Source organism: Scyliorhinus torazame, chromosome 16 (assembly GCF_047496885.1).
Source record: "Scyliorhinus torazame isolate Kashiwa2021f chromosome 16, sScyTor2.1, whole genome shotgun sequence".
NCBI lineage: Eukaryota > Metazoa > Chordata > Chondrichthyes > Carcharhiniformes > Scyliorhinidae > Scyliorhinus > Scyliorhinus torazame.
In genome coordinates, this window is record NC_092722.1 from 140584436 (window position 1) to 140653599 (window position 69164).

The window sequence follows — 69164 nt, forward strand, 5'->3', positions numbered from 1 at the left end:
AGGAGCATGAAAGAGAGTGAAACAAGATGATGGAGGGTGAAAGAGTGCGAAACGAGAGGAAGGAGGGTGAAAGAGAGCGAAACGAGATGAAGGAGGGTGAAAGAAAGCGAAACAAGATGAAGAAGGGTGAAAGAGAGCGAAACGAGATGAAGGAGGGTGAAAGAAAGCGAAACAAGATGAAGAAGGGTGAAAGAGAGCGAAACGAGTAGAAGGAGGGTGAAAGAGAGCGAAACGAGAGGAAGGAGGGTGTAAGAGAGCAAAACGAGATGAAGGAGGGTGAAAGAGAGCGAAACGAGACGAAGGAGGGTGAAAGCGAGCGAAACGAGATGAAGGAGGGTGAAAGAGAGCGAAGCGAGGTGAAGGAGGGTGAATGAAAGTGAAACAAGATGAAGAAGGGTGAAAGAGAGCAAAACGAGATGAAGGAGGGTGAAAGAGAGCGAAACGAGATGAAGGAGGGTGAAAGAGAGCAAACGAGACGAAGGATGGTGAAAGAGAGCGAAACGAGATGAAGGAGGGTGAAAGCGAGCGACACGAGACGTAGGAGGGTGAAAGAGAGCGAAACGAGCCGTGGGCGGGTGAAACAGAGTGAAACGAGACGAAGGAGGGTGAAAGAGAGCGATACGAGACGAAGGAGGGTGAAAGAGAACAAAACGAGACGAAGGAGGGTGAAAGAGAGCGCCACGAGACGAAGGAGGGTGAATGAGAGAGAAACGAGAAGAAGGAGCGTGAAAGAGCGCGAAACGAGATGAAGCAGTGTAAATGAGAGCGAAACGAGTCGAAGGAGGGTGAAAGAGAGCAAAGCGAGACGAAGGAGGGTGAAAGAGAGCGAAACGAGTTGAAGGAGGGTGAAAGCCAGCGACACGAGATGAAGGAGGGTGAAAGAGAGCGAAACGAGACGTGGGAGGGTGAAACAGAGCAAAACGAGATGAATGAGGGTGAAAGAGAGCGAAACGAGACGATAGAGGGTGAAAGAGAGTGAAGCGAGACGAAGGAGGGTGACAGAGAGCGAGCCGAGATGAAGGAGTGTGAAAGAGAGAGAAACGAGACGAAAGAGTGTGAAAGAGCGCGAAACGAGATGAAGCAGGGTGAATGAGAGTGAAATGAGACGAAGGAGGGTGAAAGAGAGAGAAGTGAGATGAAGGAGCGTGAAAGAGAGCGAAACAAGACGATGGAGGGTGAAAGAGAGCGAAACGAGATGAAGGATTGTGAAAGAGAGTGAAACGAGATGAAGGAGGGAGAAAGAAAGCGAACCAAGAAGAAGGAGGGTGAAAGAGAGCGAAATGACTAGAAGGAGAGTAAAAGAGAGCGAAACGAGAGGAAGGAGGGTGAAAGAGAGCAAAACGAGATGAAGGAGGGTGAAAGAGAGCGAAACGAGACGAAGAAGGGTGAAAGAGAGCGAAACGAGATGAAGGAGGGTAAAAGCGAGCGACACGAGACGAAGGAGGGTGAAAGAGAGCGAAACGAGACGTGGGAGGGTGAAACAGAGCGAAACGAGGCGAAGGAGGGTGAAAGAGAGCGAAACGAGACGTGGGAGGGTGAAACAGAGCGAAACGAGGCGAAGGAGGGTGAAAGAGAGCGAAGTGAGACGAAGGAGGGTGAAAGAGAGCGAGCCGAGGTGAAGGAGTGTGAAAGAGAGAGAAACGAGACGAAAGAGTGTGAAAGAGCGCGAAACGAGATGAAGCAGGGTGAATGAGAGTGAAATGAGACGAAGGAGGGTGAAAGAGAGAGAAGTGAGACGAAGGAGCGTGAAAGAGAGCGAAACAAGACGATGGAGGGTGAAAGAGAGCAAAACGAGATGAAGGATTGTGAAAGAGAGTGAAACGAGATGAAGGAGGGAGAAAGAAAGCGAAGCAAGATGAAGGAGGGTGAAAGAGAGCGAAACAACTAGAAGGAGAGCGAAGTGAGACGAAGGAGCGTGAAAGAGAGCGAAACAAGACGATGGAGGGTGAAAGAGTGCGAAACGAGAGGAAGGAGCGTGAAAGAGAGCGAAACGAGATGAAGGAGGGTGAAAGAAAGCAAAACAAGATGAAGAAGGGTGAAAGAGAGCGAAACGAGTAGAAGGAGGGTGAAAGAGAGCGAAACGAGAGGAAGGAGGGTGAAAGAGAGCAAAACGAGATGAAGGAGGGTGAAAGAGAGCGAAACGAGACGAAGGAGGGTGAAAGCGAGCGAAACGAGATGAAGGAGGGTGAAAGAGAGCGAAGCGAGATGAAGGAGGGTGAATGAAAGTGAAACAAGATGAAGAAGGGTGAAAGAGAGCAAAACGAGATGAAGGAGGGTGAAAGAGAGCGAAACGAGATGAAGGAGGGTGAAAGAGAGCGAAACGAGACGAAGGATGGTGAAAGAGAGCGAAACGAGATGAAGGAGGGTGAAAGCGAGCGACACGAGACGAGGGAGGGTGAAAGAGAGCGAAACGAGACGTGGGAGGGTGAAACAGAGTGAAACGAGACGAAGGAGGGTGAAAGAGAGCGATACGAGACGAAGGAGGGTGAAAGAGAACAAAACGAGACGAAGGAGGGTGAAAGAGAGCGCCACGAGACGAAGGAGGGTGAATGAGAGAGAAACGAGACGAAGGAGCGTGAAAGAGCACGAAACGAGATGAAGCAGTGTAAATGAGAGCGAAACGAGTCGAAGGAGGGTGAAAGAGAGCAAAGCGAGACGAAGGAGGGTGAAAGAGAGCGAAACGAGATGAAGGAACGTGAAGGAGTGCGAAACAAGACGAAGGGGGGTGAAAGAGAGCGAAACGAGACGAAGGAGAGTGAAAGAGCGCAAAACGAGATGAAGGAGGGTGAAAAAAAGGGAAACAAGATGAAGGAGGGTGAAAGAGAGCGAAATGAGATGAAGGAGGATGAAAGAGAGCGAAACGAGACGAAGGAGAATGAAAGAGAGCAAAACGAGACGAAGGAGGGTGAAAGAGAGCGAAACGAGATGAAGGAGGGTGAAAGAGAGCGCCACGAGACGAAGGATGGTGAAAGAGAGCGAAACGAGACGAAGGAGGGTGAAAGAGAGCGAAACGAGATGAAGGAGGGTGAAAGAGAGCGAAACGAGATGAAGGAGGGTGAAAGAAAGCGAAACAAGTCGAAGGAGGGTGAAAGAGAGCGAAACGAGACGAAGGAGGGTGAAAGTGAGCGAAAGGAGAGGAAGGAGAGTGAAAGAGAACAAAACGAGTGAAAGGAGGGTGATAGAGAGCGCCACGAGACGAAGGAGGGTGAAAGAGAGCGAAACGAGACGAAGGAGGGTGAAGGAGAGCATAACGAGACGAAGGAGGGTGAAAGAGAGCGAAACGAGACAAGGGAGGGTGAAAGAGAGCGAAACGAGACGAAGGGGGGTGAAAGAGAGCAAAGCGAGACGAAGGAGGGTGAAAGAGAGCGAGCCGAGATGAAGGAGTGTGAAAGAGAGAGAAACGAAACGAAAGAGGGTGAAAGAGCGCGAAACGAGATGAAGCAGGGTGAATGAGAGCGAAATGAGACGAAGGAGGGTGAAAGAGAGCGAAGTGAGACGAAGGAGCGTGAAAGAGAGCGAAAGAAGACGATGGAGGTTGAAAGAGAGCGAAACGAGATGAAGGAGGGTGAAAGAGTGCGAAAATAGATGAAGGAGGGTGAAAGAAAGCGAAACAAGATGAAGGAGGGTGAAAGAGAGCGAAACGAGTAGAAGGAGGGTGAAAGAGAGCGAAACGAGAGGAAGGAGGGTGAAAGAGAGCAAAACGAGATGAAGGAGGGTGAAAGAGAGCGAAACGAGACGAAGAAGGGTGAAAGCGAGCGAAACGAGATGAAGGAGGGTGAAAGAGAGCGAAGCGAGGCGAAGGAGGGTGTAAGAGAGCGAAACGAGACGAAGGAGGGTGAAAGAGAGCGAAACAAGATGAAGGAGGGTGAAAGAGAGCGAAACAAGACGAAGGAGGGTGAAAGAGAGCGACACGAGATGAAAGAGGGTGAAAGATAGTGAAACAAGACGAAGGAGGGTGAAAGAGAGAGAAACGAGACGAAGGAGGGTGAAAGAGAGCGAAACGAGATGAAGGGGGGTGAAAGAGAGCGAAACGAGACGAAGGAGGATGAAAGAGAGCAAAACGAGTCGAAGGAGGGTGAAAGAGAGCGAAACGAGATGAAGGAGGGTGAAAGAGAGCGAAACGAGTCGAAGGAGTGTGAAATAGAGCGTAACGAGACGAAGGAGGGTGAAAGAGAGCGAAACTAGACGAGGGAGGGTGAAAGAGAGCGAAACAAGACGAAGGAGGGTGAAAGAGAGCGAAACGAGTTGAAGGAGGGTGAAAGCCAGCGACACGAGATGAAGGAGGGTGAAAGAGAGCGAAACGAGACGTGGGAGGGTGAAACAGAGCAAAACGAGATGAATGAGGGTGAAAGAGAGCGAAACGAGACGATGGAGGGTGAAAGAGAGTGAAGCGAGACGAAAGAGTGTGAAAGAGCGCGAAACGAGATGAAGCAGGGTGAATGAGAGTGAAATGAGACGAAGAAGGGTGAAAGAGAGAGAAGTGAGATGAAGGAGCGTGAAAGAGAGCGAAACAAGACGATGGAGGGTGAAAGAGAGCGAAATGAGATGAAGGATTGTGAAAGAGAGTGAAACGAGATGAAGGAGGGAGAAAGAAAGCGAGCCAAGAAGAAGGAGGGTGAAAGAGAGCAAAACGAGATGAAGGAGGGTGAAAGAGAGCGAAACGAGACGAAGAAGGGTGAAAGAGATCAAAACGAGACGAAGGATGGTGAAAGAGAGCGAAACGAGATGAAGGAGGGTGAAAGCGAGCGACACGAGACGAAGGAGGGTGAAAGAGAGCGAAACGAGACGTGGGAGCGTGAAACAGAGCGAAACGAGACGAAGGAGGGTGAAAGAGAGCGAAGTGAGTCGAAGGAGGGTGAAAGAGAGCGAGCCGAGATGAAGGAGTGTGAAAGAGAGAGAAACGAGACGAAAGAGTGTGAAAGAGCGCGAAACGAGATGAAGCAGGGTGAATGAGAGTGAAATGAGACGAAGAAGGGTGAAAGAGAGAGAAGTGAGACGAAGGAGCGTGAAAGAGAGCGAAACAAGACGATGGAGGGTGAAAGAGAGCAAAACGAGATGAATGATCGTGAAAGAGAGTGAAACGAGATGAAGGAGGGAGAAAGAAAGCGAAGCAAGATTAAGGAGGGTGAAAGAGAGCGAAACAACTAGAAGGAGAGTGAAAGAGAGCGAAACGAGAGGAAGGAGGGTGAAAGAGAGCGAAGTGAGACGAAGGAGCGTGAAAGAGAGCGAAACAAGACGATGGAGTGTGAAAGAGTGCGAAACGAGAGGAAGGAGGGTGAAAGAGAGCGAAACGAGATGAAGGAGGGTGAAAGAAAGCGAAACAAGATGAAGAAGGGTGAAAGAGAGCGAAACGAGTAGAAGGAGGGTGAGAGAGAGCGAAACGAGAGGAAGGAGGGTGAAAGAGAGCAAAACGAGATGAAGGAGGGTGAAAGAGAGCGAAACGAGACGAAGGAGGGTGAAAGCGTGCGAAACGAGATGAAGGAGGGTGAAAGAGAGCGAAGCGAGATGAAGGAGGGTGAATGAAAGTGAAACAAGATGAAGAAGGGTGAAAGAGAGCAAAACGAGATGAAGGAGGGTGAAAGAGAGCGAAACGAGACGAAGGAGGGTGAAAGAGAGCGATACGAGACGAACGAGGGTGAAAGAGAACAAAACGAGACGAAGGAGGGAGATAGAGAGCGCCACGAGACGAAGGAGGGTGAATGAGAGAGAAACGAGACGAAGGAGCGTGAAAGAGCGCGAAACGAGATGAAGCAGTGTAAATGAGAGCGAAACGAGTCGAAGGAGGGTGAAAGAGAGCAAAGCGAGACGAAGGAGGGTGAAAGAGAGCGAAACGAGATGAAGGAGCGTGAAGGAGAGCGAAACAAGACGAAGGGGGGTGAAAGAGAGCGAAACGAGACGAAGGAGGTTGAAAGAGAGCGCCTTGAGACGAAGGAGAGTGAAAGGGAGAGAAACAAGACGAAGGAGAGTGAAAGAGCGCAAAACGAGATGAAGGAGGGTGAAAAAAAGGGAAACAAGATGAAGGAGGGTGAAAGAGAGCGAAATGAGATGAAGGAGGGTGAAAGAGAGCGAAACGAGACGAAGGAGAATGAAAGAGAGCAAAACGAGACGAAGGAGGGTGAAAGAGAGCGAAACGAGATGAAGGAGGGTGAAAGAGAGCGAAACGAGATGAAGGAGGGTGAAAGATAGCGAAACAAGTCGAAGGAGGGTGAAAGAGAGCGAAACGAGACGAAGGAGGGTGAAAGTGAGCGAAAGGAGAGGAAGCAGAGTGAAAGAGAACAAAACGAGTCAAAGGAGGGTGATAGAGAGCGCCACGAGACGAAGGAGGGTGAAAGAGAGCGAAACGAGACGAAGGAGGGTGAAGGAGAGCATAACGAGACGAAGGAGGGTGAAAGAGAGCGAAACGAGACAAGGGAGGGTGAAAGAGAGCGAAACGAGACGAAGGAGGGTGTAAGAGAGCAAAGCGAGACGAAGGAGGGTGAAAGAGAGCGAGCCGAGATGAAGGAGTGTGAAAGAGAGAGAAACGAAACGAAAGAGGGTGAAAGAGCGCGAAACGAGATGAAGCAGGGTGAATGAGAACGAAAGGAGACGAAGGAGGGTGAAAGAGAGCGAAGTGAGACGAAGGAGCGTGAAAGAGAGCGAAAGAAGACGATGGAGGTACAAAGAGAGCGAAACGAGATGAAGGAGGGTGAAAGAGTGCGAAACGAGATGAAGGAGGGTGAAAGAAAGCGAAACAAGATGAAGGAGGGTGAAAGAGGGCGAAACGAGTAGAATGAGGGTGAAAGAGAGCGAAACGAGAGGAAGGAAGGTGAAAGAGATCAAAACGAGATGAAGGAGGGTGAAAGAGAGCGAAACGAGACGAAGAAGGGTGAAAGCGAGCGAAACGAGATGAAGGAGGGTGAAAGAGAGCGAAGCGAGGCGAAGGAGGGTGTAAGAGAGCGAAACGAGACGAAGGACGGTGAAAGAGAGCGAAACAAGATGAAGGAGGGTGAAAGAGAGCGAAACAAGACGAAGGAGGGTGAAAGAGAGCGACACGAGATGAAAGAGGGTGAAAGATAGCGAAACAAGATGAAGGAGGGTGAAAGAGAGCGAAACGAGACGAAGGAGGGTGAAAGAGAGCGAAACGAGATGAAGAGGGTGAAAGAGAGTGAAACGAGACGAAGGAGGATGAAAGAGAGCAAAACGAGTCGAAGGAGGGTGAAAGAGAGCGAAACGAGATGAAGGACGGTGAATGAGAGCGAAACGAGATGAAGGAGGGTGAAAGAGAGCGAAACGAGATGAAGGAGGGTGAAAGAAAGCGAAACAAGATGAAGAAGGGTGAAAGACAGCGAAACGACTGGAAGGAGGGAGAAAGAGAGCGAAACGAGAGGAAGGAGGGTCAAAGAGAGCAATACGAGATGAAGGAGGGTGAAAGAGAGCGAAACGAGACGAAGGAGGGTGAAAGCGAGCAAAACGAGATGAAGGAGGGTGAAAGAGAGCAAAGCGAGGCGAAGGAGGGTGTAAGAGAGCGAAACGAGAGGAAGGAGGGTGAAAGAGAGCAAAACGAGATGAAGGAGTGTGAAAGAGAGCGAAACGAGATGAAGAAGGGTGAAAGAGAGCGAAACGAGACGAAGGATGGTGAAAGAGAGCGAAACGAGATGAAGGAGGGTGAAAGCGAGCGACACGAGACGAAGGAGGGTGAAAGAGAGTGAAACGAGACGTGGGAGGGTGAAACAAAGCGAAACGAGACGAAGGAGGGTGAAAGAGAGCGATACGAGACGAAGGAGGGTGAAAGAGATCAAAACGAGACGAAGGAGGGTGAAAGAGAGCGACACGAGATGAAAGAAGGTGAAAGATAGCGAAACAAGACGAAGGAGGGTGAAAGAGAGCGAAACAAGACGAAGGAGGGTGAAAGAGAGCGAAACGAGATGAAGGGGGTGAAAGTGAGCGAAACGAGACGAAGGAGGATGAAAGAGAGCAAAACGAGTCGAAGGAGGGTGAAAGAGAGCGAAACGAGATGAAGGAGGGTGAAAGAGAGCGAAACGAGATGAAGGAGGGTGAAAGAGAGCGAAACGAGATGAAGGAGGGTGAAAGAAAGCGAAACAAGATGAAGAAGGGTGAAAGAGAGCGAAACGACTGGAAGGAGGGTGAAAGAGAGCGAAACGAGAGGAAGGAGGGTCAAAGAGAGCAATACGAGATGAAGGAGGGTGAAAGAGAGCGAAACGAGTCGAAGGAGGGTGAAAGCGAGCAAAACGAGATGAAGGAGGGTGAAAGAGAGCGAAGCGAGGCGAAGGAGGGTGTAAGAGAGCGAAACGAGAGGAAGGAGGGTGAAAGAGAGCAAAACGAGATGAAGGAGGGTGAAAGAGAGTGAAACGAGAGGAAGAAGGGTGAAAGAGAGCGAAACGAGACGAAGGATGGTGAAAGAGAGCGAAACGAGATGAAGGAGGGTGAAAGTGAGCGACACGAGACGAAGGAGGGTGAAAGAGAGCGAAACGAGACGTGGGAGGGTGAAACAGAGCGAAACGAGACGAAGGAGGGTGAAAGAGAGCGCCACGAGACGAAGGAGGGTGAATGAGAGAGAAACGAGACGAGGGAGCGTGAAAGAGCGCGAAACAAGATGAAGCAGTGTAAATGAGAGCGAAACGAGACGAAGGAGGGTGAAAGAGAGCAAAGCGAGACGAAGGAGGGTGAAAGAGAGCGAAACGAGATGAAGGAGCGTGAAGGAGAGCGAAACAAGACGAAGTGGGGTGAAAGAGAGCGAAACGAGACGAAGGAGGTTGAAAGAGAGCGCCATGAGATGAAGGAGGGTGAAAGAGAGAGAAACGAGACGAAGGAGAGTGAAAGAGCGCGAAACGAGATGAAGCAGGGTGAATGAGAGTGAAATGAGACGAAGGAGGGTGAAAGAGAGAGAAGTGAGTTGATGGAGCGTGAAAGAGAGGGAAACAAGACGATGGAGGGTGAAAGAGAGCGAAACGAGATGAAGGATTGTGAAAGAGAGTGAAACGAGATGAAGGAGGGAGAAAGAAAGCGAACCAAGAAGAAGGAGGGTGAAAGAGAGCGAAACGACTAGAAGGAGAGTGAAACAGAGCGAAACGAGAGGAAGGAGGGTGAAAGAGAGCAAAACGAGATGAAGGAGGGTGAAAGAGAGCGAAACGAGACGAAGAAGGGTGAAAGAGATCGAAACGAGACGAAGGATGGTGAACGAGAGCGAAACGAGGTGAAGGAGGGTGAAAGCGAGCGACACGAGACGAAGGAGGGTGAAAGAGAGCGAAACGAGGCGTGGGAGGGTGAAACAGAGCGAAACGAGACAAAGGAGGGTGAAAGAGAGCCAAGTGAGACGAAGGAGGGGAAAGAGAGCGAGCCGAGATGAAGGAGTGTGAAAGAGAGAGAAACGAGACGAAAGAGTGTGAAAGAGCGCGAAACGAGATGAAGCAGGGTGAATGAGAGTGAAATGAGACGAAGGAGGGTGAAAGAGAGAGAAGTGAGACGAAGGAGCGTGAAAGAGAGCGAAACAAGACGATGGAGGGTGAAAGAGAGCAAAACGAGATGAAGGATTGTGAAAGAGAGTGAAACGAGATGAAGGAGGGAGAAAGAAAGCGAAGCAAGATGAAGGAGGGTGAAAGAGAGCGAAAAACTAGAAGGAGAGTGAAAGAGAGCGAAAAGAGAGGAAGGAGGGTGAAAGAGAGCGAAGTGAGACGAAGGAGCGTGAAAGAGAGCGAAACAAGACGATGGAGGGTGAAAGAGTGCGAAACGAGAGGAAGGAGGGTGAAAGCGAGCGAAACGAGATGAAGGAGGGTGAAAGAAAGCGAAACAAGACGAAGAAGGGTGAAAGAGAGCGAAACGAGCTGAAGGAGGGTGAAAGAGAGCGAAACGAGAGGAAAGAGGGTGAAAGAGAGCAAAACGAGATGAAGGAGGGTGAAAGAGAGCGAAACGAGTCGAAGGAGGGTGAAAGCGAGCGAAACGAGATGAAGGAGGGTGAAAGAGAGCGAAGCGAGATGAAGGAGGGTGAATGAAAGTGAAACAAGATGAAGAAGGGTGAAAGAGAGCAAAACGAGATGAAGGAGGGTGAAAGAGAGCGAAACGAGATGAAGGAGGGTGAAACAGAGCGAAACGAGACGAAGGATGGTGAAAGAGAGCGAAACGAGATGAAGGAGGGTGAAAGCGAGCGACACGAGACGAAGGAGGGTGAAAAAGCGCGAAACGAGACGTGGGAGGGTGAAACAGAGTGAAACGAGACGAAGGAGGGTGAAAGAGAGCGATACGAGACGAAGGAGGGTGAAAGAGAACAAAACGAGACGAAGGAGGGTGAAAGAGAGCGCCACGAGACGAAGGAGGGTGAATGAGAGAGAAACGAGACGAAGGAGCGTGAAAGAGCGCGAAACGAGATGAAGCAGTGTAAATGAGAGCGAAACGAGTCGAAGGAGGGTGAAAGAGAGCAAAGCGTGACGAAGGAGGGTGAAAGAGAGCGAAACGAGATGAAGGAGCGTGAAGGAGAGGGAAACAAGACGAAGGGGGGTGAAAGAGAGCAAAACGAGATGAAGGAGGGTGAAAAAAAGGGAAGCAAGATGAAGGAGGGTGAAAGAAAGCGAAATGAGATGAAGGAGGGTGAAAGAGAGCGAAACGAGACGAAGGAGAATGAAAGAGAGCAAAACGAGACGACGGAGGGTGAAAGAGAGCGAAACGAGATGAAGGAGGGTGAAAGAGAGCGCTACGAGACGAAGGATGGTGAAAGAGAGCGAAACGAGACGTGGGAGGGTGAAACAGAGTGAAACGAGACGAAGGAGGGTGAAAGAGAGCGATACGAGACGAAGGAGGGTGAAAGAGAACAAAACGAGACGAAGGAGGGTGAAAGAGAGCGCCACGAGACGAAGGAGGGTGAATGAGAGAGAAACGAGACGAAGGAGCGTGAAAGAGCGCGAAACGAGATGAAGCAGTGTAAATGAGAGCGAAACGAGTCGAAGGAGGGTGAAAGAGAGCAAAACGAGACGAAGGAGGGTGAAAGAGAGCGAATCGAGATGAAGGAGCGTGAAGGAGAGGGAAACAAGACGAAGGGGGGTGAAAGAGAGCGACACGAGATGAAAGAGGGTGAAAGATAGCGAAACAAGACGAAGGAGGGTGAAAAAGTGCGAAACGAGACGAAGGAGGGTGAAAGAGAGTGAAACGAGATGAAGGGGGGTGAAAGAGAGCGAAACGAGACGAAGGAGGATGAAAGAGAGCAAAACGAGTCGAAGGAGGGTGAAAGAGAGCGAAACGAGATGAAGGAGGGTGAAAGAGAGCGAAACGAGATGAAGGAGGGTGAAAGAGAGCGAAACGAGTCGAAGGAGGGTGAAGGAGAGCGTAACGAGACGAAGGAGGGTGAAAGAGAGCGAAACGAGACGAGGGAGGGTGAAAGAGAGCGAAACAAGACGAAGGAGGGTGAAAGAGAGCGAAACGAGTTGAAGGAGGGTGAAAGCCAGCGACACGAGATGAGGGAGGGTGAAAGAGAGCGAAACGAGACGTGGCAGGGTGAAACAGAGCAAAACGAGATGAATGAGGATGAAAGAGAGCGAAACGAGACGATGGAGGGTGAAAGAGATTGAAGCGAGACGAAGGAGGGTGACAGAGAGCGAGCCGAGATGAAGGAGTGTGAAAGAGAGAGAAACGAGACGAAAGAGTGTGAAAGAGCGCGAAACGAGATGAAGCAGGGTGAATGAGAGTGAAATGAGACGAAGGAGGGTGAAAGAGAGAGAAGTGAGATGAAGGAGCGTGAAAGAGAGCGAAACAAGACGATGGAGGGTGAAAGAGAGCGAAACGAGATGAAGGATTGTGAAAGAGAGTGAAACGAGATGAAGGAGGGAGAAAGAAAGCGAACCAAGAAGAAGGAGGGTGAAAGAGAGCGAAATGACTAGAAGGAGAGTAAAAGAGAGCGAAGCGAGAGGAAGGAGGGTGAAAGAGAGCAAAACGAGATGAAGGAGGGTGAAAGAGAGCGAAACGAGACGAAGGAGGGTGAAAGAGTGCAAAACGAGACAAAGGAGGGTGAAAGAGAGCGAAACGAGATGAAGGAGAGTAAAAGAGAGCGAAACGAGACGAAGGAGGGTGAAAGAGAGCAAAACGAGATGAAGGAGGGTGAAAGAGAGCGAAACGAGACGAAGAAGGGTGAAAGAGATCGAAACGAGACGAAGGATGGTGAAAGAGAGCGAAACGAGATGAAGGAGGGTAAAAGCGAGCGACACGAGACGAAGGAGGGTGAAAGAGAGCGAAACGAGACGTGGGAGGGTGAAACAGAGCGAAACGAGACGAAGGAGGGTGAAAGAGAGCGAAGTGAGACGAAGGAGGGTGAAAGAGAGCGAGCCGAGATGAAGGAGTGTGAAAGAGAGAGAAACGAGACGAAAGAGTGTGAAAGAGCGCGAAACGAGATGAAGCAGGGTGAATGAGAGTGAAATGAGACGAAGGAGGGTGAAAGAGAGAGAAGTGAGACGAAGGAGCGTGAAAGAGAGCGAAACAAGACGATGGAGGGTGAAAGAGAGCAAAACGAGATGAAGGATTGTGAAAGAGAGTGAAACGAGATGAAGGAGGGAGAAAGAAAGCGAAGCAAGATGAAGGAGGGTGAAAGAGAGCGAAACAACTAGAAGGAGAGCGAAGTGAGACGAAGGAGCATGAAAGAGAGTGAAACAAGACGATGGAGGGTGAAAGAGTGCGAAACGAGAGGAAGGAGGGTGAAAGAGAGCGAAACGAGATGAAGGAGGGTGAAAGAAAGCGAAACAAGATGAAGAAGGGTGAAAGAGAGCGAAACGAGTAGAAGGAGGGTGAAAGAGAGCGAAACGAGAGGAAGGAGGGTGAAAGAGAGCAAAACGAGATGAAGGAGGGTGAAAGAGAGCGAAATGAGACGAAGGAGGGTGAAAGCGAGCGAAACGAGATGAAGGAGGGTGAAAGAGAGCGAAACGAGATGAAGGAGGGTGAAAGCGAGCGACACGAGACGAAGGAGGGTGAAAGAGAGCGAAACGAGACGTGGGAGGGTGAAACAGAGTGAAACGAGACGAAGGAGGGTGAAAGAGAGCGATACGAGACGAAGGAGGGTGAAAGAGAACAAAACGAGACGAAGGAGGGTGAAAGAGAGCGAAACGAGATGAAGGAGGGTGAATGAGAGAGAAACGAGATGAAGGAGCGTGAAAGAGCGCGAAACGAGATGAAGCAGTGTAAATGAGAGCGAAACGAGTCGAAGGAGGGTGAAAGAGAGCAAAGCGAGACGAAGGAGGGTGAAAGAGAGCGAAACGATTTGAAGGAGGGTGAAAGCCAGCGACACGAGATGAAGGAGGGTGAAAGAGAGCGAAACGAGACGTGGGAGGGTGAAACAGAGCAAAACGAGATGAATGAGGGTGAAAGAGAGCGAAACGAGACGATGGAGGGTGAAAGAGAGTGAAGCGAGACGAAGGAGGGTGACAGAGAGCGAGCCGAGATGAAGGAGTGTGAAAGAGAGAGAAACGAGACGAAAGAGTGTGAAAGAGCGCGAAACGAGATGAAGCAGGGTGAATGAGAGTGAAATGAGACGAAGAAGGGTGAAAGAGAGAGAAGTGAGATGAAGGAGCGTGAAAGATAGCGAAACAAGACGATGGAGGGTGAAAGAGAGCGAAACGAGATGAAGGATTGTGAAAGAGAGTGAAACGAGATGAAGGAGGGAGAAATAAAGCGAACCAAGAACAAGGAGGGTGAAAGAGAGCCTAATGACTAGAAGGAGAGTAAAAGAGAGCGAAACGAGAGGAAGGAGGGTGAAAGAGAGCAAAACGAGATGAAGGAGGGTGAAAGAGAGCGAAACGAGACGAAGAAGGGTGAAAGAGATCGAAACGAGACGAAGGATGGTGAAAGAGAGCGAAACGAGATGAAGGAGGGTAAAAGCGAGCGACACGAGACGAAGGAGGGTGAAAGAGAGCGAAACGAGACGTGGGAGGGTGAAACAGAGCGAAACGAGACGAAGGAGGGTGAAAGAGAGCGAAGTGAGACGAAGGAGGGTGAAAGAGAGCGAGCCGAGATGAAGGAGTGTGAAAGAGAGAGAAACGAGACGAAAGAGTGTGAAAGAGCGCGAAACGAGATGAAGCAGGGTGAATGAGAGTGAAATGAGACGAAGGAGGGTGAAAGAGAGAGAAGTGAGACGAAGGAGCGTGAAAGAGAGCGAAACAAGACGATGGAGGGTGAAAGAGAGCAAAACGAGATGAAGGATTGTGAAAGAGAGTGAAACGAGATGAAGGAGGGAGAAAGAAAGCGAAGCAAGGTGAAGGAGGGTGAAAGAGAGCGAAACAACTAGAAGGAGAGCGAAGTGAGACGAAGGAGCGTGAAAGAGAGCGAAACAAGACGATGGAGGGTGAAAGAGTGAGAAACGAGAGGAAGGAGGGTGAAAGAGAGAGAAACGAGACGAAAGAGTGTGAAAGAGCGCGAAACGAGATGAAGCAGGGTGAATGAGAGTGAAATGAGACGAAGGAGGGTGAAAGAGAGAGAAGTGAGATGAAGGAGCGTGAAAGAGAGCGAAACAAGACGATGGAGGGTGAAAGAGAGCGAAACGAGATGAAGGATTGTGAAAGAGAGTGAAACGAGATGAAGGAGGGAGAAAGAAAGCGAACCAAGAACAAGGAGGGTGAAAGAGAGCCTAATGACTAGAAGGAGAGTAAAAGATAGCGAAACGAGAGGAAGGAGGGTGAAAGAGAGCAAAACGAGATGAAGGAGGGTGAAAGAGAGCGAAACGAGACGAAGAAGGGTGAAAGAGATCGAAACGAGACGAAGGATGGTGAAAGAGAGCGAAACGAGATGAAGGAGGGTAAAAGCGAGCGACACGAGACGAAGGAGGATGAAAGAGAGCGAAACGAGACGTGGGAGGGTGAAACAGAGCGAAACGAGACCAAGGAGGGTGAAAGAGAGCGAAGTGAGACGAAGGAGGGTGAAAGAGAGCGAGCCGAGATGAAGGAGTGTGAAAGAGAGAGAAACGAGACGAAAGAGTGTGAAAGAGCGCGAAACGAGATGAAGCAGGGTGAATGAGAGTGAAATGAGTCGAAGGAGGGTGAAAGAGAGAGAAGTGAGACGAAGGAGCGTGAAAGAGAGCGAAACAAGACGATGGAGGGTGAAAGAGAGCAAAACGAGATGAAGGATTGTGAAAGAGAGTGAAACGAGATGAAGGAGGGAGAAAGAAAGCGAAGCAAGATGAAGGAGGGTGAAAGAGAGCGAAACAACTAGAAGGAGAGCGAAACGAGATGAAGGAGGGTGAATGAGAGAGAAACGAGATGAAGGAGCGTGAAAGAGCGCGAAACGAGATGAAGCAGTGTAAATGAGAGCGAAACGAGTCGAAGGAGGGTGAAAGAGAGCAAAGCGAGACGAAGGAGGGTGAAAGAGAGCGAAACGATTTGAAGGAGGGTGAAAGCCAGCGACACGAGATGAAGGAGGGTGAAAGAGAGCGAAACGAGACGTGGGAGGGTGAAACAGAGCAAAACGAGATGAATGAGGGTGAAAGAGAGCGAAACGAGACGATGGAGGGTGAAAGAGAGTGAAGCGAGACGAAGGAGGGTGACAGAGAGCGAGCCGAGATGAAGGAGTGTGAAAGAGAGAGAAACGAGACGAAAGAGTGTGAAAGAGCGCGAAACGAGATGAAGCAGGGTGAATGAGAGTGAAATGAGACGAAGAAGGGTGAAAGAGAGAGAAGTGAGATGAAGGAGCGTGAAAGAGAGCGAAACAAGACGATGGAGGGTGAAAGAGAGCGAAACGAGATGAAGGATTGTGAAAGAGAGTGAAACGAGATGAAGGAGGGAGAAATAAAGCGAACCAAGAACAAGGAGGGTGAAAGAGAGCCTAATGACTAGAAGGAGAGTAAAAGAGAGCGAAACGAGAGGAAGGAGGGTGAAAGAGAGCAAAACGAGATGAAGGAGGGTGAAAGAGAGCGAAACGAGACGAAGAAGGGTGAAAGAGATCGAAACGAGACGAAGGATGGTGAAAGAGAGCGAAACGAGATGAAGGAGGGTAAAAGCGAGCGACACGAGACGAAGGAGGGTGAAAGAGAGCGAAACGAGACGTGGGAGGGTGAAACAGAGCGAAACGAGACGAAGGAGGGTGAAAGAGAGCGAAGTGAGACGAAGGAGGGTGAAAGAGAGCGAGCCGAGATGAAGGAGTGTGAAAGAGAGAGAAACGAGACGAAAGAGTGTGAAAGAGCGCGAAACGAGATGAAGCAGGGTGAATGAGAGTGAAATGAGACGAAGGAGGGTGAAAGAGAGAGAAGTGAGACGAAGGAGCGTGAAAGAGAGCGAAACAAGACGATGGAGGGTGAAAGAGAGCAAAACGAGATGAAGGATTGTGAAAGAGAGTGAAACGAGATGAAGGAGGGAGAAAGAAAGCGAAGCAAGATGAAGGAGGGTGAAAGAGAGCGAAACAACTAGAAGGAGAGCGAAACGAGATGAAGGAGGGTGAATGAGAGAGAAACGAGATGAAGGAGCGTGAAAGAGCGCGAAACGAGATGAAGCAGTGTAAATGAGAGCGAAACGAGTCGAAGGAGGGTGAAAGAGAGCAAAGCGAGACGAAGGAGGGTGAAAGAGAGCGAAACGAGACCAAGGAGGGTGAAAGCCAGCGACACGAGATGAAGGAGGGTGAAAGAGAGCGAAACGAGACGTGGGAGGGTGAAACAGAGCAAAACGAGATGAATGAGGGTGAAAGAGAGCGAAACGAGACGATGGAGGGTGAAAGAGAGTGAAGCGAGACGAAGGAGGGTGACAGAGAGCGAGCCGAGATGAAGGAGTGTGAAAGAGAGAGAAACGAGACGAAAGAGTGTGAAAGAGCGCGAAACGAGATGAAGCAGGGTGAATGAGAGTGAAATGAGACGAAGGAGGGTGAAAGAGAGAGAAGTGAGATGAAGGAGCGTGAAAGAGAGCGAAACAAGACGATGGAGGGTGAAAGAGAGCGAAACGAGATGAAGGAGCGTGAAAGAGCGCGAAACGAGATGAAGCAGTGTAAATGAGAGCGAAACGAGTCGAAGGAGGGTGAAAGAGAGCAAAGCGAGACGAAGGAGGTTGAAAGAGAGCGAAACGATTTGAAGGAGGGTGAAAGCCAGCGACACGAGATGAAGGAGGGTGAAAGAGAGCGAAACGAGACGTGGGAGGGTGAAACAGAGCAAAACGAGATGAATGAGGGTGAAAGAGAGCGAAACGAGACGATGGAGGGTGAAAGAGAGTGAAGCGAGACGAAGGAGGGTGACAGAGAGCGAGCCGAGATGAAGGAGTGTGAAAGAGAGAGAAACGAGACGAAAGAGTGTGAAAGAGCGCGAAACGAGATGAAGCAGGGTGAATGAGAGTGAAATGAGACGAAGAAGGGTGAAAGAGAGAGAAGTGAGATGAAGGAGCGTGAAAGAGAGCGAAACAAGACGATGGAGGGTGAAAGAGAGCGAAACGAGATGAAGGATTGTGAAAGAGAGTGAAACGAGATGAAGGAGGGAGAAATAAAGCGAACCAAGAACAAGGAGGGTGAAAGAGAGCCTAATGACTAGAAGGAGAGTAAAAGAGAGCGAAACGAGAGGAAGGAGGGTGAAAGAGAGCAAAACGAGATGAAGGAGGGTGAAAGAGAGCGAAACGAGACGAAGAAGGGTGAAAGAGATCGAAACGAGACGAAGGATGGTGAAAGAGAGCGAAACGAGATGAAGGAGGGTAAAAGCGAGCGACACGAGACGAAGGAGGGTGAAAGAGAGCGAAACGAGACGTGGGAGGGTGAAACAGAGCGAAACGAGACGAAGGAGGGTGAAAGAGAGCGAAGTGAGACGAAGGAGGGTGAAAGAGAGCGAGCCGAGATGAAGGAGTGTGAAAGAGAGAGAAACGAGACGAAAGAGTGTGAAAGAGCGCGAAACGAGATGAAGCAGGGTGAATGAGAGTGAAATGAGACGAAGGAGGGTGAAAGAGAGAGAAGTGAGACGAAGGAGCGTGAAAGAGAGCGAAACAAGACGATGGAGGGTGAAAGAGAGCAAAACGAGATGAAGGATTGTGAAAGAGAGTGAAACGAGATGAAGGAGGGAGAAAGAAAGCGAAGCAAGGTGAAGGAGGGTGAAAGAGAGCGAAACAACTAGAAGGAGAGCGAAGTGAGACGAAGGAGCGTGAAAGAGAGCGAAACAAGACGATGGAGGGTGAAAGAGTGAGAAACGAGAGGAAGGAGGGTGAAAGAGAGAGAAACGAGACGAAAGAGTGTGAAAGAGCGCGAAACGAGATGAAGCAGGGTGAATGAGAGTGAAATGAGACGAAGGAGGGTGAAAGAGAGAGAAGTGAGATGAAGGAGCGTGAAAGAGAGCGAAACAAGACGATGGAGGGTGAAAGAGAGCGAAACGAGATGAAGGATTGTGAAAGAGAGTGAAACGAGATGAAGGAGGGAGAAAGAAAGCGAACCAAGAACAAGGAGGGTGAAAGAGAGCCTAATGACTAGAAGGAGAGTAAAAGATAGCGAAACGAGAGGAAGGAGGGTGAAAGAGAGCAAAACGAGATGAAGGAGGGTGAAAGAGAGCGAAACGAGACGAAGAAGGGTGAAAGAGATCGAAACGAGACGAAGGATGGTGAAAGAGAGCGAAACGAGATGAAGGAGGGTAAAAGCGAGCGACACGAGACGAAGGAGGGTGAAAGAGAGCGAAACGAGACGTGGGAGGGTGAAACAGAGCGAAACGAGACCAAGGAGGGTGAAAGAGAGCGAAGTGAGACGAAGGAGGGTGAAAGAGAGCGAGCCGAGATGAAGGAGTGTGAAAGAGAGAGAAACGAGACGAAAGAGTGTGAAAGAGCGCGAAACGAGATGAAGCAGGGTGAATGAGAGTGAAATGAGTCGAAGGAGGGTGAAAGAGAGAGAAGTGAGACGAAGGAGCGTGAAAGAGAGCGAAACAAGACGATGGAGGGTGAAAGAGAGCAAAACGAGATGAAGGATTGTGAAAGAGAGTGAAACGAGATGAAGGAGGGAGAAAGAAAGCGAAGCAAGATGAAGGAGGGTGAAAGAGAGCGAAACAACTAGAAGGAGAGCGAAACGAGATGAAGGAGGGTGAATGAGAGAGAAACGAGATGAAGGAGCGTGAAAGAGCGCGAAACGAGATGAAGCAGTGTAAATGAGAGCGAAACGAGTCGAAGGAGGGTGAAAGAGAGCAAAGCGAGACGAAGGAGGGTGAAAGAGAGCGAAACGATTTGAAGGAGGGTGAAAGCCAGCGACACGAGATGAAGGAGGGTGAAAGAGAGCGAAACGAGACGTGGGAGGGTGAAACAGAGCAAAACGAGATGAATGAGGGTGAAAGAGAGCGAAACGAGACGATGGAGGGTGAAAGAGAGTGAAGCGAGACGAAGGAGGGTGACAGAGAGCGAGCCGAGATGAAGGAGTGTGAAAGAGAGAGAAACGAGACGAAAGAGTGTGAAAGAGCGCGAAACGAGATGAAGCAGGGTGAATGAGAGTGAAATGAGACGAAGAAGGGTGAAAGAGAGAGAAGTGAGATGAAGGAGCGTGAAAGAGAGCGAAACAAGACGATGGAGGGTGAAAGAGAGCGAAACGAGATGAAGGATTGTGAAAGAGAGTGAAACGAGATGAAGGAGGGAGAAATAAAGCGAACCAAGAACAAGGAGGGTGAAAGAGAGCCTAATGACTAGAAGGAGAGTAAAAGAGAGCGAAACGAGAGGAAGGAGGGTGAAAGAGAGCAAAACGAGATGAAGGAGGGTGAAAGAGAGCGAAACGAGACGAAGAAGGGTGAAAGAGATCGAAACGAGACGAAGGATGGTGAAAGAGAGCGAAACGAGATGAAGGAGGGTAAAAGCGAGCGACACGAGACGAAGGAGGGTGAAAGAGAGCGAAACGAGACGTGGGAGGGTGAAACAGAGCGAAACGAGACGAAGGAGGGTGAAAGAGAGCGAAGTGAGACGAAGGAGGGTGAAAGAGAGCGAGCCGAGATGAAGGAGTGTGAAAGAGAGAGAAACGAGACGAAAGAGTGTGAAAGAGCGCGAAACGAGATGAAGCAGGGTGAATGAGAGTGAAATGAGACGAAGGAGGGTGAAAGAGAGAGAAGTGAGACGAAGGAGCGTGAAAGAGAGCGAAACAAGACGATGGAGGGTGAAAGAGAGCAAAACGAGATGAAGGATTGTGAAAGAGAGTGAAACGAGATGAAGGAGGGAGAAAGAAAGCGAAGCAAGGTGAAGGAGGGTGAAAGAGAGCGAAACAACTAGAAGGAGAGCGAAGTGAGACGAAGGAGCGTGAAAGAGAGCGAAACAAGACGATGGAGGGTGAAAGAGTGAGAAACGAGAGGAAGGAGGGTGAAAGAGAGAGAAACGAGACGAAAGAGTGTGAAAGAGCGCGAAACGAGATGAAGCAGGGTGAATGAGAGTGAAATGAGACGAAGGAGGGTGAAAGAGAGAGAAGTGAGATGAAGGAGCGTGAAAGAGAGCGAAACAAGACGATGGAGGGTGAAAGAGAGCGAAACGAGATGAAGGATTGTGAAAGAGAGTGAAACGAGATGAAGGAGGGAGAAAGAAAGCGAACCAAGAACAAGGAGGGTGAAAGAGAGCCTAATGACTAGAAGGAGAGTAAAAGATAGCGAAACGAGAGGAAGGAGGGTGAAAGAGAGCAAAACGAGATGAAGGAGGGTGAAAGAGAGCGAAACGAGACGAAGAAGGGTGAAAGAGATCGAAACGAGACGAAGGATGGTGAAAGAGAGCGAAACGAGATGAAGGAGGGTAAAAGCGAGCGACACGAGACGAAGGAGGGTGAAAGAGAGCGAAACGAGACGTGGGAGGGTGAAACAGAGCGAAACGAGACCAAGGAGGGTGAAAGAGAGCGAAGTGAGACGAAGGAGGGTGAAAGAGAGCGAGCCGAGATGAAGGAGTGTGAAAGAGAGAGAAACGAGACGAAAGAGTGTGAAAGAGCGCGAAACGAGATGAAGCAGGGTGAATGAGAGTGAAATGAGTCGAAGGAGGGTGAAAGAGAGAGAAGTGAGACGAAGGAGCGTGAAAGAGAGCGAAACAAGACGATGGAGGGTGAAAGAGAGCAAAACGAGATGAAGGATTGTGAAAGAGAGTGAAACGAGATGAAGGAGGGAGAAAGAAAGCGAAGCAAGATGAAGGAGGGTGAAAGAGAGCGAAACAACTAGAAGGAGAGCGAAGTGAGACGAAGGAGCGTGAAAGAGAGCGAAACAAGACGATGGAGGGTGAAAGAGTGAGAAACGAGAGGAAGGAGGGTGAAAGAGAGCGAAACGAGATGAAGGAGGGTGAAAGAAAGCGAAACAAGATGAAGAAGGGTGAAAGAGAGCGAAACGAGTAGAAGGAGGGTGAAAGAGAGCGAAACGAGAGGAAGGAGGGTGAAAGAGAGCAAAACGAGATGAAGGAGGGTGAAAGAGAGCGAAACGAGACGAAGGAGGGTGAAAGCGAGCGAAACGAGATGAAGGAGGGTGAAAGAGAGCGAAGCGAGATGAAGGAGGGTGAATGAAAGTGAAACAAGATGAAGAAGGGTGAAAGAGAGCAAAACGAGATGAAGGAGGGTGAAAGAGAGCGAAACGAGATGAAGGAGGGTGAAAGAGAGCGAAACGAGACGAAGGATGGTGAAAGAGAGCGAAACAAGATGAAGGAGGGTGAAAGCGAGCGACACGAGACGAAGGAGGGTGAAAGAGAGCGAAACGAGACGTGGGAGGGTGAAACAGAGTGAAACGAGACGAAGGAGGGTGAAAGAGAGCGATACGAGACGAAGGAGGGTGAAAGAGAACAAAACGAGACGAAGGAGGGTGAAAGAGAGCGCCACGAGACGAAGGAGGGTGAATGAGAGAGAAACGAGATGAAGGAGCGTGAAAGAGCGCGAAACGAGATGAAGCAGTGTAAATGAGAGCGAAACGAGTCGAAGGAGGGTGAAAGAGAGCAAAGCGAGACGAAGGAGGGTGAAAGAGAGCGAAACGAGATGAAGGAGCGTGAAGCAGAGCGAAACAAGACGAAGGGGGGTGAAAGAGAGCGAAACGAGACGAAGGAGGTTGAAAGAGAGCGCCTTGAGACGAAGGAGAGTGAAAGGGAGAGAAACGAGACGAAGGAGAGAGAAAGAGCGCAAAACGAGATGAAGGAGTGTGAAAAAAAGGGAAACAAGATGAAGGAGGGTGAAAGAGAGCGAAATGAGATGAAGGAGGGTGAAAGAGAGCGAAACGAGACGAAGGAGAATGAAAGAGAGCAAAACGAGACGAAGGAGGGTGAAAGAGAGCGAAACGAGATGAAGGAGGGTGAAAGAGAGCGCCACGAGTCGAAGGATGGTGAAAGAGAGCGAAACGAGACGAAGGAGGGTGAAAGAGAGCGAAACGAGATGAAGGAGGGTGAAAGAGAGTGAAACGAGATGAAGGAGGGTGAAAGAAAGCGAAACAAGTCGAAGGAGGGTGAAAGAGAGCGAAACGAGACGAAGCAGGGTGAATGAGAGTGAAATGAGACGAAGGAGGGTGAAAGAGAGAGAAGTGAGACGTAGGAGGGTGAAAGAGAGCGAAACGAGCCGTGGGAGGGTGAAACAGAGTGAAACGAGACGAAGGAGGGTGAAAGAGAGCGATACGAGACGAAGGAGGGTGAAAGAGAACAAAACGAGACGAAGGAGGGTGAAAGAGAGCGCCACGAGACGAAGGAGGGTGAATGAGAGAGAAACGAGATGAAGGAGCGTGAAAGAGCGCGAAACGAGATGAAGCAGTGTAAATGAGAGCGAAACGAGTCGAAGGAGGGTGAAAGAGAGCAAAGCGAGACGAAGGAGGGTGAAAGAGAGCGAAACGAGTTGAAGGAGGGTGAAAGCCAGCGACACGAGATGAAGGAGGGTGAAAGAGTACGAAACGAGACGTGGGAGGGTGAAACAGAGCAAAACGAGATGAATGAGGGTGAAAGAGAGCGAAACGAGACGATAGAGGGTGAAAGAGAGTGAAGCGAAACGAAGGAGGGTGACAGAGAGCGAGCCGAGATGAAGGAGTGTGAAAGAGAGAGAAACGAGACGAAAGAGTGTGAAAGAGCGCGAAACGAGATGAAGCAGGGTGAATGAGAGTGAAATGAGACGAAGGAGGGTGAAAGAGAGAGAAGTGAGATGAAGGAGCGTGAAAGAGAGCGAAACAAGACGATGGAGGGTGAAAGAGAGCGAAACGAGATGAAGGATTGTGAAAGAGAGTGAAACGAGATGAAGGAGGGAGAAAGAAAGCGAACCAAGAAGAAGGAGGGTGAAAGAGAGCGAAATGACTAGAAGGAGAGTAAAAGAGAGCGAAACGAGAGGAAGGAGGGTGAAAGAGAGCAAAACGAGATGAAGGAGGGTGAAAGAGAGCGAAACGAGACGAAGAAGGGTGAAAGAGATCGAAACGAGACGAAGGATGGTGAAAGAGAGCGAAACGAGATGAAGGAGGGTAAAAGCGAGCGACACGAGACGAAGGAGGGTGAAAGAGAGCGAAACGAGACGTGGGAGGGTGAAACAGAGCGAAACGAGGCGAAGGAGGGTGAAAGAGAGCGAAGTGAGACAAAGGAGGGTGAAAGAGAGCGAGCCGAGGTGAAGGAGTGTGAAAGAGAGAGAAACGAGACGAAAGAGTGTGAAAGAGCGCGAAACGAGATGAAGCAGGGTGAATGAGAGTGAAATGAGACGAAGGAGGGTGAAAGAGAGAGAAGTGAGACGAAGGAGCGTGAAAGAGAGCGAAACAAGACGATGGAGGGTGAAAGAGAGCGAAACAAGATGAAGGATTGTGAAAGAGAGTGAAACGAGATGAAGGAGGGAGAAAGAAAGCGAAGCAAGATGACGGAGGGTGAAAGAGAGCGAAACAACTAGAAGGAGAGCGAAGTGAGACGAAGGAGCGTGAAAGAGAGCGAAACAAGACGATGGAGGGTGAAAGAGTGCGAAACGAGAGGAAGGAGGGTGAAAGAGAGCGAAACGAGATGAAGGAGGGTGAAAGAAAGCGAAACAAGATGAAGAAGGGTGAAAGAGAGTGAAACGAGTAGAAGGAGGGTGAAAGAGAGCGAAACGAGAGGAAGGAGGGTGAAAGAGAGCAAAACGAGATGAAGGAGGGTGAAAGAGAGCGAAACGAGACGAAGGAGGGTGAAAGCGAGCGAAACGAGATGAAGGAGGATGAAAGAGAGCGAAGCGAGATGAAGGAGGGTGAATGAAAGTGAAACAAGATGATGAAGGGTGAAAGAGAGCAAAACGAGATGAAGGAGGGTGAAAGAGAGCGAAACGAGATGAAGGAGGGTGAAAGAGAGCGAAACGAGACGAAGGATGGTGAAAGAGAGCGAAACGAGATGAAGGAGGGTGAAAGCGAGCGACACGAGACGAAGGAGGGTGAAAGAGAGCGAAACGAGACGTGGGAGGGTGAAACAGAGTGAAACGAGACGAAGGAGGGTGAAAGAGAGCGATACGAGACGAAGGAGGGTGAAAGAGAACAAAACGAGACGAAGGAGGGTGAAAGAGAGCGCCACGAGACGAAGGAGGGTGAATGAGAGAGAAACGAGACGAAGGAGCGTGAAAGAGCACGAAACGAGATGAAGCAGTGTAAATGAGAGCGAAACGAGATGAAGGAGCGTGAAGGAGTGCGAAACAAGACGAAGGGGGGTGAAAGAGAGCGAAACGAGACGAAGGAGGTTGAAAGAGAGCGCCTTGAGACGAAGGAGAGTGAAAGGGAGAGAAACGAGACGAAGGAGAGTGAAAGAGCGCAAAACGAGATGAAGGAGAGTGAAAAAAAGGGAAACAAGATGAAGGAGGGTGAAAGAGAGCGAAATGAGATGAAGGAGGGTGAAAGAGAGCGAAACGAGACGAAGGAGAATGAAAGAGAGCAAAACGAGACGAAGGAGGGTGAAAGAGAGCGAAACGAGATGAAGGAGGGTGAAAGAGAGCGCCACGAGACGAAGGATGGTGAAAGAGAGCGAAACGAGACGAAGGAGGGTGAAAGAGAGCGAAACGAGATGAAGGAGGGTGAAAGAGAGCGAAACGAGATGAAGGAGGGTGAAAGAAAGCGAAACAAGTTGAAGGAGGGTGAAAGAGAGCGAAACGAGACGAAGGAGGGTGAAAGTGAGCGAAAGGAGAGGAAGGAGAGTGAAAGAGAACAAAACGAGTGAAAGGAGGGTGATAGAGAGCGCCACGAGACGAAGGAGGGTGAAAGAGAGCGAAACGAGACGAAGGAGGGTGAAGGAGAGCATAACGAGACGAAGGAGGGTGAAAGAGAGCGAAACGAGACGAAGGAGGGTGAAAGAGAGCGATACAAGACGAAGGAGGGTGAAAGAGAACAAAACGAGACGAAGGAGGGTGAAAGAGAGCGCCACGAGACGAAGGAGGGTGAATGAGAGAGAAACGAGACGAAGGAGCGTGAAAGAGCACGAAACGAGATGAAGCAGTGTAAATGAGAGCGAAACGAGTCGAAGGAGGGTGAAAGAGAGCAAAGCGAGACGAAGGAGGGTGAAAGAGAGCGAAACGAGATGAAGGAGCGTGAAGGAGTGCGAAACAAGACGAAGGGGGGTGAAAGAGAGCGAAACGAGACGAAGGAGGTTGAAAGAGAGCGCCTTGAGACGAAGGAGAGTGAAAGGGAGAGAAACGAGACGAAGGAGAGTGAAAGAGCGCAAAACGAGATGAAGGAGAGTGAAAAAAAGGGAAACAAGATGAAGGAGGGTGAAAGAGAGCGAAATGAGATGAAGGAGGGTGAAAGAGAGCGAAACGAGACGAAGGAGAATGAAAGAGAGCAAAACGAGACGAAGGAGGGTGAAAGAGAGCGAAACGAGATGAAGGAGGGTGAAAGAGAGCGCCACGAGACGAAGGATGGTGAAAGAGAGCGAAACGAGACGAAGGAGGGTGAAAGAGAGCGAAACGAGATGAAGGAGGGTGAAAGAGAGCGAAACGAGATGAAGGAGGGTGAAAGAAAGCGAAACAAGTCGAAGGAGGGTGAAAGAGAGCGAAACGAGACGAAGGAGGGTGAAAGTGAGCGAAAGGAGAGGAAGGAGAGTGAAAGAGAACAAAACGAGTGAAAGGAGGGTGATAGAGAGCGCCACGAGACGAAGGAGGGTGAAAGAGAGCGAAACGAGACGAAGGAGGGTGAAGGAGAGCATAACGAGACGAAGGAGGGTGAAAGAGAGCGAAACGAGACAAGGGAGGGTGAAAGAGAGCGAAACGAGACGAAGGAGGGTGAAAGAGAGCAAAGCGAGACGAAGGAGGGTGAAAGAGAGCGAGCCGAGATGAAGGAGTGTGAAAGAGAGAGAAACGAAACGAAAGAGGGTGAAAGAGCGCGAAACGAGATGAAGCAGGGTGAATGAGAGCGAAATGAGACGAAGGAGGGTGAAAGAGAGCGAAGTGAGACGAAGGAGCGTGAAAGAGAGCGAAAGAAGACGATGGAGGTTGAAAGAGAGCGAAACGAGATGAAGGAGGGTGAAAGAGTGCGAAACGAGATGAAGGAGGGTGAAAGAAAGCGAAACAAGATGAAGGAGGGTGAAAGAGAGCGAAACGAGTAGAAGGAGGGTGAAAGAGAGCGAAACGAGAGGAAGGAGGGTGAAAGAGAGCAAAACGAGATGAAGGAGGGTGAAAGAGAGCGAAACGAGACGAAGAAGGGTGAAAGCGAGCGAAACGAGATGAAGGAGGTTGAAAGAGAGCGAAGCGAGGCGAAGGAGGGTGTAAGAGAGCGAAACGAGACGAAGGAGGGTGAAAGAGAGCGAAACAAGATGAAGGAGGGTGAAAGAGAGCGAAACAAGACGAAGGAGGGTGAAAGAGAGCGACACGAGATGAAAGAGGGTGAAAGATAGCGAAACAAGACGAAGGAGGGTGAAAGAGAGCGAAACGAGACGAAGGAGGGTGAAAGAGAGCGAAACGAGATGAAGGGGGGTGAAAGAGAGCGAAACGAGACGAAGGAGGATGAAAGAGAGCAAAACGAGTCGAAGGAGGGTGAAAGAGAGCGAAACGAGATGAAGGAGGGTGAAAGAGAGCGAAACGAGTCGAAGGAGGGTGAAATAGAGCGTAACGAGACGAAGGAGGGTGAAAGAGAGCGAAACGAGACGAGGGAGGGTGAAAGAGAGCGAAACAAGACGAAGGAGGGTGAAAGAGAGCGAAACGAGTTGAAGGAGGGTGAAAGCCAGCGACACGAGATGAAGGAGGGTGAAAGAGAGCGAAACGAGACGTGGGAGGGTGAAACAGAGCAAAACGAGATGAATGAGGGTGAAAGAGAGCGAAACGAGACGATGGAGGGTGAAAGAGAGTGAAGCGAGACGAAAGAGTGTGAAAGAGCGCAAAACGAGATGAAGCAGGGTGAATGAGAGTGAAATGAGACGAAGAAGGGTGAAAGAGAGAGAAGTGAGATGAAGGAGCGTGAAAGAGAGCGAAACAAGACGATGGAGGGTGAAAGAGAGCGAAACGAGATGAAGGATTGTGAAAGAGAGTGAAACGAGATGAAGGAGGGAGAAAGAAAGCGAGCCAAGAAGAAGGAGGGTGAAAGAGAGCAAAACGAGATGAAGGAGGGTGAAAGAGAGCGAAACGAGACGAAGAAGGGTGAAAGAGATCGAAACGAGACGAAGGATGGTGAAAGAGAGCGAAACGAGATGAAGGAGGGTGAAAGCGAGCGACACGAGACGAAGGAGGGTGAAAGAGAGCGAAACGAGACGTGGGAGGGTGAAACAGAGCGAAACGAGACGAAGGAGGGTGAAAGAGAGCGAAGTGAGTCGAAGGAGGGTGAAAGAGAGCGAGCCGAGATGAAGGAGTGTGAAAGAGAGAGAAACGAGACGAAAGAGTGTGAAAGAGCGCGAAACGAGATGAAGCAGGGTGAATGAGAGTGAAATGAGACGAAGAAGGGTGAAAGAGAGAGAAGTGAGACGAAGGAGCGTGAAAGAGAGCGAAACAAGACGATGGAGGGTGAAAGAGAGCAAAACGAGATGAATGATTGTGAAAGAGAGTGAAACGAGATGAAGGAGGGAGAAAGAAAGCGAAGCAAGATGAAGGAGGGTGAAAGAGAGCGAAACAAGACGATGGAGTGTGAAAGAGTGCGAAACGAGAGGAAGGAGGGTGAAAGAGAGCGAAACGAGATGAAGGAGGGTGAAAGAAAGCGAAACAAGATGAAGAAGGGTGAAAGAGAGCGAAACGAGTAGAAGGAGGGTGAAAGAGAGCGAAACGAGAGGAAGGAGGGTGAAAGAGAGCAAAACGAGATGAAGGAGGGTGAAAGAGAGCGAAACGAGACGAAGGAGGGTGAAAGCGTGCGAAACGAGATGAAGGAGGGTGAAAGAGAGCGAAGCGAGATGAAGGAGGGTGAATGAATGTGAAACAAGATGAAGAAGGGTGAAAGAGAGCAAAACGAGATGAAGGAGGGTGAAAGAGAGCGAAACGAGACGAAGGAGGGTGAAAGAGAGCGAAACGAGTTGAAGGAGGGTGAAAGCCAGCGACACGAGATGAAGGAGGGTGAAAGAGAGCGAAACGAGACGTGGGAGGGTGAAACAGAGCAAAACGAGATGAATGAGGGTGAAAGAGAGCGAAACGAGACGATGGAGGGTGAAAGAGAGCGAAGCGAGACGAAAGAGTGTGAAAGAGCGCAAAACGAGATGAAGCAGGGTGAATGAGAGTGAAATGAGACGAAGAAGGGTGAAAGAGAGAGAAGTGAGATGAAGGAGCGTGAAAGAGAGCGAAACAAGACGATGGAGGGTGAAAGAGAGCGAAACGAGATGAAGGATTGTGAAAGAGAGTGAAACGAGATGAAGGAGGGAGAAAGAAAGCGAGCCAAGAAGAAGGAGGGTGAAAGAGAGCAAAACGAGATGAAGGAGGGTGAAAGAGAGCGAAACGAGACAAAGAAGGGTGAAAGAGATCGAAACGAGACGAAGGATGGTGAAAGAGAGCGAAACGAGATGAAGGAGGGTGAAAGCGAGCGACACGAGACGAAGGAGGGTGAAAGAGAGCGAAACGAGACGTGGGAGGGTGAAACAGAGCGAAACGAGACGAAGGAGGGTGAAAGAGAGCGAAGTGAGTCGAAGGAGGGTGAAAGAGAGCGAGCCGAGATGAAGGAGTGTGAAAGAGAGAGAAACGAGACGAAAGAGTGTGAAAGAGCGCGAAACGAGATGAAGCAGGGTGAATGAGAGTGAAATGAGACGAAGAAGGGTGAAAGAGAGAGAAGTGAGACGAAGGAGCGTGAAAGAGAGCGAAACAAGACGATGGAGGGTGAAAGAGAGCAAAACGAGATGAATGATTGTGAAAGAGAGTGAAACGAGATGAAGGAGGGAGAAAGAAAGCGAAGCAAGATGAAGGAGGGTGAAAGAGAGCGAAACAACTAGAAGGAGAGTGAAAGAGAGCGAAACGAGAGGAAGGAGTGTGAAAGAGAGCGAAGTGAGACGAAGGAGCGTGAAAGTGAGCGAAACAAGACGATGGAGTGTGAAAGAGTGCGAAACGAGAGGAAGGAGGGTGAAAGAGAGCGAAACGAGATGAAGGAGGGTGAAAGAAAGCGAAACAAGATGAAGAAGGGTGAAAGAGAGCGAAACGAGTAGAAGGAGGGTGAAAGAGAGCGAAACGAGAGGAAGGAGGGTGAAAGAGAGCAAAACGAGATGAAGGAGGGTGAAAGAGAGCGAAACGAGACGAAGGAGGGTGAAAGCGTGCGAAACGAGATGAAGGAGGGTGAAAGAGAGCGAAGCGAGATGAAGGAGGGTGAATGAATGTGAAACAAGATGAAGAAGGGTGAAAGAGAGCAAAACGAGATGAAGGAGGGTGAAAGAGAGCGAAACGAGACGAAGGAGGGCGAAAGAGAGCGATACGAGACGAACGAGGGTGAAAGAGAACAAAACGAGACGAAGGAGGGAGATAGAGAGCGCCACGAGACGAAGGAGGGTGAATGAGAGAGAAACGAGACGAAGGAGCGTGAAAGAGCGCGAAACGAGATGAAGCAGTGTAAATGAGAGCGAAACGAGTCGAAGGAGGGTGAAAGAGAGCAAAGCGAGACGAAGGAGGGTGAAAGAGAGCGAAAGGAGATGAAGGAGCGTGAAGGAGAGCGAAACAAGACGAAGGGGGGTGAAAGAGAGCGAAACGAGACGAAGGAGGTTGAAAGAGAGCGCCTTGAGACGAAGGAGAGTGAAAGGGAGAGAAACAAGACGAAGGAGAGTGAAAGAGCGCAAAACGAGATGAAGGAGGGTGAAAAAAAGGGAAACAAGATGAAGGAGGGTGAAAGAGAGCGAAATGAGATGAAGGAGGGTGAAAGAGAGCGAAACGAGACGAAGGAGAATGAAAGAGGGCAAAACTAGACGAAGGAGGGTGAAAGAGAGCGAAACGAGATGAAGGAGGGTGAAAGAGAGCGAAACGAGATGAAGGAGGGTGAAAGATAGCGAAACAAGTCGAAGGAGGGTGAAAGAGAGCGAAACGAGACGAAGGAGGGTGAAAGTGAGCGAAAGGAGAGGAAGCAGAGTGAAAGAGAACAAAACGAGTCAAAGGAGGGTGATAGAGAGCGCCACGAGACGAAGGAGGGTGAAAGAGAGCGAAACGAGACGAAGGAGGGTGAAGGAGAGCATAACGAGACGAAGGAGGGTGAAAGAGAGCGAAACGAGACAAGGGAGAGTGAAAGAGAGCGAAACGAGACGAAGGAGGGTGAAAGAGAGCAAAGCGAGACGAAGGAGGGTGAAAGAGAGCGAGCCGAGATGAAGGAGTGTGAAAGAGAGAGAAACGAAACGAAAGAGGGTGAAAGAACGCGAAACGAGATGAAGCAGGGTGAATGAGAGCGAAAGGAGACGAAGGAGGGTGAAAGAGAGCGAAGTGAGACGAAGGAGCGTGAAAGAGAGCGAAAGAAGACGATGGAGGTACAAAGAGAGCGAAACGAGATGAAGGAGGGTGAAAGAGTGCGAAACGAGATGAAGGAGGGTGAAAGAAAGCGAAACAAGATGAAGGAGGGTGAAAGAGGGCGAAACGAGTAGAAGGAGGGTGAAAGAGAGCGAAACGAGAGGAAGGAAGGTGAAAGAGAGCAAAACGAGATGAAGGAGGGTGAAAGAGAGCGAAACGAGACGAAGAAGGGTGAAAGCGAGCGAAACGAGATGAAGGAGGGTGAAAGAGAGCGAAGCGAGGCGAAGGAGGGTGTAAGAGAGCGAAACGAGACGAAGGACGGTGAAAGAGAGCGAAACAAGATGAAGGAGGGTGAAAGAGAGCGAAACAAGACGACGGAGGGTGAAAGAGAGCGACACGAGATGAAAGAGGGTGAAAGATAGGGAAACAAGATGAAGGAGGGTGAAAGAGAGCGAAACGAGACGAAGGAGGGTGAAAGAGAGCGAAACGAGATGAAGGGGGTGAAAGAGAGTGAAACGAGACGAAGGAGGATGAAAGAGAGCAAAACGAGTCGAAGGAGGGTGAAAGAGAGCGAAACGAGATGAAGGACGGTGAATGAGAGCGAAACGAGATGAAGGAGGGTGAAAGAGAGCGAAACGAGATGAAGGAGGGTGAAAGAAAGCGAAACAAGATGAAGAAGGGTGAAAGAGAGCGAAACGACTGGAAGGAGGGAGAAAGAGAGCGAAACGAGAGGAAGGAGGGTCAAAGAGAGCAATACGAGATGAAGGAGGGTGAAAGAGAGCGAAACGAGATGAAGGAGGGTGAAAGCGAGCAAAACGAGATGAAGGAGGGTGAAAGAGAGCAAAGCGAGGCGAAGGAGGGTGTAAGAGAGCGAAACGAGAGGAAGGAGGGTGAAAGAGAGCGAGCCGAGATGAAGGAGTGTGAAAGAGAGAGAAACGAGACGAAAGAGTGTGAAAGAGCGCGAAACGAGATGAAGCAGGGTGAATGAGAGTGAAATGAGACGAAGAAGGGTGAAAGAGAGAGAAGTGAGACGAAGGAGCGTGAAAGAGAGCGAAACAAGACGATGGAGGGTGAAAGAGAGCAAAACGAGATGAATGATTGTGAAAGAGAGTGAAACGAGATGAAGGAGGGAGAAAGAAAGCGAAGCAAGATGAAGGAGGGTGAAAGAGAGCGAAACAACTAGAAGGAGAGTGAAAGAGAGCGAAACGAGAGGAAGGAGTGTGAAAGAGAGCGAAGTGAGACGAAGGAGCGTGAAAGTGAGCGAAACAAGACGATGGAGTGTGAAAGAGTGCGAAACGAGAGGAAGGAGGGTGAAAGAGAGCGAAACGAGATGAAGGAGGGTGAAAGAAAGCGAAACAAGATGAAGAAGGGTGAAAGAGAGCGAAACGAGTAGAAGGAGGGTGAAAGAGAGCGAAACGAGAGGAAGGAGGGTGAAAGAGAGCAAAACGAGATGAAGGAGGGTGAAAGAGAGCGAAACGAGACGAAGGAGGGTGAAAGCGTGCGAAACGAGATGAAGGAGGGTGAAAGAGAGCGAAGCGAGATGAAGGAGGGTGAATGAATGTGAAACAAGATGAAGAAGGGTGAAAGAGAGCAAAACGAGATGAAGGAGGGTGAAAGAGAGCGAAACGAGACGAAGGAGGGCGAAAGAGAGCGATACGAGACGAACGAGGGTGAAAGAGAACAAAACGAGACGAAGGAGGGAGATAGAGAGCGCCACGAGACGAAGGAGGGTGAATGAGAGAGAAACGAGACGAAGGAGCGTGAAAGAGCGCGAAACGAGATGAAGCAGTGTAAATGAGAGCGAAACGAGTCGAAGGAGGGTGAAAGAGAGCAAAGCGAGACGAAGGAGGGTGAAAGAGAGCGAAAGGAGATGAAGGAGCGTGAAGGAGAGCGAAACAAGACGAAGGGGGGTGAAAGAGAGCGAAACGAGACGAAGGAGGTTGAAAGAGAGCGCCTTGAGACGAAGGAGAGTGAAAGGGAGAGAAACAAGACGAAGGAGAGTGAAAGAGCGCAAAACGAGATGAAGGAGGGTGAAAAAAAGGGAAACAAGATGAAGGAGGGTGAAAGAGAGCGAAATGAGATGAAGGAGGGTGAAAGAGAGCGAAACGAGACGAAGGAGAATGAAAGAGGGCAAAACTAGACGAAGGAGGGTGAAAGAGAGCGAAACGAGATGAAGGAGGGTGAAAGAGAGCGAAACGAGATGAAGGAGGGTGAAAGATAGCGAAACAAGTCGAAGGAGGGTGAAAGAGAGCGAAACGAGACGAAGGAGGGTGAAAGTGAGCGAAAGGAGAGGAAGCAGAGTGAAAGAGAACAAAACGAGTCAAAGGAGGGTGATAGAGAGCGCCACGAGACGAAGGAGGGTGAAAGAGAGCGAAACGAGACGAAGGAGGGTGAAGGAGAGCATAACGAGACGAAGGAGGGTGAAAGAGAGCGAAACGAGACAAGGGAGAGTGAAAGAGAGCGAAACGAGACGAAGGAGGGTGAAAGAGAGCAAAGCGAGACGAAGGAGGGTGAAAGAGAGCGAGCCGAGATGAAGGAGTGTGAAAGAGAGAGAAACGAAACGAAAGAGGGTGAAAGAACGCGAAACGAGATGAAGCAGGGTGAATGAGAGCGAAAGGAGACGAAGGAGGGTGAAAGAGAGCGAAGTGAGACGAAGGAGCGTGAAAGAGAGCGAAAGAAGACGATGGAGGTACAAAGAGAGCGAAACGAGATGAAGGAGGGTGAAAGAGTGCGAAACGAGATGAAGGAGGGTGAAAGAAAGCGAAACAAGATGAAGGAGGGTGAAAGAGGGCGAAACGAGTAGAAGGAGGGTGAAAGAGAGCGAAACGAGAGGAAGGAAGGTGAAAGAGAGCAAAACGAGATGAAGGAGGGTGAAAGAGAGCGAAACGAGACGAAGAAGGGTGAAAGCGAGCGAAACGAGATGAAGGAGGGTGAAAGAGAGCGAAGCGAGGCGAAGGAGGGTGTAAGAGAGCGAAACGAGACGAAGGACGGTGAAAGAGAGCGAAACAAGATGAAGGAGGGTGAAAGAGAGCGAAACAAGACGACGGAGGGTGAAAGAGAGCGACACGAGATGAAAGAGGGTGAAAGATAGGGAAACAAGATGAAGGAGGGTGAAAGAGAGCGAAACGAGACGAAGGAGGGTGAAAGAGAGCGAAACGAGATGAAGGGGGTGAAAGAGAGTGAAACGAGACGAAGGAGGATGAAAGAGAGCAAAACGAGTCGAAGGAGGGTGAAAGAGAGCGAAACGAGATGAAGGACGGTGAATGAGAGCGAAACGAGATGAAGGAGGGTGAAAGAGAGCGAAACGAGATGAAGGAGGGTGAAAGAAAGCGAAACAAGATGAAGAAGGGTGAAAGAGAGCGAAACGACTGGAAGGAGGGAGAAAGAGAGCGAAACGAGAGGAAGGAGGGTCAAAGAGAGCAATACGAGATGAAGGAGGGTGAAAGAGAGCGAAACGAGATGAAGGAGGGTGAAAGCGAGCAAAACGAGATGAAGGAGGGTGAAAGAGAGCAAAGCGAGGCGAAGGAGGGTGTAAGAGAGCGAAACGAGAGGAAGGAGGGTGAAAGAGAGCAAAACGAGATGAAGGAGGGTGAAAGAGAGCGAAACGAGATGAAGAAGGGTGAAAGAGAGCGAAACGAGACGAAGGATGGTGAAAGAGAGCGGAACGAGATGAAGGAGGGTGAAAGCGAGCGACCCGAGACGAAGGAGGGTGAAAGAGAGCGAAACGAGACGTGGGAGGGTGAAACAAAGCGAAACGAGACGAAGGAGGGTGAAAGAGAGCGATACGAGACGAAGGAGGGTGAAAGAGATCAAAACGAGACGAAGGAGGGTGAAAGAGAGCGACACGAGATGAAAGAGGGTGAAAGATAGCGAAACAAGACGAAGGAGGGTGAAAGAGAGCGAAACAAGACGAAGGAGGGTGAAAGAGAGCGAAACGAGTTGAAGGGGGTGAAAGTGAGCGAAACGAGACGAAGGAGGATGAAAGAGAGCAAAACGAGTCGAAGGAGGGTGAAAGAGAGCGAAACGAGATGAAGGAGGGTGAAAGAGAGCGAAACGAGATGAAGGAGGGTGAAAGAGAGCGAAACGAGATGAAGGAGGGTGAAAGAAAGCGAAACAAGATGAAGAAGGGTGAAAGGGAGCGAAACGACTGGAAGGAGGGTGAAAGAGAGCGAAACGAGAGGAAGGAGGGTCAAAGAGAGCAATACGAGATGAAGGAGGGTGAAAGAGAGCGAAACGAGACGAAGGAGGGTGAAAGCGAGCAAAACGAGATGAAGGAGGGTGAAAGAGAGCGAAGCGAGGCGAAGGAGGGTGTAAGAGAGCGAAACGAGAGGAAGGAGGGTGAAAGAGAGCAAAACGAGATGAAGGAGGGTGAAAGAGAGTGAAACGAGATGAAGAAGGGTGAAAGAGAGCGAAACGAGACGAAGGATGGTGAAAGAGAGCGAAACGAGATGAAGGAGGGTGAAAGCGAGCGACACGAGACGAAGGAGGGTGAAAGAGAGCGAAACGAGACGTGGGAGGGTGAAACAGAGCGAAACGAGACGAAGGAGGGTGAAAGAGAGCGCCACGAGACGAAGGAGGGTGAATGAGAGAGAAACGAGACGAGGGAGCGTGAAAGAGCGCGAAACAAGATGAAGCAGTGTAAATGAGAGCGAAACGAGACGAAGGAGGGTGAAAGAGAGCAAAGCGAGACGAAGGAGGGTGAAAGAGAGCGAAACGAGATGAAGGAGCGTGAAGGAGAGCGAAACAAGACGAAGTGGGGTGAAAGAGAGCGAAACGAGACGAAGGAGGTTGAAAGAGAGCGCCATGAGATGAAGGAGGGTGAAAGAGAGAGAAACGAGACGAAGGAGAGTGAAAGAGCGCGAAACGAGATGAAGCAGGGTGAATGAGAGTGAAATGAGACGAAGGAGGGTGAAAGAGAGAGAAGTCAGTTGATGGAGCGTGAAAGAGAGCGAAACAAGACGATGGAGGGTGAAAGAGAGCGAAACGAGATGAAGGATTGTGAAAGAGAGTGAAACGAGATGAAGGAGGGAGAAAGAAAGCGAACCAAGAAGAAGGAGGGTGAAAGAGAGCGAAACGACTAGAAGGAGAGTGAAACAGAGCGAAACGAGAGGAAGGAGGGTGAAAGAGAGCAAAACGAGATGAAGGAGGGTGAAAGAGAGCGAAACGAGACGAAGAAGGGTGAAAGAGATCGAAACGAGACGAAGGATGGTGAACGAGAGCGAAACGAGGTGAAGGAGGGTGAAAGCGAGCGACACGAGACGAAGGAGGGTGAAAGAGAGCGAAACGAGGCGTGGGAGGGTGAAACAGAGCGAAACGAGACAAAGGAGGGTGAAAGAGAGCCAAGTGAGACGAAGGAGGGGAAAGAGAGCGAGCCGAGATGAAGGAGTGTGAAAGAGAGAGAAACGAGACGAAAGAGTGTGAAAGAGCGCGAAACGAGATGAAGCAGGGTGAATGAGAGTGAAATGAGACGAAGGAGGGTGAAAGAGAGAGAAGTGAGACGAAGGAGCGTGAAAGAGAGCGAAACAAGACGATGGAGGGTGAAAGAGAGCAAAACGAGATGAAGGATTGTGAAAGAGAGTGAAACGAGATGAAGGAGGGAGAAAGAAAGTGAAGCAAGATGAAGGAGGGTGAAAGAGAGCGAAAAACTAGAAGGAGAGTGAAAGAGAGCGAAAAGAGAGGAAGGAGGGTGAAAGAGAGCGAAGTGAGACGAAGGAGCGTGAAAGAGAGTGAAACAAGACGATGGAGGGTGAAAGAGTGCGAAACGAGAGGAAGGAGGGTGAAAGCGAGCGAAACGAGATGAAGGAGGGTGAAAGAAAGCGAAACAAGACGAAGAAGGGTGAAAGAGAGCGAAACGAGCAGAAGGAGGGTGAAAGAGAGCGAAACGAGAGGAAAGAGGGTGAAAGAGAGCAAAACGAGATGAAGGAGGGTGAAAGAGAGCGAAACGAGACGAAGGAGGGTGAAAGCGAGCGAAACGAGATGAAGGAGGGTGAAAGAGAGCGAAGCGAGATGAAGGAGGGTGAATGAAAGTGAAACAAGATGAAGAAGGGTGAAAGAGAGCAAAACGAGATGAAGGAGGGTGAAAGAGAGCGAAACGAGATGAAGGAGGGTGAAACAGAGCGAAACGAGACGAAGGATGGTGAAAGAGAGCGAAACGAGATGAAGGAGGGTGAAAGCGAGCGACACGAGACGAAGGAGGGTGAAAGAGCGCGAAACGAGACGTGGGAGGGTGAAACAGAGTGAAACGAGATGAAGGAGGGTGAAAGAGAGCGATACGAGACGAAGGAGGGTGAAAGAGAACAAAACGAGACGAAGGAGGGTGAAAGAGAGCGCCACGAGACGAAGGAGGGTGAATGAGAGAGAAACGAGACGAAGGAGCGTGAAAGAGCGCGAAACGAGATGAAGCAGTGTAAATGAGAGCGAAACGAGTCGAAGGAGGGTGAAAGAGAGCAAAGCGTGACGAAGGAGGGTGAAAGAGAGCGAAACGAGATGAAGGAGCGTGAAGGAGAGGGAAACAAGACGAAGGGGGGTGAAAGAGAGCAAAACGAGATGAAGGAGGGTGAAAAAAAGGGAAGCAAGATGAAGGAGGGTGAAAGAAAGCGAAATGAGATGAAGGAGGGTGAAAGAGAGCGAAACGAGACGAAGGAGAATGAAAGAGAGCAAAACGATTCGACGGAGGGTGAAAGAGAGCGAAACGAGATGAAGGAGGGTGAAAGAGAGCGCTACGAGACGAAGGATGGTGAAAGAGAGCGAAACGAGACGTGGGAGGGTGAAACAGAGTGAAACGAGACGAAGGAGGGTGAAAGAGAGCGATACGAGACGAAGGAGGGTGAAAGAGAACAAAACGAGACGAAGGAGGGTGAAAGAGAGCGCCACGAGACGAAGGAGGGTGAATGAGAGAGAAACGAGACGAAGGAGCGTGAAAGAGCGCGAAACGAGATGAAGCAGTGTAAATGAGAGCGAAACGAGTCGAAGGAGGGTGAAAGAGAGCAAAACGAGACGAAGGAGGGTGAAAGAGAGCGAAACGAGACGAAGGAGCGTGAAGGAGAGGGAAACAAGACGAAGGGGGGTGAAAGAGAGCAAAACGAGATGAAGGAGGGTGAAAAAAAGGGAAACAAGATGAAGGAGGGTGAAAGAGAGCGAAATGAGATGAAGGAGGGTGAAAGAGAGCGAAACGAGACGAAGGAGAATGAAAGAGAGCAATACGAGATGAAGGAGGGTGAAAGAGAGCAAAACGAGATGAAGGAGGGTGAAAGAGAGCGCCACGAGACAAAGGATGGTGAAAGAGAGCGAAACGAGACGAAGGAGGGTGAAAGAGAGCGAAACGAGATGAAGGAGGGTGAAAGAGAGCGAAACGAGATGAAGGAGGGTGAAAGAAAGCGAAACAAGTCGAAGGAGGGTGAAAGTGAGCGAAAGAAGAGTGAAAGTGAACAAAACGAGTCAAAGGCGGGTGATAGAGAGCGCCACGAGACGAAGGAGGGTGTAAGAGAGCGAAACGAGACGAAGGAGGGTGAAGGAGAGCATAACGAGATGAAGGAGGGTGAAAGAGAGCGAAACGAGACAAGGGAGGGTGAAAGAGAGCGAAACGAGACGAAGGAGGGTGAAAGAGATCAAAGCGAGACGAAGGAGGGTGAAAGAGAGCGAAAGGAGAGGAAGGAGAGTGAAAGAGAACAAAACGAGTCAAAGGAGGGTGATAGAGAGCGCCACGAGACGAAGGAGAGTGAAAGAGAGCGAAACGAGACGAAGGAGGGTGAAAGAGAGCGAGCCGAGATGAAGGAGTGTGAAAGAGAGAGAAACGAAATGAAAGAGGGTGAAAGAGCGCGAAACGAGATGAAGCAGGGTGAATGAGAGCGAAATGAGACGAAGGAGGGTGAAAGAGAGAGAAGTGAGACAAAGGAGCGTGAAAGAGAGCGAAAGAAGACGATGGAGGTTGAAAGTGAGCGAAACGAGATGAAGGAGGGTGAAAGAGAGCAAAACGAGATGAAGGAGGGTGAAAGAAAGCGAAACAAGATGAAGGAGGGTGAAAGAGAGCGAAACGAGTAGAAGGAGGGTGAAAGAGAGCGAAACGAGAGGAAGGAGGGTGAAAGAGAGCAAAACGAGATGAAGGAGGGTGAAAGAGAGCAAAACGAGACGAAGAAGGGTGAAAGCGAGCGAAACGAGATGAAGGAGGGTGAAAGAGAGCGAAGCGAGGCGAAGGAGGGTGTAAGGGAGCGAAACGAGACGAAGGAGGGTGAAAGAGAGCGAAACAAGACGAAGGAGGGTGAAAGAGAGCGAAACAAGACGAAGGAGGGTGAAAGAGAGCGACACGAGATGAAAGAGGGTGAAAGATAGCGAAGCAAGACAAAGGAGGGTGAAAGTGAGCGAAACGAGACGAAGGAGGGTGAAAGAGAGCGAAACGAGATGAAGGGGGGTGAAAGAGAGCGAAACGAGACGAAGGAGGATGAAAGAGAGCAAAACGAGTCGAAGGAGGGTGAAAGAGAGCGAAACGAGATGAAGGAGGGTGAAAGAGAGCGAAACGAGATGAAGGAGGGTGAAAGAGAGCGAAACGAGATGAAGGAGGGTGAAAGAAAGCGAAACAAGATGAAGAAGGGTGAAAGAGAGCGAAACGACTGGAAGGAGGGTGAAAGAGAGCGAAACGAGAGGAAGGATGGTCAAAGAGAGCAAAACGAGATGAAGGAGGGTGAAAGAGAGCGAAACGAGACGAAGGAGGGTGAAAACGAGCAAAACGAGAAGAAGGAGGGTGAAAGAGAGCGAAGCGAGGCGAAGGAGGGTGTAAGAGAGCGAAACGAGAGGAAGGAGGGTGAAAGAGAGCAAAACGAGATGAAGGAGGGTGAAAGAGAGCGAAACGAGATGAAGAAGGGTGAAAGAGAGCGAAACGAGACGAAGGATGGTGAAAGAGAGCGAAACGAGATGAAGGAGGGTGAAAGCGAGCGACACGAGACGAAGGAGGGTGAAAGAGTGCGAAACGAGACGTGGGAGGGTGAAACAGAGCGAAACGAGACGAAGGAGGGTGAAAGAGAGCGTAACGAGACGAAGGAGGGTGAAAGAGAGCGAAACGAGACGAGGGAGGGTGAAAGAGAGCGAAACAAGACGAAGGAGGGTGAAAGAGAGCGAAACGAGTTGAAGGAGGGTGAAAGCCAGCGACACGAGATGAAGGAGGGTGAAAGAGAGCGAAACGAGACGTGGGAGGGTGAAACAGAGCGAAACGAGACGAAGGAGGGTGAAAGAGAGTGAAGCGAGACGAAGGAGGATGACAGAGAGCGAGCCGAGATGAAGGAGTGTGAAAGAGAGAGAAACGAGACGAAAGAGTGTGAAAGAGCGCGAAACGAGATGAAGCAGGGTGAATGAGAGTGAAATGAGACGAAGGAGGGTGAAAGAGAGAGAAGTGAGATGAAGGAGGGTGAAAGAGAGCGACACGAGATGAAAGAGGGTGAAAGATAGCGAAACAAGACGAAGGAGGGTGAAAGAGAGCGAAATGAGACGAAGGAGGGTGAAAGAGAGCGAAACGAGATGAAGGGGGGTGAAAGAGAGCGAAACGAGACGAAGGAGGATGAAAGAGAGCAAAACGAGTCGAAGGAGGGTGAAAGAGAGCGAAACGAGATGAAGGAGGGTGAAAGAGAGCGTAACGAGACGAAGGAGGGTGAAAGAGAGCGAAACGAGACGAGGGAGGGTGAAAGAGAGCGAAACAAGACGAAGGAGGGTGAAAGATAGCGAAACGAGTTGAAGGAGGGTGAAAGCCAGCGACACGAGATGAAGGAGGGTGAAAGAGAGCGAAACGAGACGTGGGAGGGTGAAACAGAGCAAAACGAGATGAATGAGGGTGAAAGAGAGCGAAACGAGACGATGGAGGGTGAAAGAGAGTGAAGCGAGACGAAGGAGGGTGACAGAGAGCGAGCCGAGATGAAGGAGTGTGAAAGAGAGAGAAACGAGACGAAAGAGTGTGAAAGAGCGCGAAACGAGATGAAGCAGGGTGAATGAGAGTGAAATGAGACGAAGGAGGGTGAAAGAGAGAGAAGTGAGATGAAGGAGCGTGAAAGAGAGCGAAACAAGACGATGGAGGGTGAAAGAGAGCGAAACGAGATGAAGGATTGTGAAAGAGAGTGAAACGAGATGAAGGAGGGAGAAAGAAAGCGAACCAAGAAGAAGGAGGGTGAAAGAGAGCGAAACGACTAGAAGGAGAGTAAAAGAGAGCGAAACGAGAGGAAGGAGGGTGAAAGAGAGCAAAACGAGATGAAGGAGGGTGAAAGAGAGTGAAACGAGATGAAGAAGGGTGAAAGAGAGCGAAACGAGACGAAGGATGGTGAAAGAGAGCGAAACGAGATGAAGGAGGGTGAAAGCGAGCGACACGAGACGAAGGAGGGTGAAAGAGAGCGAAACGAGACGTGGGAGGGTGAAACAGAGCAAAACGAGACGAAGGAGGGTGAAAGAGAGCGCCACGAGACGAAGGAGGGTGAATGAGAGAGAAACGAGACGAGGGAGCGTGAAAGAGCGCGAAACAAGATGAAGCAGTGTAAATGAGAGCGAAACGAGACGAAGGAGGGTGAAAGAGAGCAAAGCGAGACGAAGGAGGGTGAAAGAGAGCGAAACGAGATGAAGGAGCGTGAAGGAGAGCGAAACAAGACGAAGTGGGGTGAAAGAGAGCGAAACGAGACGAAGGAGGTTGAAAGAGAGCGCCATGAGATGAAGGAGGGTGAAAGAGAGAGAAACGAGACGAAGGAGAGTGAAAGAGCGCGAAACGAGATGAAGCAGGGTGAATGAGAGTGAAATGAGACGAAGGAGGGTGAAAGAGAGAGAAGTCAGTTGATGGAGCGTGAAAGAGAGCGAAACAAGACGATGGAGGGTGAAAGAGAGCGAAACGAGATGAAGGATTGTGAAAGAGAGTGAAACGAGATGAAGGAGGGAGAAAGAAAGCGAACCAAGAAGAAGGAGGGTGAAAGAGAGCGAAACGACTAGAAGGAGAGTGAAACAGAGCGAAACGAGAGGAAGGAGGGTGAAAGAGAGCAAAACGAGATGAAGGAGGGTGAAAGAGAGCGAAACGAGACGAAGAAGGGTGAAGGAGATCGAAACGAGACGAAGGATGGTGAACGAGAGCGAAACGAGGTGAAGGAGGGTGAAAGCGAGCGACACGAGACGAAGGAGGGTGAAAGAGAGCGAAACGAGATGAAGGATTGTGAAAGAGAGTGAAACGAGATGAAGGAGGGAGAAAGAAAGCGAACCAAGAAGAAGGAGGGTGAAAGAGAGCGAAACGACTAGAAGGAGAGTAAAAGAGAGCGAAACGAGAGGAAGGAGGGTGAAAGAGAGCAAAACGAGATGAAGGAGGGTGAAAGAGAGTGAAACGAGATGAAGAAGGGTGAAAGAGAGCGAAACGAGACGAAGGATGGTGAAAGAGAGCGAAACGAGATGAAGGAGGGTGAAAGCGAGCGACACGAGACGAAGGAGGGTGAAAGAGAGCGAAACGAGACGTGGGAGGGTGAAACAGAGCAAAACGAGACGAAGGAGGGTGAAAGAGAGCGCCACGAGACGAAGGAGGGTGAATGAGAGAGAAACGAGACGAGGGAGCGTGAAAGAGCGCGAAACAAGATGAAGCAGTGTAAATGAGAGCGAAACGAGACGAAGGAGGGTGAAAGAGAGCAAAGCGAGACGAAGGAGGGTGAAAGAGAGCGAAACGAGATGAAGGAGCGTGAAGGAGAGCGAAACAAGACGAAGTGGGGTGAAAGAGAGCGAAACGAGACGAAGGAGGTTGAAAGAGAGCGCCATGAGATGAAGGAGGGTGAAAGAGAGAGAAACGAGACGAAGGAGAGTGAAAGAGCGCGAAACGAGATGAAGCAGGGTGAATGAGAGTGAAATGAGACGAAGGAGGGTGAAAGAGAGAGAAGTCAGTTGATGGAGCGTGAAAGAGAGCGAAACAAGACGATGGAGGGTGAAAGAGAGCGAAACGAGATGAAGGATTGTGAAAGAGAGTGAAACGAGATGAAGGAGGGAGAAAGAAAGCGAACCAAGAAGAAGGAGGGTGAAAGAGAGCGAAACGACTAGAAGGAGAGTGAAACAGAGCGAAACGAGAGGAAGGAGGGTGAAAGAGAGCAAAACGAGATGAAGGAGGGTGAAAGAGAGCGAAACGAGACGAAGAAGGGTGAAGGAGATCGAAACGAGACGAAGGATGGTGAACGAGAGCGAAACGAGGTGAAGGAGGGTGAAAGCGAGCGACACGAGACGAAGGAGGGTGAAAGAGAGCGAAACGAGGCGTGGGAGGGTGAAACAGAGCGAAACGAGACAAAGGAGGGTGAAAGAGAGCCAAGTGAGATGAAGGAGGGGAAAGAGAGCGAGCCGAGATGAAGGAGTGTGAAAGAGAGAGAAACGAGACGAAAGAGTGTGAAAGAGCGCGAAACGAGATGAAGCAGGGTGAATGAGAGTGAAATGAGACGAAGGAGGGTGAAAGAGAGAGAAGTGAGACGAAGGAGCGTGAAAGAGAGCGAAACAAGACGATGGAGGGTGAAAGAGAGCAAAACGAGATGAAGGATTGTGAAAGAGAGTGAAACGAGATGAAGGAGGGAGAAAGAAAGTGAAGCAAGATGAAGGATGGTGAAAGAGAGCGAAAAACTAGAAGGAGAGTGAAAGAGAGCGAAAAGAGAGGAAGGAGGGTGAAAGAGAGCGAAGTGAGACGAAGGAGCGTGAAAGAGAGCGAAACAAGACGATGGAGGGTGAAAGAGTGCGAAACGAGAGGAAGGAGGGTGAAAGCGAGCGAAACGAGATGAAGGAGGGTGAAAGAAAGCGAAACAAGACGAAGAAGGGTGAAAGAGAGCGAAACGAGCAGAAGGAGGGTGAAAGAGAGCGAAACGAGAGGAAAGAGGGTGAAAGAGAGCAAAACGAGATGAAGGAGGGTGAAAGAGAGCGAAACGAGACGAAGGAGGGTGAAAGCGAGCAAAACGAGATGAAGGAGGGTGAAAGAGAGCGAAGCGAGATGAAGGAGGGTGAATGAAAGTGAAACAAGATGAAGAAGGGTGAAAGAGAGCAAAACGAGATGAAGGAGGGTGAAAGAGAGCGAAACGAGATGAAGGAGGGTGAAACAGAGCGAAACGAGACGAAGGATGGTGAAAGAGAGCGAAACGAGATGAAGGAGGGTGAAAGCGAGCGACACGAGACGAAGGAGGGTGAAAGAGCGCGAAACGAGACGTGGGAGGGTGAAACAGAGTGAAACGAGATGAAGGAGGGTGAAAGAGAGCGATACGAGACGAAGGAGGGTGAAAGAGAACAAAACGAGACGAAGGAGGGTGAAAGAGAGCGCCACGAGACGAAGGAGGGTGAATGAGAGAGAAACGAGACGAAGGAGCGTGAAAGAGCGCGAAACGAGATGAAGCAGTGTAAATGAGAGCGAAACGAGTCGAAGGAGGGTGAAAGAGAGCAAAGCGTGACGAAGGAGGGTGAAAGAGAGCGAAACGAGATGAAGGAGCGTGAAGGAGAGGGAAACAAGACGAAGGGGGGTGAAAGAGAGCAAAACGAGATGAAGGAGGGTGAAAAAAAGGGAAGCAAGATGAAGGAGGGTGAAAGAAAGCGAAATGAGATGAAGGAGGGTGAAAGAGAGCGAAACGAGACGAAGGAGAATGAAAGAGAGCAAAACGATTCGACGGAGGGTGAAAGAGAGCGAAACGAGATGAAGGAGGGTGAAAGAGAGCGCTACGAGACGAAGGATGGTGAAGAGAGCGAAACGAGACGTGGGAGGGTGAAACAGAGTGAAACGAGACGAAGGAGGGTGAAAGAGAGCGATACGAGACGAAGGAGGGTGAAAGAGAACAAAACGAGACGAAGGAGGGTGAAAGAGAGCGCCACGAGACGAAGGAGGGTGAATGAGAGAGAAACGAGACGAAGGAGCGTGAAAGAGCGCGAAACGAGATGAAGCAGTGTAAATGAGAGCGAAACGAGTCGAAGGAGGGTGAAAGAGAGCAAAACGAGACGAAGGAGGGTGAAAGAGAGCGAAACGAGATGAAGGAGCGTGAAGGAGAGGGAAACAAGACGAAGGGGGGTGAAAGTGAGCAAAACGAGATGAAGGAGGGTGAAAAAAAGGGAAACAAGATGAAGGAGGGTGAAAGAGAGCGAAATGAGATGAAGGAGGGTGAAAGAGAGCGAAACGAGACGAAGGAGAATGAAAGAGAGCAATACGAGATGAAGGAGGTTGAAAGAGAGCAAAACGAGATGAAGGAGGGTGAAAGAGAGCGCCACGAGACAAAGGATGGTGAAAGAGAGCGAAACGAGACGAAGGAGGGTGAAAGAGAGCGAAACGAGATGAAGGAGGGTGAAAGAGAGCGAAACGAGATGAAGGAGGGTGAAAGAAAGCGAAACAAGTCGAAGGAGGGTGAAAGTGAGCGAAAGAAGAGTGAAAGTGAACAAAACGAGTCAAAGGCGGGTGATAGAGAGCGCCACGAGGCGAAGGAGGGTGTAAGAGAGCGAAACGAGACGAAGGAGGGTGAAGGAGAGCATAACGAGTTGAAGGAGGGTGAAAGAGAGCGAAACGAGACAAGGGAGGGTGAAAGAGAGCGAAACGAGACGAAGGAGGGTGAAAGAGATCAAAGCGAGACGAAGGAGGGTGAAAGAGAGCGAAAGGAGAGGAAGGAGAGTGAAAGAGAACAAAACGAGTCAAAGGAGGGTGATAGAGAGCGCCACGAGACGAAGGAGAGTGAAAGAGAGCGAAACGAGACGAAGGAGGGTGAAAGAGAGCGAGCCGAGATGAAGGAGTGTGAAAGAGAGAGAAACGAAACGAAAGAGGGTGAAAGAGCGCGAAACGAGATGAAGCAGGGTGAATGAGAGCGAAATGAGACGAAGGAGGGTGAAAGAGAGAGAAGTGAGACAAAGGAGCGTGAAAGAGAGCGAAAGAAGACGATGGAGGTTGAAAGTGAGCGAAACGAGATGAAGGAGGGTGAAAGAGAGCAAAACGAGATGAAGGAGGGTGAAAGAAAGCGAAACAAGATGAAGGAGGGTGAAAGAGAGCGAAACGAGTAGAAGGAGGGTGAAAGAGAGCGAAACGAGAGGAAGGAGGGTGAAAGAGAGCAAAACGAGATGAAGGAGGGTGAAAGAGAGCAAAACGAGACGAAGAAGGGTGAAAGCGAGCGAAACGAGATGAAGGAGGGTGAAAGAGAGCGAAGCGAGGCGAAGGAGGGTGTAAGGGAGCGAAACGAGACGAAGGAGGGTGAAAGAGAGCGAAACAAGACGAAGGAGGGTGAAAGAGAGCGAAACAAGACGAAGGAGGGTGAAAGAGAGCGACACGAGATGAAAGAGGGTGAAAGATAGCGAAGCAAGACAAAGGAGGGTGAAAGTGAGCGAAACGAGACGAAGGAGGGTGAAAGAGAGCGAAACGAGATGAAGGGGGGTGAAAGAAAGCGAAACAAGACGAAGGAGGATGAAAGAGAGCAAAACGAGTCGAAGGAGGGTGAAAGAGAGCGAAACGAGATGAAGGAGGGTGAAAGAGAGCGAAACGAGATGAAGGAGGGTGAAAGAGAGCGAAACGAGATGAAGGAGGGTGAAAGAAAGCGAAACAAGATGAAGAAGGGTGAAAGAGAGCGAAACGACTGGAAGGAGGGTGAAAGAGAGCGAAACGAGAGGAAGGATGGTCAAAGAGAGCAAAACGAGATGAAGGAGGGTGAAAGAGAGCGAAACGAGACGAAGGAGGGTGAAAACGAGCAAAACGAGAAGAAGGAGGGTGAAAGAGAGCGAAGCGAGGCGAAGGAGGGTGTAAGAGAGCGAAACGAGAGGAAGGAGGGTGAAAGAGAGCAAAACGAGATGAAGGAGGGTGAAAGAGAGCGAAACGAGATGAAGAAGGGTGAAAGAGAGCGAAACGAGACGAAGGATGGTGAAAGAGAGCGAAACGAGATGAAGGAGGGTGAAAGCGAGCGACACGAGACGAAGGAGGGTGAAAGAGAGCGAAACGAGACGTGGGAGGGTGAAACAGAGCGAAACGAGACGAAGGAGGGTGAAAGAGAGCGTAACGAGACGAAGGAGGGTGAAAGAGAGCGAAACGAGACGAGGGAGGGTGAAAGAGAGCGAAACAAGACGAAGGAGGGTGAAAGAGAGCGAAACGAGTTGAAGGAGGGTGAAAGCCAGCGACACGAGATGAAGGAGGGTGAAAGAGAGCGAAACGAGACGTGGGAGGGTGAAACAGAGCGAAACGAGACGAAGGAGGGTGAAAGAGAGTGAAGCGAGACGAAGGAGGATGACAGAGAGCGAGCCGAGATGAAGGAGTGTGAAAGAGAGAGAAACGAGACGAAAGAGTGTGAAAGAGCGCGAAACGAGATGAAGCAGGGTGAATGAGAGTGAAATGAGACGAAGGAGGGTGAAAGAGAGAGAAGTGAGATGAAGGAGGGTGAAAGAGAGCGACACGAGATGAAAGAGGGTGAAAGATAGCGAAACAAGACGAAGGAGGGTGAAAGAGAGCGAAACGAGACGAAGGAGGGTGAAAGAGAGCGAAACGAGATGAAGGGGGGTGAAAGAGAGCGAAACGAGACGAAGGAGGATGAAAGAGAGCAAAACGAGTCGAAGGAGGGTGAAAGAGAGCGAAACGAGATGAAGGAGGGTGAAAGAGAGCGTAACGAGACGAAGGAGGGTGAAAGAGAGCGAAACGAGACGAGGGAGGGTGAAAGAGAGCGAAACAAGACGAAGGAGGGTGAAAGATAGCGAAACGAGTTGAAGGAGGGTGAAAGCCAGCGACACGAGATGAAGGAGGGTGAAAGAGAGCGAAACGAGACGTGGGAGGGTGAAACAGAGCAAAACGAGATGAATGAGGGTGAAAGAGAGCGAAACGAGACGATGGAGGGTGAAAGAGAGTGAAGCGAGACGAAGGAGGGTGACAGAGAGCGAGCCGAGATGAAGGAGTGTGAAAGAGAGAGAAACGAGACGAAAGAGTGTGAAAGAGCGCGAAACGAGATGAAGCAGGGTGAATGAGAGTGAAATGAGACGAAGGAGGGTGAAAGAGAGAGAAGTGAGATGAAGGAGCGTGAAAGAGAGCGAAACAAGACGATGGAGGGTGAAAGAGAGCGAAACGAGATGAAGGATTGTGAAAGAGAGTGAAACGAGATGAAGGAGGGAGAAAGAAAGCGAACCAAGAAGAAGGAGGGTGAAAGAGAGCGAAACGACTAGAAGGAGAGTAAAAGAGAGCGAAACGAGAGGAAGGAGGGTGAAAGAGAGCAAAACGAGATGAAGGAGGGTGAAAGAGAGCGAAACGAGACGAAGAAGGGTGAAAGAGTTCGAAACGAGACGAAGGATGTTGAAAGAGAGCGAAACGAGATGAAGGAGGGTGAAAGCGAGCGACACGAGACGAAGAAGGGTGAAAGAGAGCGAAACGAGACGTGGGAGGGTGAAACAGAGCGCCACGAGACGAAGGAGGTTGAAAGAGAGCGAAACGAGACGAAGGAGGGTGAAGGAGAGCATAACGAGACGAAGGAGGGTGAAAGAGAGCGAAACGAGACAAGGGAGGGTGAAAGAGAGCGAAACGAGATGAAGGAGGGTGAAAGAGAGCAAAGCGAGCCGAAGGAGGGTGAAAGAGAGCGAGCCGAGATGAATGAGTGTGAAAGAGAGAGAAACGAAATGAAAGAGGGTGAAAGAGCGCGAAATGAGATGAAGCAGGGTGAATGAGAGCGAAATGAGACGAAGGAGGGTGAAAGAGAGCGAAGTGAGACGAAGGAGCGTGAAAGAGAGCGAAAGAAGACGATGCAGGTTGAAAGAGAGCGAAACGAGATGAAGGAGGGTGAAAGAGTGCGAAACGAGATGAAGGAGGGTGAAAGAAAGCGAAACAAGATGAAGGAGGGTGAAAGAGAGCGAAACGAGTAGGAGGAGGGTGAAAGAGAGCGAAACGAGAGGAAGGAGGGTGAAAGAGAGCAAAACGAGATGAAGGAGGGTGAAAGAGAGCGAAACGAGACGAAGAAGGGTGAAAGCGAGCAAAACGAGATGAAGGAGGGTGAAAGAGAGGGAAGCGAGGCGAAGGAGGGTGTAAGAGAGCGAAACGAGACGAAGGAGGGTGAAAAAGAGCAAAACAAGACGAAGGAGGGTGAAAGAGAGCGAAACGAGATGAAGGAGGGTGAAAGAGAGCGAAACGAGATGAAGGGGGGTGAAAGAGAGCGAAACGAGACGAAGGAGGATGAAAGAGAGCAAAACGAGTCGAAGGAGGGTGAAAGAGAGCGAAACGAGATGAAGGAGGGTGAAAGAGAGCGAAACGAGACGAAGAAGGGTGAAAGCGAGCGAAACGAGATGAAGGAGGGTGAAAGAGAGCGAAGCGAGGCGAAGGAGGGTGTAAGAGAGCGAAACGAGATGAAGGAGGGTGAAAGAGAGCGAAACAAGACGAAGGAGGGTGAAAGAGAGCGAAACAAGACGAAGGAGGGTGAAAGAGAGCGACACGAGATGAAAGAGGGTGAAAGATAGCGAAACAAGACGAAGGAGGGTGAAAGAGAGCGAAACGAGACGAAGGAGGGTGAAAGAGAGCGAAACGAGATGAAGGGGGGTGAAAGAGAGCGAAACGAGACGAAGGAGGATGAAAGAGAGCAAAACGAGACGAAGGAGGGTGAAAGAGAGCGAAACGAGATAAGGGAGGGTGAAAGAGAGCGAAACGAGACGAAGGAGGGTGAAAGAGAGCAAAGCGAGCCGAAGGAGGGTGAAAGAGAGCGAGCCGAGATGAAGGAGGGTGAAAGAGAGCGAAACGAGACGAAGAAGGGTGAAAGCGAGCGAAACGAGATGAAGGAGGGTGAAGGAGAGCATAACGAGACGAAGGAGGGTGAAAGAGAGCGAAACGAGACAAGGGAGGGTGAAAGAGAGCGAAACGAGATGAAGGAGGGTGAAAGAGAGCAAAGCGAGCCGAAGGAGGGTGAAAGAGAGCGAGCCGAGATGAATGAGTGTGAAAGAGAGAGAAACGAAATGAAAGAGGGTGAAAGAGCGCGAAACGAGATGTAGCAGGGTGAATGAGAGCGAAATGAGACGAAGGAGGGTGAAAGAGAGCGAAGTGAGACGAAGGAGCGTGAAAGAGAGCGAAAGAAGACGACGGAGGTTGAAAGAGAGCGAAACGAGATGAAGGAGGGTGAAAGAGTGCGAAACGAGATGAAGGAGGGTGAAAGAATGCGAAACAAGATGAAGGAGGGTGAAAGAGAGCGAAACGAGTAGAAGGAGGGTGAAAGAGAGCGAAACGAGAAGAAGGAGGGTGAAAGAGAGCAAAACGAGATGAAGGAGGGTGAAAGAGAGCGAAACGAGACGAAGAAGGGTGAAAGCGAGCGAAACGAGATGAAGGAGGGTGAAAGAGAGCGAAGCGAGGCGAAGGAGGGTGTAAGAGAGCGAAACGAGATGAAGGAGGGTGAAAGAGAGCGAAACAAGACGAAGGAGGGTGAAAGAGAGCGAAACAAGACGAAGGAGGGTGAAAGAGAGCGACACGAGATGAAAGAGGGTGAAAGATAGCGAAACAAGACGAAGGAGGTTGAAAGAGAGCGAAACGAGACGAAGGAGGGTGAAAGAGAGCGAAACGAGATGAAGGGAGGTGAAAGAGAGCGAAACGAGACGAAGGAGGATGAAAGAGAGCAAAACGAGTCAAAGGAGGGTGAAAGAGAGCGAAACGAGATGAAGGAGGGTGAAAGAGAGCGCCACGAGACGAAGGATGGTGAAAGAGAGCGAAACGAGATGAAGGAGGGTGAAAGAGAGTGAAACGAGACGAAGGAGGGTGAAAGAGAGCGAAACGAGACGAAGGAGGGTGAAGGAGAGCATAACGAGACGAAGGAGGGTGAAAGAGAGCGAAACGAGATAAGGGAGGGTGAAAGAGAGCGAAACGAGACGAAGGAGGGTGAAAGAGAGCAAAGCGAGCCGAAGGAGGGTGAAAGAGAGCGAGCCGAGATGAAGGAGGGTGAAAGAGAGCGAAACGAGACGAAGAAGGGTGAAAGCGAGCGAAACGAGATGAAGGAGGGTGAAGGAGAGCATAATGAGACGAAGGAGGGTGAAAGAGAGCGAAACGAGACGAAGGAGAATGAAAGAGAGCAAAACGAGACGAAGGAGGGTGAAAGAGAGCGAAACGAGATGAAGGAGGGTGAAAGAGAGCGCCACGAGACGAAGGATGGTGAAAGAGAGCGAAACGAGATGAAGGAGGGTGAAAGAGAGTGAAACGAGACGAAGGAGGGTGAAAGAGAGCGAAACGAGACGAAGGAGGGTGAAGGAGAGCATAACGAGACGAAGGAGGGTGAAAGAGAGCGAACCGAGATAAGGGAGGGTGAAAGAGAGCGAAACGAGACGAAGGAGTGTGAAAGAGAGCAAAGCGATCCGAAGGAGGGTGAAAGAGAGCGAGCCGAGATGAAGGAGGGTGAAAGAGAGCGAAACGAGACGAAGAAGGGTGAAAGCGAGCGAAACGAGATGAAGGAGGGTGAAGGAGAGCATAACGAGACGAAGGAGGGTGAAAGAGAGCGAAACGAGACAAGGGAGGGTGAAAGAGAGCGAAACGAGATGAAGGAGGGTGAAAGAGAGCAAAGCGAGCCGAAGGAGGGTGAAAGAGAGCGAGCCGAGATGAATGAGTGTGAAAGAGAGAGAAACGAAATGAAAGAGGGTGAAAGAGCGCGAAACGAGATGTAGCAGGGTGAATGAGAGCGAAATGAGACGAAGGAGGGTGAAAGAGAGCGAAGTGAGACGAAGGAGCGTGAAAGAGAGCGAAAGAAGACGACGGAGGTTGAAAGAGAGCGAAACGAGATGAAGGAGGGTGAAAGAGTGCGAAACGAGATGAAGGAGGGTGAAAGAATGCGAAACAAGATGAAGGAGGGTGAAAGAGAGCGAAACGAGTAGAAGGAGGGTGAAAGAGAGCGAAACGAGAAGAAGGAGGGTGAAAGAGAGCAAAACGAGATGAAGGAGGGTGAAAGAGAGCGAAACGAGACGAAGAAGGGTGAAAGCGAGCGAAACGAGATGAAGGAGGGTGAAAGAGAGCGAAGCGAGGCGAAGGAGGGTGTAAGAGAGCGAAACGAGATGAAGGAGGGTGAAAGAGAGCGAAACAAGACGAAGGAGGGTGAAAGAGAGCGAAACAAGACGAAGGAGGGTGAAAGAGAGCGAAACAAGACGAAGGAGGGTGAAAGAGAGCGACACGAGATGAAAGAGGGTGAAAGATAGCGAAACAAGACGAAGGAGGTTGAAAGAGAGCGAAACGAGACGAAGGAGGGTGAAAGAGAGCGAAACGAGATGAAGGGAGGTGAAAGAGAGCGAAACGAGACGAAGGAGGATGAAAGAGAGCAAAACGAGTCGAAGGAGGGTGAAAGAGAGCGAAACGAGATGAAGGAGGGTGAAAGAGAGCGAAACGAGATGAAGGAGGGTGAAAGAGAGCGAAACGAGTCGAAGGAGGGTGAAAGAGAGCGTAACGAGACGAAGGAGGGTGAAAGAGAGCGAAACGAGACGTGGGAGGGTGAAACAGAGTGAAACGAGACGAAGGAGGGTGAAATAGAGCGATACGAGATGAAGGAGGGTGAAAGAGAACAAAACGAGACGAAGGAGGGTGAAAGAGAGCGCCACGAGACGAAGGAGGGTGATGGAGAGAGAAACGAGACGAAGGAGAGTGAAACAGCACGAAACGAGATGAAGCAGTGTAAATGAGAGCAAAACGAGTCGAAGGAGGGTGAAAGAGAGCAAAGCGAGACGAAGGAGGGTGAAAGAGAGCGAAACGAGATTAAGGAGCGTGAAGGAGAGCGAAACAAGACGAAGGGGGGTGAAAGAGAGCGAAACGAGACGAAGGAGGTTGAAAGAGAGCGCCTTGAGACGAAGGAGAGTGAAAGGGAGAGAAACGAGACGAAGGAGAGTGAAAGAGCGCAAAACGAGATGAAGGAGGGTGAAAAAAAGGGAAACAAGATGAAGGAGGGTGAAAGAGAGCGAAATGAGATGAAGGAGGGTGAAAGAGAGCGAAACGAGATGAAGGAGACTGAAAGAGAGCAAAACGAGACGAAGGAGGGTGAAAGAGAGCGAAACGAGATGAAGGAGGGTGAATGAGAGCGCCACGAGACGAAGGATGGTGAAAGAGAGCGAAACGAGATGAAGGAGGGTGAAAGAGAGCGAAACGAGATGAAGGAGGGTGAAAGAGAGCGAAACGAGATGAAGGAGGGTGAAAGAAAGCGAAACACGTCGAAGGAGAGTGAAAGAGAACAAAACGAGTCAAAGGAGGGTGATAGAGAGCGCCACGAGACGAAGGAGGGTGAAAGAGAGCGAAACGAGACGAAGGAGGGTGAAGGAGAGCATAACGAGACGAAGGAGGGTGAAAGTGAGCGAAACGAGACAAGGGAGGGTGAAAGAGAGCGAAACGAGACGAAGGAGGGTGAAAGAGAGCAAAGCGACAAGAAGGAGGGTGAAAGAGAGCGAGCCGAGATGAATGAGTGTGAAAGAGAGAGAAACCAAACGAAAGAGGGTGAAAGAGCGCGAAACGAGATGAAGCAGGGTGAATGAGAGCGAAATGAGACGAATGAGGGTGAAAGAGAGCGAAGTGAGACGAAGGAGCGTGAAAGAGAGCGAAAGAAGACGATGGAGGTTGAAAGAGAGCGAAACGAGATGAAGGAGGGTGAAAGAGTGCGAAACGAGATGAAGGAGGGTGAAAGAAAGCGAAACAAGATGAAGGAGGGTGAAAGAGAGCGAAACGAGTAGAAGGAGGGTGAAAGAGAACGAAACGAGAGGAAGGAGGGTGAAAGAGAGCAAAACGAGACGAAAGAGTGTGAAAGAGCGCGAAACGAGATGAAGCAGGGTGAATGAGAGTGAAATGAGACGAAGGAGGGTGAAAGAGAGAGAAGTGAGATGAAGGAGCGTGAAAGAGAGCGAAACAAGACGATGGAGGGTGAAAGAGAGCGAAACGAGATGAAGGATTGTGAAAGAGAGTGAAACGAGATGAAGGAGGGAGAAAGAAAGCGAACCAAGAAGAAGGAGGGTGAAAGAGAGCGAAACGACTAGAAGGAGAGTAAAAGAGAGCGAAACGAGAGGAAGGAGGGTGAAAGAGAGCAAAACGAGATGAAGGAGGGTGAAAGAGAGCGAAACGAGACGAAGAAGGGTGAAAGAGATCGAAACGAGACGAAGGATGTTGAAAGAGAGCGAAACGAGATGAAGGAGGGTGAAAGCGAGCGACACGAGACGAAGAAGGGTGAAAGAGAGCGAAACGAGACGTGGGAGGGTGAAACAGAGCGCTACGAGACGAAGGAGGTTGAAAGAGAGCGAAACGAGACGAAGGAGGGTGAAGGAGAGCATAACGAGACGAAGGAGGGTGAAAGAGAGCGAAACGAGACAAGGGAGGGTGAAAGAGAGCGAAACGAGATGAAGGAGGGTGAAAGAGAGCAAAGCGAGCCGAAGGAGGGTGAAAGAGAGCGAGCCGAGATGAATGAGTGTGAAAGAGAGAGAAACAAAATGAAAGAGGGTGAAAGAGCGCGAAATGAGATGAAGCAGGGTGAATGAGAGCGAAATGAGACGAAGGAGGGTGAAAGAGAGCGAAGTGAGACGAAGGAGCGTGAAAGAGAGCGAAAGAAGACGATGCAGGTTGAAAGAGAGCGAAACGAGATGAAGGAGGGTGAAAGAGTGCGAAACGAGATGAAGGAGGGTGAAAGAAAGCGAAACAAGATGAAGGAGGGTGAAAGAGAGCGAAACGAGTAGGAGGAGGGTGAAAGAGAGCGAAACGAGAGGAAGGAGGGTGAAAGAGAGCAAAACGAGATGAAGGAGGGTGAAAGAGAGCGAAACGAGACGAAGAAGGGTGAAAGCGAGCAAAACGAGATGAAGGAGGGTGAAAGAGAGGGAAGCGAGGCGAAGGAGGGTGTAAGAGAGCGAAACGAGACGAAGGAGGGTGAAAGAGAGCAAAACAAGATGAAGGAGGGTGAAAGAGAGCGAAACAAGACGAAGGAGGGTGAAAGAGAGCGACACGAGATGAAAGAGGGTGAAAGATAGCGAAACAAGACGAAGGAGGGTGAAAGAGAGCGAAACGAGATGAAGGAGGGTGAAAGAGAGCGAAACGAGATGAAGGGGGGTGAAAGAGAGCGAAACGAGACGAAGGAGGATGAAAGAGAGCAAAACGAGTCGAAGGAGGGTGAAAGAGAGCGAAACGAGATGAAGGAGGGTGAAAGAGAGCGAAACGAGACGAAGAAGGGTGAAAGCGAGCGAAACGAGATGAAGGAGGGTGAAAGAGAGCGAAGCGAGGCGAAGGAGGGTGTAAGAGAGCGAAACGAGATGAAGGAGGGTGAAAGAGAGCGAAACAAGACGAAGGAGGGTGAAAGAGAGCGAAACAAGACGAAGGAGGGTGAAAGAGAGCGACACGAGATGAAAGAGGGTGAAAGATAGCGAAACAAGACGAAGGAGGGTGACAGAGAGCGAAACGAGACGAAGGAGGGTGAAAGAGAGCGAAACGAGATGAAGGGGGGTGAAAGAGAGCGAAACGAGACGAAGGAGGATGAAAGAGAGCAAAACGAGTCGAAGGAGGGTGAAAGAGAGCGAAACGAGATGAAGGAGGGTGAAAGAGAGCGAAACGAGATGAAGGAGGGTGGAAGAGAGCGAAACGAGTCGAAGGAGGGTGAAAGAGAGCGTAATGAGACGAAGGAGGGTGAAAGAGAGCGAAACGAGACGTGGGAGGGTGAAACAGAGTGAAACGAGACGAAGGAGGGTGAAATAGAGCGATACGAGATGAAGGAGGGTGAAAGAGAACAAAACGAGACGAAGGAGGGTGAAAGAGAGCGCCACGAGACGAAGGAGGGTGAATGAGAGAGAAACGAGACGAAGGAGCGTGAAACAGCACGAAACGAGATGAAGCAGTGTAAATGAGAGCGAAACGAGTCGAAGGAGGGTGAAAGAGAGCAAAGCGAGACGAAGGAGGGTGAAAGAGAGCGAAACGAGATGAAGTAGCGTGAAGGAGAGCGAAACAAGACGAAGGGGGGTGAAAGAGAGCGAAACGAGACGAAGGAGGTTGAAAGAGAGCGCCTTGAGACGAAGGAGAGTGAAAGGGAGAGAAACGAGACGAAGGAGAGTGAAAGAGCGCAAAACAAGATGAAGGTGGGTGAAAAAAAGGGAAACAAGATGAAGGAGGGTGAAAGAGAGCGAAATGAGATGAAGGAGGGTGAAAGAGAGCGAAACGAGACGAAGGAGAATGAAAGAGAGCAAAACGAGACGAAGGAGGGTGAAAGAGAGCGAAACGAGATGAAGGAGGGTGAAAGAGAGCGCCACGAGACGAAGGATGGTGAAAGAGAGCGAAACGAGATGAAGGAGGGTGAAAGAGAGTGAAACGAGACGAAGGAGGGTGAAAGAGAGCGAAACGAGACGAAGGAGGGTGAAGGAGAGCATAACGAGACGAAGGAGGGTGAAAGAGAGCGAAACGAGATAAGGGAGGGTGAAAGAGAGCGAAACGAGACGAAGGAGGGTGAAAGAGAGCAAAGCGAGCCGAAGGAGGGTGAAAGAGAGCGAGCCGAGATGAAGGAGGGTGAAAGAGAGCGAAACGAGACGAAGAAGGGTGAAAGCGAGCGAAACGAGATGAAGGAGGGTGAAGGAGAGCATAACGAGACGAAGGAGGGTGAAAGAGAGCGAAACGAGACAAGGGAGGGTGAAAGAGAGCGAAACGAGATGAAGGAGGGTGAAAGAGAGCAAAGCGAGCCGAAGGAGGGTGAAAGAGAGCGAGCCGAGATGAATGAGTGTGAAAGAGAGAGAAACGAAATGAAAGAGGGTGAAAGAGCGCGAAACGAGATGTAGCAGGGTGAATGAGAGCGAAATGAGATGAAGGAGGGTGAAAGAGAGCGAAGTGAGACGAAGGAGCGTGAAAGAGAGCGAAAGAAGACGACGGAGGTTGAAAGAGAGCGAAACGAGATGAAGGAGGGTGAAAGAGTGCGAAACGAGATGAAGGAGGGTGAAAGAATGCGAAACAAGATGAAGGAGGGTGAAAGAGAGCGAAACGAGTAGAAGGAGGGTGAAAGAGAGCGAAACGAGAAGAAGGAGGGTGAAAGAGAGCAAAACGAGATGAAGGAGGGTGAAAGAGAGCGAAACGAGACGAAGAAGGGTGAAAGCGAGCGAAACGAGATGAAGGAGGGTGAAAGAGAGCGAAGCGAGGCGAAGGAGGGTGTAAGAGAGCGAAACGAGATGAAGGAGGGTGAAAGAGAGCGAAACAAGACGAAGGAGGGTGAAAGAGAGCGAAACAAGACGAAGGAGGGTGAAAGAGAGCGACACGAGATGAAAGAGGGTGAAAGATAGCGAAACAAGACGAAGGAGGTTGAAAGAGAGCGAAACGAGACGAAGGAGGGTGAAAGAGAGCGAAACGAGATGAAGGGAGGTGAAAGAGAGCGAAACGAGACGAAGGAGGATGAAAGAGAGCAAAACGAGTCGAAGGAGGGTGAAAGAGAGCGAAACGAGATGAAGGAGGGTGAAAGAGAGCGCCACGAGACGAAGGATGGTGAAAGAGAGCGAAACGAGATGAAGGAGGGTGAAAGAGAGTGAAACGAGACGAAGGAGGGTGAAAGAGAGCGAAACGAGACGAAGGAGGGTGAAGGAGAGCATAACGAGACGAAGGAGGGTGAAAGAGAGCGAAACGAGATAAGGGAGGGTGAAAGAGAGCGAAACGAGACGAAGGAGGGTGAAAGAGAGCAAAGCGAGCCGAAGGAGGGTGAAAGAGAGCGAGCCGAGATGAAGGAGGGTGAAAGAGAGCGAAACGAGACGAAGAAGGGTGAAAGCGAGCGAAACGAGATGAAGGAGGGTGAAGGAGAGCATAACGAGACGAAGGAGGGTGAAAGAGAGCGAAACGAGACGAAGGAGAATGAAAGAGAGCAAAACGAGACGAAGGAGGGTGAAAGAGAGCGAAACGAGATGAAGGAGGGTGAAAGAGAGCGCCACGAGACGAAGGATGGTGAAAGAGAGCGAAACGAGATGAAGGAGGGTGAAAGAGAGTGAAACGAGACGAAGGAGGGTGAAAGAGAGCGAAACGAGACGAAGGAGGGTGAAGGAGAGCATAACGAGACGAAGGAGGGTGAAAGAGAGCGAAACGAGATAAGGGAGGGTGAAAGAGAGCGAAACGAGACGAAGGAGGGTGAAAGAGAGCAAAGCGAGCCGAAGGAGGGTGAAAGAGAGCGAGCCGAGATGAAGGAGGGTGAAAGAGAGCGAAACGAGACGAAGAAGGGTGAAAGCGAGCGAAACGAGATGAAGGAGGGTGAAGGAGAGCATAACGAGACGAAGGAGGGTGAAAGAGAGCGAAACGAGACAAGGGAGGGTGAAAGAGAGCGAAACGAGATGAAGGAGGGTGAAAGAGAGCAAAGCGAGCCGAAGGAGGGTGAAAGAGAGCGAGCCGAGATGAATGAGTGTGAAAGAGAGAGAAACGAAATGAAAGAGGGTGAAAGAGCGCGAAACGAGATGTAGCAGGGTGAATGAGAGCGAAATGAGACGAAGGAGGGTGAAAGAGAGCGAAGTGAGACGAAGGAGCGTGAAAGAGAGCGAAAGAAGACGACGGAGGTTGAAAGAGAGCGAAACGAGATGAAGGAGGGTGAAAGAGTGCGAAACGAGATGAAGGAGGGTGAAAGAATGCGAAACAAGATGAAGGAGGGTGAAAGAGAGCGAAACGAGTAAAAGGAGGGTGAAAGAGAGCGAAACGAGAAGAAGGAGGGTGAAAGAGAGCAAAACGAGATGAAGGAGGGTGAAAGAGAGCGAAACGAGACGAAGAAGGGTGAAAGCGAGCGAAACGAGATGAAGGAGGGTGAAAGAGAGCGAAGCGAGGCGAAGGAGGGTGTAAGAGAGCGAAACGAGATGAAGGAGGGTGAAAGAGAGCGAAACAAGACGAAGGAGGGTGAAAGAGAGCGAAACAAGACGAAGGAGGGTGAAAGAGAGCGAAACAAGACGAAGGAGGGTGACAGAGAGCGACACGAGATGAAAGAGGGTGAAAGATAGCGAAACAAGACGAAGGAGGTTGAAAGAGAGCGAAACGAGACGAAGGAGGGTGAAAGAGAGCGAAACGAGACGAAGAAGGGTGAAAGCGAGCGAAACGAGATGAAGGAGGGTGAAGGAGAGCATAACGAGACGAAGGAGGGTGAAAGAGAGCGAAACGAGACAAGGGAGGGTGAAAGAGAGCGAAACGAGATGAAGGAGGGTGAAAGAGAGCAAAGCGAGCCGAAGGAGGGTGAAAGAGAGCGAGCCGAGATGAATGAGTGTGAAAGAGAGAGAAACGAAATGAAAGAGGGTGAAAGAGCGCGAAACGAGATGTAGCAGGGTGAATGAGAGCGAAATGAGACGAAGGAGGGTGAAAGAGAGCGAAGTGAGACGAAGGAGCGTGAAAGAGAGCGAAAGAAGACGACGGAGGTTGAAAGAGAGCGAAACGAGATGAAGGAGGGTGAAAGAGTGCGAAACGAGATGAAGGAGGGTGAAAGAATGCGAAACAAGATGAAGGAGGGTGAAAGAGAGCGAAACGAGTAGAAGGAGGGTGAAAGAGAGCGAAACGAGAAGAAGGAGGGTGAAAGAGAGCAAAACGAGATGAAGGAGGGTGAAAGAGAGCGAAACGAGACGAAGAAGGGTGAAAGCGAGCGAAACGAGATGAAGGAGGGTGAAAGAGAGCGAAGCGAGGCGAAGGAGGGTGTAAGAGAGCGAAACGAGATGAAGGAGGGTGAAAGAGAGCGAAACAAGACGAAGGAGGGTGAAAGAGAGCGAAACAAGACGAAGGAGGGTGAAAGAGAGCGACACGAGATGAAAGAGGGTGAAAGATAGCGAAACAAGACGAAGGAGGTTGAAAGAGAGCGAAACGAGACGAAGGAGGGTGAAAGAGAGCGAAACGAGATGAAGGGAGGTGAAAGAGAGCGAAACGAGACGAAGGAGGATGAAAGAGAGCAAAACGAGTCGAAGGAGGGTGAAAGAGAGCGAAACGAGATGAAGGAGGGTGAAAGAGAGCGCCACGAGACGAAGGATGGTGAAAGAGAGCGAAACGAGATGAAGGAGGGTGAAAGAGAGTGAAACGAGACGAAGGAGGGTGAAAGAGAGCGAAACGAGACGAAGGAGGGTGAAGGAGAGCATAACGAGACGAAGGAGGGTGAAAGAGAGCGAAACGAGATAAGGGAGGGTGAAAGAGAGCGAAACGAGACGAAGGAGGGTGAAAGAGAGCAAAGCGAGCCGAAGGAGGGTGAAAGAGAGCGAGCCGAGATGAAGGAGGGTGAAAGAGAGCGAAACGAGACGAAGAAGGGTGAAAGCGAGCGAAACGAGATGAAGGAGGGTGAAGGAGAGCATAACGAGACGAAGGAGGGTGAAAGAGAGCGAAACGAGACGAAGGAGAATGAAAGAGAGCAAAACGAGACGAAGGAGGGTGAAAGAGAGCGAAACGAGATGAAGGAGGGTGAAAGAGAGCGCCACGAGACGAAGGATGGTGAAGGAGAGCGAAACGAGATGAAGGAGGGTGAAAGAGAGTGAAACGAGACGAAGGAGGGTGAAAGAGAGCGAAACGAGACGAAGGAGGGTGAAGGAGAGCATAACGAGACGAAGGAGGGTGAAAGAGAGCGAAACGAGATAAGGGAGGGTGAAAGAGAGCGAAACGAGACGAAGGAGGGTGAAAGAGAGCAAAGCGAGCCGAAGGAGGGTGAAAGAGAGCGAGCCGAGATGAAGGAGGGTGAAAGAGAGCGAAACGAGACGAAGAAGGGTGAAAGCGAGCGAAACGAGATGAAGGAGGGTGAAGGAGAGCATAACGAGACGAAGGAGGGTGAAAGAGAGCGAAACGAGACAAGGGAGGGTGAAAGAGAGCGAAACGAGATGAAGGAGGGTGAAAGAGAGCAAAGCGAGCCGAAGGAGGGTGAAAGAGAGCGAGCCGAGATGAATGAGTGTGAAAGAGAGAGAAACGAAATGAAAGAGGGTGAAAGAGCGCGAAACGAGATGTAGCAGGGTGAATGAGAGCGAAATGAGACGAAGGAGGGTGAAAGAGAGCGAAGTGAGACGAAGGAGCGTGAAAGAGAGCGAAAGAAGACGACGGAGGTTGAAAGAGAGCGAAACGAGATGAAGGAGGGTGAAAGAGTGCGAAACGAGATGAAGGAGGGTGAAAGAATGCGAAACAAGATGAAGGAGGGTGAAAGAGAGCGAAACGAGTAGAAGGAGGGTGAAAGAGAGCGAAACGAGAAGAAGGAGGGTGAAAGAGAGCAAAACGAGATGAAGGAGGGTGAAAGAGAGCGAAACGAGACGAAGAAGGGTGAAAGCGAGCGAAACGAGATGAAGGAGGGTGAAAGAGAGCGAAGCGAGGCGAAGGAGGGTGTAAGAGAGCGAAACGAGATGAAGGAGGGTGAAAGAGAGCGAAACAAGACGAAGGAGGGTGAAAGAGAGCGAAACAAGACGAAGGAGGGTGAAAGAGAGCGAAACAAGACGAAGGAGGGTGAAAGAGAGCGACACGAGATGAAAGAGGGTGAAAGATAGCGAAACAAGACGAAGGAGGTTGAAAGAGAGCGAAACGAGACGAAGGAGGGTGAAAGAGAGCGAAACGAGATGAAGGGAGGTGAAAGAGAGCGAAACGAGACGAAGGAGGATGAAAGAGAGCAAAACGAGTCGAAGGAGGGTGAAAGAGAGCGAAACGAGATGAAGGAGGGTGAAAGAGAGCGAAACGAGATGAAGGAGGGTGAAAGAGAGCGAAACGAGTCGAAGGAGGGTGAAAGAGAGCGTAACGAGACGAAGGAGGGTGAAAGAGAGCGAAACGAGACGTGGGAGGGTGAAACAGAGTGAAACGAGACGAAGGAGGGTGAAATAGAGCGATACGAGATGAAGGAGGGTGAAAGAGAACAAAACGAGACGAAGGAGGGTGAAAGAGAGCGCCACGAGACGAAGGAGGGTGATGGAGAGAGAAACGAGACGAAGGAGAGTGAAACAGCACGAAACGAGATGAAGCAGTGTAAATGAGAGCAAAACGAGTCGAAGGAGGGTGAAAGAGAGCAAAGCGAGACGAAGGAGGGTGAAAGAGAGCGAAACGAGATTAAGGAGCGTGAAGGAGAGCGAAACAAGACGAAGGGGGGTGAAAGAGAGCGAAACGAGACGAAGGAGGTTGAAAGAGAGCGCCTTGAGACGAAGGAGAGTGAAAGGGAGAGAAACGAGACGAAGGAGAGTGAAAGAGCGCAAAACGAGATGAAGGAGGGTGAAAAAAAGGGAAACAAGATGAAGGAGGGTGAAAGAGAGCGAAATGAGATGAAGGAGGGTGAAAGAGAGCGAAACGAGATGAAGGAGACTGAAAGAGAGCAAAACGAGACGAAGGAGGGTGAAAGAGAGCGAAACGAGATGAAGGAGGGTGAATGAGAGCGCCACGAGACGAAGGATGGTGAAAGAGAGCGAAACGAGATGAAGGAGGGTGAAAGAGAGCGAAACGAGATGAAGGAGGGTGAAAGAGAGCGAAACGAGATGAAGGAGGGTGAAAGAAAGCGAAACACGTCGAAGGAGAGTGAAAGAGAACAAAACGAGTCAAAGGAGGGTGATAGAGAGCGCCACGAGACGAAGGAGGGTGAAAGAGAGCGAAACGAGACGAAGGAGGGTGAAGGAGAGCATAACGAGACGAAGGAGGGTGAAAGTGAGCGAAACGAGACAAGGGAGGGTGAAAGAGAGCGAAACGAGACGAAGGAGGGTGAAAGAGAGCAAAGCGAGAAGAAGGAGGGTGAAAGAGAGCGAGCCGAGATGAATGAGTGTGAAAGAGAGAGAAACCAAACGAAAGAGGGTGAAAGAGCGCGAAACGAGATGAAGCAGGGTGAATGAGAGCGAAATGAGACGAATGAGGGTGAAAGAGAGCGAAGTGAGACGAAGGAGCGTGAAAGAGAGCGAAAGAAGACGATGGAGGTTGAAAGAGAGCGAAACGAGATGAAGGAGGGTGAAAGAGTGCGAAACGAGATGAAGGAGGGTGAAAGAAAGCGAAACAAGATGAAGGAGGGTGAAAGAGAGCGAAACGAGTAGAAGGAGGGTGAAAGAGAACGAAACGAGAGGAAGGAGGGTGAAAGAGAGCAAAACGAGATGAAGGAGGGTGAAAGAGAGCGAAACGAGACGAAGAAGGGTGAAAGCGAGCGAAACGAGATGAAGGAGGGTGAAAGAGAGGGAAGCGAGGTGAAGGAGGGTGTAAGAGAGCGAAGCGAGACGAAGGAGGGTGAAAGAGAGCGAAACAAGATGAAGGAGGGTGAAAGAGAGCGAAACAAGACGAAGGAGGGTGAAAGAGAGCGACACGAGATGAAAGAGGGTGAAAGATAGCGAAACAAGACGAAGGAGGGTGAAAGAGAGCGAAACGAGAGGAAGGAGGGTGAAAGAGAGCGAAACGAGATGAAGGGGGGTGAAAGAGAGCAAAACGAGACAAAGGAGGATGAAAGAGAGCAAAACGAGTCGAAGGAGGGTGAAAGAGAGCGAAACGAGATGAAGGAGGGTGAAAGAGAGCGAAACGAAACAAGGGAGGGTGAAAGAGAGCGAAACGAGACGAAGGAGGGTGAAAGAGAGCAAAGCGAGACGAAGGAGGGTGAAAGAGAGCGAGCCGAGATGAAGGAGTGTGAAAGAGAGCGAAACGAGTAGAAGGAGGGTGAAAGAGAGCGAAGTGAGACAAAGGAGCGTGAAAGAGAGCGAAAGAAGACGATGGAGGTTGAAAGAGAGCGAAACGAGATGAAGGAGGGTGAAAGAGAGCAAAACGAGATGAAGGAGGGTAAAAGAAAGCGAAAGAAGATGAAGGAGGGTGAAAGAGAGCGAAACGAGTAGAAGGAGGGTGAAAGAGAGAGAAACGAGAGGAAGGAGGGTGAAAGAGAGCAAAACGAGATGAAGGAGGGTGAAAGAGAGCGAAACGAGACGAAGAAGGGTGAAAGCGAGCGAAACGAGATGAAGGAGGGTGAAAGAGAGCGAAGCGAGGCGAAGGAGGGTGTAAGGGAGCGAAACGAGACGAAGGAGGGTGAAAGAGAGCGAAACAAGACGAAGGAGGGTGAAAGAGAGCGAAACAAGACGAAGGAGGGTGAAAGAGAGCGACATGAGATGAAAGAGGGTGAAAGATAGCGAAGCAAGACGAAGGAGGGTGAAAGTGAGCGAAACGAGATGAAGGAGGGTGAAAGAGAGCGAAACGAGATGAAGGGGGGTGAAAGAGAGCGAAGCGAGGCGAAGGAGGGTGTAAGAGAGCGAAACGAGAGGAAGGAGGGTGAAAGAGAGCAAAACGAGATGAAGGAGGGTGAAAGAGAGCGAAACGAGATGAAGAAGGGTGAAAGAGAGCGAAACAAGACGAAGGATGGTGAAAGAGAGCGAAACGAGATGAAGGAGGGTGAAAGCGAGCGACACGAGACGAAGGAGGGTGAAAGAGAGCGAAACGAGACGTGGGAGGGTGAAACAGAGCGAAACGAGACGAAGGAGGGTGAATGAGAGCGTAACGAGACGAAGGAGGGTGAAAGAGAGCGAAACGAGACGAGGGAGGGTGAAAGAGAGCGAAACAAGACGAAGGAGGGTGAAAGAGAGCGAAACGAGTTGAAGGAGGGTGAAAGCCAGCGACACAAGATGAAGGAGGGTGAAAGAGAGCGAAACGAGACGTGGGAGGGTGAAACATAGCGAAACGAGACGAAGGAGGGTGAAAGAGAGTGAAGCGAGACGAAGGAGGATGACAGAGAGCGAGCCGAGATGAAGGAGTGTGAAAGAGAGAGAAACGAGACGAAAGAGTGTGAAAGAGCGCGAAACGAGATGAAGCAGGGTGAATGAGAGTGAAATGAGATGACGGAGGGTGAAAGAGAGAGAAGTGAGATGAAGGAGGGTGAAAGAGAGCGACACGAGATGAAAGAGGGTGAAAGATAGCGAAACGAGATGAAGGAGGGTGAAAGAGAGCGAAACGAGTCGAAGGAGGGTGAAAGAGAGCGTAACGAGACGAAGGAGGGTGAAAGAGAGCGAAACGAGACGTGGGAGGGTGAAACAGAGTGAAACGAGACGAAGGAGGGTGAAATAGAGCGATACGAGATGAAGGAGGGTGAAAGAGAACAAAACGAGACGAAGGAGGGTGAAAGAGAGCGCCACGAGACGAAGGAGGGTGATGGAGAGAGAAACGAGACGAAGGAGAGTGAAACAGCACGAAACGAGATGAAGCAGTGTAAATGAGAGCAAAACGAGTCGAAGGAGGGTGAAAGAGAGCAAAGCGAGACGAAGGAGGGTGAAAGAGAGCGAAACGAGATTAAGGAGCGTGAAGGAGAGCGAAACAAGACGAAGGGGGGTGAAAGAGAGCGAAACGAGACGAAGGAGGTTGAAAGAGAGCGCCTTGAGACGAAGGAGAGTGAAAGGGAGAGAAACGAGACGAAGGAGAGTGAAAGAGCGCAAAACGAGATGAAGGAGGGTGAAAAAAAGGGAAACAAGATGAAGGAGGGTGAAAGAGAGCGAAATGAGATGAAGGAGGGTGAAAGAGAGCGAAACGAGATGAAGGAGACTGAAAGAGAGCAAAACGAGACGAAGGAGGGTGAAAGAGAGCGAAACGAGATGAAGGAGGGTGAATGAGAGCGCCACGAGACGAAGGATGGTGAAAGAGAGCGAAACGAGATGAAGGAGGGTGAAAGAGAGCGAAACGAGATGAAGGAGGGTGAAAGAGAGCGAAACGAGATGAAGGAGGGTGAAAGAAAGCGAAACACGTCGAAGGAGAGTGAAAGAGAACAAAACGAGTCAAAGGAGGGTGATAGAGAGCGCCACGAGACGAAGGAGGGTGAAAGAGAGCGAAACGAGACGAAGGAGGGTGAAGGAGAGCATAACGAGACGAAGGAGGGTGAAAGTGAGCGAAACGAGACAAGGGAGGGTGAAAGAGAGCGAAACGAGACGAAGGAGGGTGAAAGAGAGCAAAGCGAGAAGAAGGAGGGTGAAAGAGAGCGAGCCGAGATGAATGAGTGTGAAAGAGAGAGAAACCAAACGAAAGAGGGTGAAAGAGCGCGAAACGAGATGAAGCAGGGTGAATGAGAGCGAAATGAGACGAATGAGGGTGAAAGAGAGCGAAGTGAGACGAAGGAGCGTGAAAGAGAGCGAAAGAAGACGATGGAGGTTGAAAGAGAGCGAAACGAGATGAAGGAGGGTGAAAGAGTGCGAAACGAGATGAAGGAGGGTGAAAGAAAGCGAAACAAGATGAAGGAGGGTGAAAGAGAGCGAAACGAGTAGAAGGAGGGTGAAAGAGAACGAAACGAGAGGAAGGAGGGTGAAAGAGAGCAAAACGAGATGAAGGAGGGTGAAAGAGAGCGAAACGAGACGAAGAAGGGTGAAAGCGAGCGAAACGAGATGAAGGAGGGTGAAAGAGAGGGAAGCGAGGTGAAGGAGGGTGTAAGAGAGCGAAGCGAGACGAAGGAGGGTGAAAGAGAGCGAAACAAGATGAAGGAGGGTGAAAGAGAGCGAAACAAGACGAAGGAGGGTGAAAGAGAGCGACACGAGATGAAAGAGGGTGAAAGATAGCGAAACAAGACGAAGGAGGGTGAAAGAGAGCGAAACGAGAGGAAGGAGGGTGAAAGAGAGCGAAACGAGATGAAGGGGGGTGAAAGAGAGCAAAACGAGACAAAGGAGGATGAAAGAGAGCAAAACGAGTCGAAGGAGGGTGAAAGAGAGCGAAACGAGATGAAGGAGGGTGAAAGAGAGCGAAACGAAACAAGGGAGGGTGAAAGAGAGCGAAACGAGACGAAGGAGGGTGAAAGAGAGCAAAGCGAGACGAAGGAGGGTGAAAGAGAGCGAGCCGAGATGAAGGAGTGTGAAAGAGAGCGAAACGAGTAGAAGGAGGGTGAAAGAGAGCGAAGTGAGACAAAGGAGCGTGAAAGAGAGCGAAAGAAGACGATGGAGGTTGAAAGAGAGCGAAACGAGATGAAGGAGGGTGAAAGAGAGCAAAACGAGATGAAGGAGGGTAAAAGAAAGCGAAAGAAGATGAAGGAGGGTGAAAGAGAGCGAAACGAGTAGAAGGAGGGTGAAAGAGAGAGAAACGAGAGGAAGGAGGGTGAAAGAGAGCAAAACGAGATGAAGGAGGGTGAAAGAGAGCGAAACGAGACGAAGAAGGGTGAAAGCGAGCGAAACGAGATGAAGGAGGGTGAAAGAGAGCGAAGCGAGGCGAAGGAGGGTGTAAGGGAGCGAAACGAGACGAAGGAGGGTGAAAGAGAGCGAAACAAGACGAAGGAGGGTGAAAGAGAGCGAAACAAGACGAAGGAGGGTGAAAGAGAGCGACATGAGATGAAAGAGGGTGAAAGATAGCGAAGCAAGACGAAGGAGGGTGAAAGTGAGCGAAACGAGACGAAGGAGGGTGAAAGAGAGCGAAACGAGATGAAGGGGGGTGAAAGAGAGCGAAGCGAGGCGAAGGAGGGTGTAAGAGAGCGAAACGAGAGGAAGGAGGGTGAAAGAGAGCAAAACGAGATGAAGGAGGGTGAAAGAGAGCGAAACGAGATGAAGAAGGGTGAAAGAGAGCGAAACAAGACGAAGGATGGTGAAAGAGAGCGAAACGAGATGAAGGAGGGTGAAAGCGAGCGACACGAGACGAAGGAGGGTGAAAGAGAGCGAAACGAGACGTGGGAGGGTGAAACAGAGCGAAACGAGACGAAGGAGGGTGAATGAGAGCGTAACGAGACGAAGGAGGGTGAAAGAGAGCGAAACGAGACGAGGGAGGGTGAAAGAGAGCGAAACAAGACGAAGGAGGGTGAAAGAGAGCGAAACGAGTTGAAGGAGGGTGAAAGCCAGCGACACAAGATGAAGGAGGGTGAAAGAGAGCGAAACGAGACGTGGGAGGGTGAAACATAGCGAAACGAGACGAAGGAGGGTGAAAGAGAGTGAAGCGAGACGAAGGAGGATGACAGAGAGCGAGCCGAGATGAAGGAGTGTGAAAGAGAGAGAAACGAGACGAAAGAGTGTGAAAGAGCGCGAAACGAGATGAAGCAGGGTGAATGAGAGTGAAATGAGATGACGGAGGGTGAAAGAGAGAGAAGTGAGATGAAGGAGGGTGAAAGAGAGCGACACGAGATGAAAGAGGGTGAAAGATAGCGAAACAAGACGAAGGAGGGTGAAAGAGAGCGAAACGAGACGAAGGAGGGTGAAAGAGAGCGAAACGAGATGAAGGGGGGTGAAAGAGAGCGAAATGAGACGAAGGAGGATGAAAGAGAGCAAAACGAGTCGAAGGAGGGTGAAAGAGTGCGAAACGAGATGAAGGAGGGTGAAAGAGAGCGTAACGAGACGAAGGAGGGTGAAAGAGAGCGAAACGAGTCGAGGGAGGGTGAAAGAGAGCGAAACAAGACGAAGGAGGGTGAAAGATAGCGAAACGAGTTGAAGGAGGGTGAAAGCCAGCGACACGAGATGAAGGAGGGTGAAAGAGAGCGAAACGAGACGTGGGAGGGTGAAACAGAGCAAAACGAGATGAATGAGGGTGAAAGAGAGCGAAACGAGACGATGGAGCGTGAAAGAGAGTGAAGCGAGACGAAGGAGGGTGACAGAGAGCGAGCCGAGATGAAGGAGTGTGAAAGAGAGAGAAACGAGACGAAAGAGTGTGAAAGAGCGCGAAACGAGATGAAGCAGGGTGAATGAGAGTGAAATGAGACGAAGGAGGGTGAAAGAGAGAGAAGTGAGATGAAGGAGCGTGAAAGAGAGCGAAACAAGACGATGGAGGGTGAAAGAGAGCGAAACGAGATGAAAGATTGTGAAAGAGAGTGAAACGAGATGAAGGAGGGAGAAAGAAAGCGAACCAAGAAGAAGGAGGGTGAAAGAGAGCGAAACGACTAGAAGGAGAGTAAAAGAGAGCGAAACGAGAGGAAGAAGGGTGAAAGAGAGCGAAACGAGACGTGGGAGGGTGAAACATAGCGAAACGAGACGAAGGAGGGTGAAAGAGAGTGAAGCGAGACGAAGGAGGATGACAGAGAGCGAGCCGAGATGAAGGAGTGTGAAAGAGAGAGAAACGAGACGAAAGAGTGTGAAAGAGCGCGAAACGAGATGAAGCAGGGTGAATGAGAGTGAAATGAGATGAAGGAGGGTGAAAGAGAGAGAAGTGAGATGAAGGAGGGTGAAAGAGAGCGACACGAGATGAAAGAGGGTGAAAGATAGCGAAACAAGACGAAGGAGGGTGAAAGAGAGCGAAACGAGACGAAGGAGGGTGAAAGAGAGCGAAACGAGATGAAGGGGATTGAAAGAGAGCGAAACGAGACGAAGGAGGATGAAAGAGAGCAAAACGAGTCGAAGGAGGGTGAAAGAGTGCGAAACGAGATGAAGGAGGGTGAAAGAGAGCGTAACGAGACGAAGGAGGGTGAAAGAGAGCGAAACGAGACGAGGGAGGGTGAAAGAGAGCGAAACAAGACGAAGGAGGGTGAAAGATAGCGAAACGAGTTGAAGGAGGGTGAAAGCCAGCGACACGAGATGAAGGAGGGTGAAAGAGAGCGAAACGAGACGTGGGAGGGTGAAACAGAGCAAAACGAGATGAATGAGGGTGAAAGAGAGCGAAACGAGACGATGGAGGGTGAAAGAGAGTGAAGCGAGATGAAGGAGGGTGACAGAGAGCGAGCCGAGATGAAGGAGTGTGAAAGAGAGAGAAACGAGACGAAAGAGTGTGAAAGAGCGCGAAACGAGATGAAGCAGGGTGAATGAGAGTGAAATGAGACGAAGGAGGGTGAAAGAGAGAGAAGTGA